Below are 69,674 nucleotides of genomic sequence, written 5' to 3' on the forward strand. Positions count from 1 at the left end.
AGAGAAATATAGACGATTTTCTCCTCGGAGGGAGAGGGAGAGAGAGAGAGAGAGAGAGGGAGAGAGAGTGCCGCGAGGCTCCTTTGAGAGACAGAGACGGAGACGTAAAGATTCAAGACTCCTATGAGAGAAATAGAGATAGATAGAGAGACAAAGATATGCTGGGCTCCTTTGAGTGAGAGAGAGAGTTTCTAAGCTTCTTAGAGAGAGACAGAGATAGAGAGAGATGCTAGATTCCTTTGAGATTGATAGATAGATAGATGCTTGTCTCCTTTGAGAGAGACAGCGAGAGAGCTCTGAGGCTCTTTCTGACAGAGAGAGAGATACTAGGCTCCTTTGAGAGAGAAAGAGATATGCTAGGCTCCTTTGAGAGAAAGAGGAGAGCTAGAGAGACAGAGAGATGCTGGGTTCCTTTTAGAGAAAGAGAGACAGTGAGAGAGGAATGTGTGTCTCCTTTGAGAGTGAGAGGGAGAGAGAGGGAATATATGCTCCTAGGTATGAGAGAGAGAGACAGAGAGAGAGATGCTTAGCTCCTTTGAGAAAGAGAGATGGTAGTCTCCTTTGAGAGAAAGAGAGAGAGAGATGCTCGGCTATTTTGTCAGAGAGGGAGGGATGATAGGCTCCTTTGAAGAGAGAGTGAGTGATGCTAGGATTCTTAGAGAGAGAAAGAGAGAGATGCTAGAATCCTTTGAATGAGACAGAGAGATATATTCTAGAAATCTTTGAGAGAGACAAAGAGACTGAGAGAGACAGAGATAGAGAGAGATGCTAGGCTCATTTGAGACAGAGTGAGGGAGGGAGAGTGAGAGATTCTAGGCTCCTTTGAGCGAAAGAGAGATATACAGAGAGATAGCGATGGTAGGCTCCTTCGACAGAGAGAGAAATAGACAGAGAGAGAGAGGGATCCTAGGCCCTTTGAGAGAGAGAGAGAGAGAGAGAGAGAGTGAGGGAGAGAATATATTCTCCTTGGAGAGAGAGAGGGAGAGAGTGAGAGAGAGAAAGAGAGGGAGATGGAGAGAGATGTTTGGGTCCTTTTAGATAGAGAGATATGATAAGCTTTTTGAGAGAAAGAGAAAGAAATAGACAGAGATAGAGATGCTAGGTTCCATGGAGAGAGACTGAGGGAGAGAGGAAAGAGAGAGATGCTAGGCTCCTGTGAAAGAGAGAGTGAGGGAGATACATGGTAGGCTCCTTAGAGAGAGAGAGAGAGAGAGAGAGAGAGAGAGAGTGAGAGAGAGTGGCAGAGAGAGAGAAGGAGAGAGAGTTGTTTGGGTCATTTGAGAGAGAGATATATGATAAGATTTTTGAGAGAAAGAGAAAGAAGGAGACAGAGAGAGAGAAGCTAGGCTCCGTTGATGGAGACTGAGGGATAGAGGAAAGAGAGAAATGCTAGGCTCCTGTGAACGAGAGAGTGAGAGAGATACATGCTAGGCTCCTTAGAGAGAGAGATAGATAGAGAGAGGGATTCTAGTCTCCGTTGAGAATGAGAGAGAGATTCTAGTCTCCTTTGAGAGAAAGTGGAGAGATAGAGAGACAGAGAGTTGCTATGCTCCTTTGAGAGAGAGAGAAACTAGACTTCTTAAACAGAGAGAGAGAGCAAGAGAGATATGCTAGAATTCTTGGAGAGGGAGAGAGATGCTATGCTTCTTTGAGGGAGAAAGAGGGACCGAGAGAGAGAGAGAGATGCTGGGATCCTTTGATAGAAAGCGGAGAGACACAAAGAGAGTTGTATGCTATTCTACTTTAAGAGAGAGAGGACAGAGAGATAGGTAACCTAGGTTCGATTGAGAGAGAGAGAAATATAGACGATTTTCTCCTCGGAGAGAGAGGGAGAGAGAGAGAGATAGAGGGAGAGAGAGAGAGTGCCGCGAGGCTCCTTTGAGAGAGAGAGACGGAGACGTAAATATTCTAGACTCCTATGAGAGAAATAGAGATAGATAGAGAGACAAAGATATGCTGGGCTCCTTTGAGTGAGAGAGAGAGTTTCTAAGCTTCTTAGAGAGAGACAGAGATAGAGAGAGATGCTAGATTCCTTTGAGAGGGAGAGATAGATAGATGCTTGTCTCCTTTGAGAGAGACAGCGAGAGAGCTCTGAGGCTCCTTTCTGAGAGAGAGAGAGATACTAGGCTCCTTTGAGAGAGAAAGAGATATGCTAGGCTCCTTTGAGAGAAAGAGGAGAGCTAGAGAGACAGAGAGATGCTGGGTTCCTTTTAGAGAAAGAGAGACAGTGAGAGAGGGATCAGAGTGTCCTTTGAGAGTGAGAGGGAGAGAGAGGGAATATATGCTCCTAGGTATGAGAGAGAGAGACAGAGAGAGAGATTCTTAGCTCCTTTGAGAAAGAGAGATGGTAGTCTCCTTTGAGAGAAAGAGAGAGAGAGTTGCTCGGCTATTTTGTCAGAGAGGGAGGGATGATAGGCTCCTTTGAAGAGAGAGTGAGTGATGCTAGGATTCTTAGAGAGAGAAAGAGAGAGATGCTAGAATCCTTTGAATTTGACAGAGAGATATATTCTAGGATTCTTTGAGCAAGAGAAAGAGACTGAGAGAGACAGAGATAGAGAGAAATGCTAGGCTCATTTGAGACAGAGAGAGGGAGGGAGAGTGAGAGATTCTAGGCTCCTTTGAGCGAAAGAGAGATATACAGAGAGATGGAGATGGTAGGCTCCTTCGACGGAGAGAGAGACAGACAGAGAGAGAGAGGGATCCTAGGCCCTTTGAGAGAGAGAGAGAGAGAGTGAGGGAGAGAATATATTCTCCTTGGAGAGAGAGAGGAGAGAGAGAGAGAGAGAGAGAGAGAGAGAGAGAGAGAGAGAGAAAGAGAGAGAGAGAAAGAGAGAGAGAGGGAGAGAGATGTTTGGGTCCATTTAGAGAGAGAGATATGCTAAGCCATTTGAGAGAAAGAGAAAGGAATAGACAGAGAGAGAGATGCTAGGTTCCATTGAGAGAGACTGAGGGAGAGAGGAAAGAGAGAGATGCTAGGCTCCTGTGAAAGAGAGAGTGAGGGAAATATATGGTAGGCTCCTTAGAGGGAGAGAGAGAGAGAGAGGCAGAGAGAGAGACAGTGGTTTGGGTCCTTTTAGAGAGACAGACATGATAAGTTTTTGAGAGAAAGAGAAAGAAGGAGACAGAGAGAGAGATGCTATTCTCCTTTGAGGGAGACTGAGGGAGAGAGGAAAGAGAGAAATGCTAGGCTCCTGTGAACGAGAGAGTGAGAGAGGTACATGCTAGGCTCCTTAGAGGGAGAGATAGATAGAGAGAGGGATTCTAGTCTCCTTTGAGGATGAGAGAGAGATTATAGGATCCTTTGAGAGAAAGTGGAGAGATAGAGAGACAGAGAGTTGCTATGCTCCTTTGAGAGAGAGAGAACCTAGACTTCTTAAACAGAGAGAGAGAGCAAGAGAGATATGCTAGAATACTTGGAGAGAGAGAGAGATGCTATGCTCCTTTGAGAGAGAAAGACGGACAGAGAGAAAGAGAGAGAGATGCTGGGATCCTTTGATAGAAAGCGGAGAGACACAAAGAGAGTTGTATGCTATTCTACTTTAAGAGAGAGAGGACAGAGAGATAGGTAACCTAGGTTCGATTGAGAGAGAGAGAAATATAGACGATTTTCTCCTCGGAGAGAGAAGGAGAGAGAGGGAGAGAGAGGGAGAGAGAGAGAGTGCCGCGAGGCTCCTTTGAGAGAGAGAGACGGAGACGTAAAGATTCAAGACTCCTATGAGAGAAATAGAGATAGATAGAGAGACAAAGATATGCTGGGCTCCTTTGAGTGAGAGAGAGAGTTTCTAAGCTTTTTAGAGAGAGACAGAGATAGAGAGAGATGCTAGATTCCTTTGAGATAGATAGATAGATAGATGCTTGTCTCCTCTGAGAGAGACAGCGAGAGAGCTCTGAGGCTCTTTCTGACAGAGAGAGAGATACTAGGCTCCTTTGAGAGAGAAAGAGATATGCTAGGCTCCTTTGAGAGAAAGAGGAGAGCTAGAGAGACAGAGAGATGCTGGGTTCCTTTTAGAGAAAGAGAGACAGTGAGAGAGGGATCAGAGACTCCTTTGAGAGTGAGAGGGAGAGAGAGGGAATATATGCTCCTAGGTATGAGAGAGAGAGACAGAGAGAGAGATGCTTAGCTCCTTTGAGAAAGAGAGATGGTAGTCTCCTTTGAGAGAAAGAGAGAGAGAGTTGCTCGGCTATTTTGTCTGAGAGTGAGTGATGCTAGGATTCGTAGAGAGAGAAAGAGAGAGATGCTAGAATCCTTTGAATGAGACAGAGAGATATATTCTAGAATTCTTTGAGAGAGAGAAAGAGACTGAGAGAGACAGAGATAGAGAGAGATGCTAGGCTCATTTGACACAGAGTGAGGGAGGGAGAGTGAGAGATTCTAGGCTCCTTTGAGCGAAAGAGAGATATACAGAGAGATAGCGATGGTAGGCTCCTTCGACAGAGAGAGAAATAGACAGAGAGAGAGAGGGATCCTAGGCCCTTTGAGAGAGAGAGAGAGAGAGAGAGAGAGTGAGGGAGAGAATATATTCTCCTTGGAGAGAGAGAGGGAGAGAGTGAGAGAGAGAAAGAGAGAGAGATGGAGAGAGATGTTTGGGTCCTTTTAGAGAGAGACATATGCTAATCTTTTTGAGAGAAAGAGAAAGAAGTAGACAGAGAGAAAGATGCTAGGTTCCATTGAGAGAGACTGAGGGAGAGAGGAAAGAGAGAGATGCTAGGCTCCTGTGAAAGAGAGAGTGAGGGAGATACATGGTAGGCTCCTTAGAGGGAGAGAGAGAGAGAGAGGCATAGAGAGAGATGAAGAGAGAGTTGTTTGGGTCCTTTTAGAGAGAGAGATATGATAAGCTTTTTTGAGAGAAAGAGAAAGAAGGTTACAGAGAGAGAGATGCTATTCTCCTTTGAGGGAGACTGAGGGAGAGAGGAAAGAGAGAAATGCTAGGCTCCTGTGAACGAGAGAGTGAGAGAGATACATGCTAGGCTCCTTAGAGAGAGAGATAGATAGAGAGAGGGATTCTAGTCTCCTTTGAGAATGAGAGAGAGATTCTAGTCTCCTTTGAGAGAAAGTGGAGAGATAGAGAGACAGAGAGTTGCTATGCTCCTTTGAGAGAGAGAGAAACTAGACTTCTTAAACAGAGAGAGAGAGCAAGAGAGATATGCTAGAATTCGTGGAGAGAGAGAGAGATGCTATGCTTCTTTGAGAGAGAAAGAGGGACAGAGATAGAGAGAGAGATGCTGGGATCCTATGATAGAAAGCGGAGAGACAAAAAGAGAGTTGTATGCTATTCTACTTTAAGAGAGAGAGGACAGAGAGATAGGGAACCTAGGTTCGATTGAGAGAGAGAGAAATATAGACGATTTTCTCCTCGGAGAGAGAGGGAGAGAGAGAGAGATAGAGGGAGAGAGAGAGAGAGTGCCGCGAGGCTCCTTTGAGAGAGAGACGGAGACGTAAAGATTCTAGACTCCTATGAGAGAAATAGAGATAGATAGAGAGACAAAGATATGCTGGGCTCCTTTGAGTGAGAGAGAGAGTTTCTAAGCTTCTTAGAGAGAGACAGAGATAGAGAGAGATGCTAGATTCCTTTGAGATTGATAGATAGATAGATGCTTGTCTCCTTTGAGAGAGACAGCGAGAGAGCTCTGAGGCTCTTTCTGACAGAGAGAGAGATACTAGGCTCCTTTGAGAGAGAAAGAGATATGCTAGGCTCCTTTGAGAGAAAGAGGAGAGCTATAGAGACAGAGAGATGCTGGGTTCCTTTTAGAGAAAGAGAGACAGTGAGAGAGGGATCAAAGGCTCCTTTGAGAGAGAGAGGGAGAGAGAGGGAATATATGCTCCTTGGTATGAGAGAGAGAGACAGAGAGAGAGATGCTTAGCTCCTTTGAGAAAGAGAGATGGTATTCTCCTTTGAGAGAAAGAGAGAGAGAGTTGCTTGGCTATTTTGTCAGAGAGGGAGGGATGATAGGCTCCTTTGAAGAGAGAGTGAGTGATGCTAGGATTCATAGAGGGAGAAAGAGTGAAATGCTAGAATCCTTTGAATTTGACAGAGAGATATATTCTAGGATTCTTTGAGAAAGAGAAAGAGACTGAGAGAGACAGAGATAGAGAGAGATGCTAGGCTCATTTGAGACAGAGTGAGGGAGGGATAGTGAGAGATTCCTGGCTCCTTTGAGCGAAAGAGAGATATACAGAGAGATGGAGATGGTAGGCTCCTTCGACGGAGAGAGAGACAGACAGAGAGAGAGAGGGATCCTAGGCCCTTTGAGAGAGAGAGAGAGTGAGGGAGAGAATATATTCTCCTTGGAGAGAGAGAGGGAGAGAGGGAGAGAGAGAAAGAGAGAGAGATTGAGAGAGATGTTTGGGTCCTTTTAGAGAGAGATATGCTAAGCCTTTTGAGAGAAAGAGAAAGAAATAGACACAGAGAGAGATGCTAGGTTCCTTTGAGAGAGACTGAGGGAGAGAGGAAAGAGAGAGATGCTAGGCTCCTGTGAAAGAGAGAGTGAGGGAGATACATGGTAGGCTGCTTAGAGGGAGAGAGAGATAGAGAGGCAGAGAGAGAGAGGGAGAGAGAGTTGTTTGGGTCCTTTTAGAGAGAGAGATATGATAAGCTTTTTGAGAGAAAGAGAAAGAAGGAGACAGAGAGAGAGATGCTATTCTCCTTTGAGGGAGACTGATGGAGAGAGGAAAGAGAGAAATGCTAGGCTCCTGTGAACGAGAGAGTGAGAGATATACATGCTAGGCTCCTTAGAGAGAGAGATAGATAGAGATGGATTCTAGTCTCCGTTGAGAATGAGAGAGAGATTCTAGTCTCCTTTGAGAGAAAGTGGAGAGATAGAGAGACAGAGAGTTGCTATGCTCCTTTGAGAGAGAGAGAAACTAGACTTTTTAAACAGAGAGAGCAAGAGAGATATGCTAGAATTCTTGGAGAGAGAGAGAGATGCTATGCTCCTTTGAGAGAGAAAGAGGGACAGAGAGAGAGAGAGAGAGAGAGAGATGCTGGGATCCTTTGATAGAAAGCGGAGAGACACAAAGAGAGTTGTATGCTATTCTACTTTAAGAGAGAGAGGACAGAGAGATAGGTAACCTAGGTTCGATTGAGAGAGAGAGAAATATAGACGATTTTCTCCTCGGAGAGAGAAGGAGAGAGAGAGAGAGAGAGAGAGAGAGAGAGAGAGAGAGAGTGCCGCGAGGCTCCTTTGAGAGAGAGAGACGGAGACGTAAAGATTCTAGACTCCTACGAGAGAAATAGAGATAGATAGAGAGACAAAGATATGCTGGGCTCCTTTGAGTGAGAGAGAGAGTTTCTAAGCTTCTTAGAGAGAGACAGAGATAGAGAGAGATGCTAGATTCTTTTGAGATTGATAGATAGATAGATGCTTGTCTCCTTTGAGAGAGACAGCGAGAGAGCTCTGAGGCTCTTTCTGACAGAGAGAGAGATACTAGGCTCCTTTGAGAGAGAAAGAGATATGCTAGGCTCCTTTGAGAGTAAGAGGAGTGCTAGAGAGACAGAGAGATGCTGGGTTCCTTTTAGAGAAAGAGAGACAGTGAGAGAGGGATCAGAATCTCCTTTGAGAGTGAGAGTGAGAGAGAGGGAATATATGCTCCTAGTTATGAGAGAGAGAGACAGAGAGAGAGATGCTTAGCTCCTTAGAGAAAGACAGATGGTAGTCTCCTTTGGGAGAAAGAGAGAGAGAGTTGCTCGGCTATTTTGTCTGAGAGGGAGGGATGATAGGATTCTTAGAGAGAGAAAGAGAGAGATGCTAGAATCCTTTGAATGAGACAGAGAGATATATTCTAGAATTCTTTGAGAGAGAGAAAGAGACTGAGAGAGACAGAGATAGAGAGAGATGCTTGGCTCATTTGAGACACAGTGAGGGAGGGAGAGTGAGAGATTCTAGGCTCCTTTGAGCGAGAGATATTCAGAGAGATAGCGATGTTCGGCTCCTTCGACAGAGAGAGAAATAGACAGAGAGAGAGAGGGATCCTAGGCCCTTTAAGAGAGAGAGAGAGAGAGTGAGGGAGAGAATATATTCTCCTTGGAGAGAGAAAGGGAGAGAGTGAGAGAGAGAAAGAGAGAGAGATGGAGAGAGATGTTTGGGTCCTTTTAGAGAGAGAGATATGCTAAGCCGTTTGAGAGAAAGAGAAAGAAATAGACAGAGAGAGAGATGCTAGGTTCCATTGAGAGAGACTGAGGGAGACAGGAAAGAGAGAGATGCTAGGCTCCTGTGAAAGAGAGAGTGGGGGAGATACATGGTAGTCTCCTTGGAGGGAGAGAGAGAGAGAGAGGCAGAGAGAGAGAGGGAGAGAGAGTTGTTTGGGTCCTTTTAGAGAGAGAGATATGATAAGCTTTTTGAGAGAAAGAGAAAGAAGGAGAAAGAGAGAGAGATGCTATTCTATTTTGAGGGAGACTGAGGGAGAGAGGAAAGAGAGAAATGCTAGGCTCCTGTGAACGAGAGAGTGAGAGAGATACATGCTAGGCTCCTTAGAGAGAGAGATAGATAGAGAGAGGGATTCTAGTCTCCGTTGAGAATGAGAGAGAGATTCTAGTCTCCTTTGAGAGAAAGTGGAGAGATAGTGAGACAGAGAGCTGCTATGCTCCTTTGAGAGAGAGAGAAACTAGACTTCTTAAACAGAGAGAGAGAGCAAGAGAGATATGCTAGAATTCTTGGAGAGAGAGAGAGATGCTATGCTTCTTTGAGAGAGAAAGAGGGACAGAGAGAGAGAGAGAGAGAGATGCTGGGATACTTTGATAGAAAGCGGAGAGACACAAAGAGAGTTGTATGCTATTCTACTTTAAGATAAAGAGGAGAGAGAGATAGGGAACCTAGGTTCGATTGAGAGAGAGAGAAATATAGACGATTTTCTCCTCGGAGAGAGAGGGAGAGAGAGAGAGATAGAGGGAGAAAGAGAGAGTGCCGCGAGGATCCTTTGAGAGAGAGAGATGGAGACGTAAATATTCTAGACTCATATGAGAGAAACAGAGATAGATAGAGAGACAAAGATATGCTGGGCTCCTTTGAGTGAGAGAGAGAGTTTCTAAGCTTCTTAGAGAGAGACAGAGATAGAGAGAGATGCTAGATTCCTTTGAGAGAGAGAGATAAATAGATGCTTGTCTCCTTTGAAAGAGACAGCGAGAGAGCTCTGAGGCTCCTTTCTGAGAGAGAGAGAGATACTAGGCTCCTTTGAGAGAGAAAGAGATATGCTAGGCTCCTTTGAGAGAAAGAGGAGTGCTAGAGAGACAGAGAGATGCTGGGTTCCTTTTAGAGAAAGAGAGACAGTGAGGGAGAGATCAAAGGCTCCTTTGAGAGAGAGAGGGAGAGAGAGGGAATATATGCTCCTAGGTATGAGAGAGAGAGACAGAGAGAGAGATGCTTAGCTCCTTTGAGAAAGAGAGATGGTAGTCTCCTTTGAGAGAAAGAGAGAGAGAGTTGCTTGACTATTTTGTCAGAGAGGGAGGGATGATAGACTCCTTTGAAGAGAGAGTGAGTGATGCTAGGATTCTTAGAGAGAGAAAGAGAGAGATGCTAGAATCCTTTGAATTTGACAGAGAGATATATTCTAGGATACTTTGAGAGAGAGAAAGAGACTGAGAGAGACAGAGATAGAGAGAGATGCTAGGCTCATTTGAGACAGAGAGTGGGAGGGAGAGTGAGAGATTCTAGGCTCCTTTGAGCGAAAGAGGGATATACAGAGAGATGGAGATGGTAGGCTCCTTCGACGGAGAGAGAGACAGACAGAGAGAGAGAGGGATCCTAGGCCCTTTGAGAGAGAGAGTGAGGGAGAGAATATATTCTCCTTGGAGAGAGAGAGGGAGAGAGTGAGAGAGAGATAGAGAGAGAGATGGAGAGAGATGTTTGGGTCCTTTTAGAGAGAGAGATATGCTAAGCCTTTTGAGAGAAAGAGAAAGGAATAGACAGAGAGAGAGATGCTAGGTTCCATTGAGAGAGACTGAGGGAGAGAGGAAAGAGAGAGATGCTAGGCTCCTGTGAAAGAGAGAGTGAGGGAGATACATGGTAGGCTACTTAGAGGGAGAGAGAGAGCGAGAGGCAAAGAGAGAGAGGGAGAGAGAGTTGTTTGGGTCCTTTTAGAGAGATAGATATGATAAGCTTTTTGAGAGAAAGAGAAAGAAGGAGACAGAGAGAGAGATGCTATTCTCCTTTGAGGGAGACTGAGGGAGAGAGGAAAGAGAGAAATGCTAGGCTCCTGTGAACGAGAGAGTGAGAGAGATACATGCTAGGCTCCTTAGAGAGAGAGATAGATAGAGAGAGGGATTCTAGTCTCCTTTGAGAATGAGAGAGAGATTCTAGTCTCCTTTGAGAGAAAGTGGAGAGATAGAGAGACAGAGAGTTGCTATGCTCCTTTGAGAGAGAGAGAAACTAGACTTCTTAAACAGAGAGAGAGAGAGCAAGAGAGATATGCTAGAATTCTTGGAGAGAGAGAGAGATGCTATGCTCCTTTGAGAGAGAAAGAGGGACAGAGAGAGAGAGAGAGAGAGAGAGATGCTGGGATCCTTTGATAGAAAGCGGAGAGACACAAAGAGAGTTGTATGCTATTCTACTTTAAGAGAGAGAGGACAGAGAGATAGGTAACCTAGGTTCGATTGAGAGAGAGAGAAATATAGACGATTTTCTCCTCGGAGAGAGAAGGAGAGAGAGAGAGAGGGAGAGAGAGAGAGTGCCGCGAGGCTCCTTTGAGAGAGAGAGACGGAGACGTAAATATTCTAGAATCCTATGAGAGAAATAGAGATAGATAGAGAGACAAAGATATGCTGGGCTCCTTTGAGTGAGAGAGAGTTTCTAAGCTTCTTAGAGAGAGACAGAGATAGAGAGAGATGCTAGATTCCTTTGAGATTGATAGATAGATAGATGCTTGTCTCCTTTGAGAGAGACAGCGAGAGAGCTCTTAGGCTCTTTCTGACAGAGAGAGAGATACTAGGCTCCTTTGAGAGAGAAAGAGATATGCTAGGCTCCTTTGAGAGAAAGAGGAGAGCTAGAGAGACAGAGAGATGCTGGGTTCCTTTTAGAGAAAGAGAGACAGTGAGAGAGGGATCAGAGTGTCCTTTGAGAGTGAGAGGGAGAGAGAGGGAATATATGCTCCTAGGTATGAGAGAGAGAGACAGAGAGAGAGATGCTTAGCTCATTTGAGAAAGAGAGATGGTAGTCTCCTTTGAGAGAAAGAGAGAGAGAGTTGCTCGGCTATTTTGTCAGAGAGGGAGGGATGATAGGCTCCTTTGAAGAGAGAGTGAGTGATGCTAGGATTCTTAGAGAGAGAAAGAGAGAGATGCTAGAATCCTTTGAATGAGACAGAGAGATATATTCTAGAATTCTTTGTGAGAGACAAAGAGACTGAGAGAGACAGAGATAGAGAGAGATGCTAGGCTCATTTGAGACAGAGAGAGGGAGGGAGAGTGAGAGATTCTAGGCTCCTTTGAGCGAAAGAGAGATATACAGAGAGATGGAGATGGTAGGCTCCTTCGACGGAGAGAGAGACAGACAGAGAGAGAGAGGGATCCTAGGCCCTTTGAGAGAGAGAGAGAGTGAGGGAGAGAATATATTCTCCTTGGAGAGAGAGAGGGAGAGAGTGAGAGAGAGAAAGAGAGAGAAATGGAGAGAGATGTTTGGGTCCTTTTAGAGAGAGAGTTATGGTAAGCCTTTTGAGAGAAAGAGAAAGAAATAGACAGAGAGAGAGATGCTAGGTTCCATTGAGAGAGACTGAGGGAGAGAGGAACGAGAGAGATGCTAGGCTCCTGTGAAAGAGAGAGTGAGGGAGATACATGGTAGGCTCCTTAGAGGGAGAGAGAGAGAGAGAGAGAGGCAGAGAGAGAGAGGGAGAGAGAGTTGTTTGGGTCCTTTTAGAGAGAGAGATATGATAAGCTTTTTGAGAGAAAGAGAAAGAAGGAGACAGAGAGAGAGATGCTATTCTCCTTTGAGGGAGACTGAGGGAGAGAGGAAAGAGAGAAATGCTAGGCTCCTGTGAACGAGAGAGTGAGAGAGATACATGCTAGGCTTCTTAGAGAGAGAGATAGATAGAGAGAGGGATTCTAGTCTCCGTTGAGAATGAGAGAGAGATTCTAGTCTCCTTTGAGAGAAAGTGGAGAGATAGAGAGACAGAGAGTTGCTATGCTCCTTTGAGAGAGAGAGAAACTAGACTTCTTAAACAGAGAGAGAGAGCAAGAGAGATATGCTAGAATTCTTGGAGAGAGAGAGAGATGCTATGCTTCTTTGAGAGAGAAAGAGGGACAGAGAGAGAGAGAGAGAGATGCTGGAATCCTTTGATAGAAAGCGGAGAGACACAAAGAGAGTTGTGTGCTATCCTACTTTAAGAGAGAGAGGACAGAGAGATAGGTAACCTAGGTTCGATTGAGAGAGAGAGAAATATAGACGATTTTCTCCTCGGAGAGAGAGGGAGAGAGAGAGAGATAGAGGGAGAGAGAGAGAGTGCCGCGAGGCTCCTTTGAGAGAGAGAGACGGAGACGTAAATATTCTAGACTCCTATGAGAGAAATAGAGATAGATAGAGAGACAAAGATATGCTGGGCTCCTTTGAGTGAGAGAGTTTCTAAGCTTCTTAGAGAGAGACAGAGATAGAGAGAGTTGCTAGATTCCTTTGAGGTTGATAGATAGATGCTTGTCTCCTTTGAGAGAGACAGCGAAAGAGCTCTGAGGCTCTTTCTGACAGAGAGAGAGATACTAGGCTCCTTTGAGAGAGAAAGAGATATGCTAGGCTCCTTTGAGAGAAAGAGGAGAGCTAGAGAGACAAAGAGATGCTGGGTTCCTTTTAGAGAAAGCAAGACAGTGAGAGAGGGATCAGAGTCTCCTTTGAGAGTGAGAAGGAGAGGGAGGGAATATATGCTCCTAGGTATGAGAGAGAGAGACAGAGAGAGAGATGCTTAGCTCCTTTGAGAAAGAGAGATGGTAGTCTCCTTTGAGAGAAAGAGAGAGAGAGTTGCTCGGCTATTTTGTCAGAGAGGGAGGGATGATAGGTTCCTTTGAAGAGAGAGTGAGTGATGCTAGGATTCTTAGAGAGAGAAAGAGAGAGATGCTAGAATCCTTTGAATGAGACAGAGAGATATATTCTAGAATTCTTTGAGAGAGAGAAAGAGACTGAGAGAGACAGAGATATAGAGAGATTCTAGGCTCATTTGAGACAGAGAGAGGGAGGGAGAGTGAGAGATTCTAGGCTCCTTTGAGCGAAAGAGAGATATACAGAGAGATAGCGATGGTAGGCTCCTTCGACGGAGAGAGAGACAGGCAGAGAGAGAGAGGGATCCTAGGCCCTTTGAGAGAGAGAGAGAGTGAGGGAGAGAATATATTCTCCTTGGAGAGAGAGAGGGAGAGAGTGAGAGAGAGAAAGAGAGAGAGATGGAGAGAGATGTTTGGGTCCTTTTAGAGAGAGAGATATGCTAAGCCTTTTGAGAGAAAGAGAAAGAAATAGACAGAGAGAGAGATGCTAGGTTCCATTGAGAGAGACTGAGGGAGAGAGGAAAGAGAGAGATGCTAGGCTCCTGTGAAAGAGAGAGTGAGGGAGATACATGGTAGGCTCCTTAGAGGGAGAGAGAGAGAGAGAGGCATAGAGAGAGAGGGAGAGAGAGTTGTTTGGGTCCTTTTAGAGAGAGAGATATGATAAGCTTTTTGAGAGAAAGAGAAAGAAGGAGACAGAGAGAGAGATGCTATTCTCCTTTGAGGGAGACTGAGGGAGAGAGGAAAGAGAGAAATGCTGGCTCCTGTGAACGGAGAGTGAGAGAGATACATGCTAGGCTCCTTAGAGAGAGAGATAGATAGAGAGAGGGATTCTAGTCTCCGTTGAGAATGAGAGAGAGATTCTAGTCTCCTTTGAGAGAAAGTGGAGAGATAGAGAGACAGAGAGTTGCTATGCTCCTTTGAGAGAGAGAGAAACTAGACTTCTTAAACAGAGAGAGAGAGCAAGAGAGATATGCTAGAATTCTTGGAGAGAGAGAGAGATGCTATGCTCCTTTGAGAGAGAAAGAGGGACAGAGAGAGAGAGAGAGAGAGAGAGAGAGAGAGAGAGATGCTGGGATCCTTTGAAAGAAAACGGAGAGACACAAAGAGAGTTGTATGCTATTCTACTTTAAGAGAGAGAGGACAGAGAGATAGGGAACCTAGGTTCGATTGAGAGAGAGTGAAATATAGACGATTTTCTCCTCGGAGAGAGAAGGAGAGAGGGAGAGATAGAGGGAGAGAGAGAGAGTGACGCGAGGCTCCTTTGAGAGAGAGAGACGGAGACGTAAAGATTCCAGACTCCTATGAGAGAAATAGAGATAGATAGAGAGACAAAGATATGCTGGGCTCCTTTGAGTGAGAGAGAGAGTTTCTAAGCTTCTTAGAGAGAGACAGAGATAGAGAGAGATGCTAGATTCCTTTGAGATTGATAGATAGATAGATGCTTGTCTCCTTTGAGAGAGACAGCGAGAGAGCTCTGAGGCTCCTTTCTGAGAGAGAGAGAGATACTAGGCTCCTTTGAGAGAGAAAGAGATATGCTAGGCTCCTTTGAGAGTAAGAGGAGAGCTAGAGAGACAGAGAGATGCTGGGTTCCTTTTAGAGAAAGAGAGACAGTGAGAGAGGGATCAAAGGCTCCTTTGAGAGAGAGAGGGAGAGAGAGGGAATATATGCTCCTTGGTATGAGAGAGAGAGACAGAGAGAGAGATGCTTAGCTCCTTTGAGAAAGAGAGATGGTAGTCTAATTTGAGAGAAAGAGAGAGAGAGTTGCTCGGCTATTTTGTCATAGAGTTAGGGATGATAGGCTCCTTTGAAGAGAGAGTGAGTGATGCTAGGATTCTTAGAGAGAGAAAGAGAGAGATGCTAGAATCCTTTGAATTTGACAGAGAGATATATTCTAGGATTCTTTGAGAAAGAGAAAGAGACTGAGAGAGACAGAGATAGAGAGAGATGCTAGGCTCATTTGAGGCAGAGAGAGGGAGGCAGAGAGTGAGAGATTCCAGGCTCCTATGAGCGAAAGAGAGATATACAGAGAGATGGAGATGGTAGGCTCCTTCGACGGAGAGAGAGACAGACAGAGAGAGAGAGGGATCCTAGGCCCTTTGAGAGAGAGAGAGAGTGAGGGAGAGAATATATTCTCCTTGGAGAGAGAGAGGGAGAGAGTGAGAGAGAGAAAGAGAGAGAGATGGAGAGAGATATTTGGGTCCTTTTAGAGAGAGAGATATGCTAAGCCTTTTGAGAGAAAGAGAAAGAAATAGACAGAGAGAGAGATGCTAGGTTCCATTGAGAGAGACTGAAGGAGAGAGGAACGAGAGAGATGCTAGGCTCCTGTGAAAGAGAGAGTGAGGGAGATACATGGTAGGCTCCTTAGAGGGAGAGAGAGAGAGAGAGGCATAGAGAGAGAGGGAGAGAGAGTTGTTTGGGTCCTTTTAGAGAGAGAGATATGATAAGCTTTTTGAGAGAAAGAGAAAGAAGGAGAAAGAGAGAGAGATGCTATTCTCCTTTGAGGGAGACTGAGGGAGAGAGGAAAGAGAGAAGTGCTAGGCTCCTGTGAACGAGAGAGTGAGAGAGATACATGCTAGGCTCCTTAGAGAGAGAGATAGATAGAGAGAGGGATTCTAGTCTCCTTTGAGAATGATAGAGAGATTCTAGTCTCCTTTGAGAGAAAGTGGAGAGATAGAGAGACAGAGAGTTGCTATGCTCCTTTGAGAGAGAGAGAAACTAGACTTCTTAAACAGAGAGAGAGAGAGCAAGAGAGATATGCTGGAATTCTTGGAGAGAGAGAGAGATGCTATGCTCCTTTGAGAGAGAAAGAGGGACAGAGAGAGAGAGAGAGATATACTGGGATCCTTTGATAGAAAGCGGAGAGACACAAAGAGAGTTGTATGCTATTCTACTTTAAGAGAGAGAGGACAGAGAGATAGGTAACCTAGGTTCGATTGAGAAAGAGAGAAATATAGACGATTTTCTCCTCGGAGAGAGAAGGAGAGAGAGAGAGAGAGAGAGGGAGAGAGAGAGAGTGCCGCGAGGCTCCTTTGAGAGAGAGAGACGGAGACGTAAATATTCTAGACTCCTATGAGAGAAATAGAGATAGATAGAGAGACAAAGATATGCTGGGCTCCTTTGAGTGAGAGAGAGAGTTTCTATGCTTCTTAGAGAGAGACAGAGATAGAGAGAGATGCTAGATTCCTTTGAGTTTGATAGATAGATAGGTGCTTGTCTCCTTTGAGAGAGACAGCGAGAGAGCTCTGAGGCTCTTTCTGACAGAGAGAGAGATACTAGGCTCCTTTGAGAGAGAAAGAGATATGCTAGGCTCCTTTGAGAGAAAGAGGAGAGATAGAGAGACAGAGAGATGCTGGGTTCCTTTTAGAGAAAGAGAGACAGTGAGAGAGGGATCAGAGTCTCCTTTGAGAGTGAGAGGGAGAGAGAGGGAATATATGCTCCTTGGTATGAGAGAGAGAGACAGAGAGAGAGATGCTTAGCTCCTTTGAGAAAGAGAGATGGTAGTCTCCTTTGAGAGAAAGAGAGAGAGAGTTGCTCGGCTATTTTGTCAGAGAGGGAGGGATGATAGGCTCCTTTGAAGAGAGAGTGAGTGATGCTAGGATTCTTAGAGAGAGAAAGAGAGAGATGCTAGAATCCTTTGAATGAGACAGAGAGATATATTCTAGAATTCTTTGTGAGAGAGAAAGAGACTGAGAGAGACAGAGATAGAGAGAGATGCTAGGCTCATTTGAGACAGAGAGAGGGAGGGAGAGAGAGAGATTCTAGGCTCCTTTGAGCGAAAGAGAGATATACAGAGAGATGGAGATGGTAGGCTCCTTCGACGGAGAGAGAGACAGACAGAGAGAGAGAGGGATCCTAGGCCCTTTGAGAGAGAGAGAGAGTGAGGGAGAGAATATATTCTCCTTGGAGAGAGAGAGGGAGAGAGTGAGAGAGAGAAAGAGAGAGAGATGGAGAGAGATGTTTGGGTCCTTTTAGAGAGAGAGATATGCTAAGCCTTTTGAGAGAAAGAGAAAGAAATAGACACAGAGAGAGATGCTAGGTTCCATTGAGTGAGACTAAGGGAGAGAGGAAAGAGAGAGATGCTAGGATCCTGTGAAAGAGAGAGTGAGGGAGATACATGGTAGGCTCCTTAGAGGGAGAGAGAGAGAGAGAGAGAGGCAGAGAGAGAGAGGGAGAGAGAGTTGTTTGGGTCCTTTTAGAGAGAGAGATATGATAAGCTTTTTGAGAGAAAGAGAAAGAAGGAGACAGAGAGAGAGATGCTATTCTCCTTTGAGGGAGACTGAGGGAGAGAGGAAAGAGAGAAATGCTAGGCTCCTGTGAACGAGAGAGTGAGAGAGATACATGCTAAGCTCCTTAGAGAGAGAGATAGATAGAGAGAGGGATTCTAGTCTCCGTTGAGAATGAGAGAGAGATTCTAGTCTCCTTTGAGAGAAAGTGGAGAGATAGAGAGACAGAGAGTTGCTATGCTCCTTTGAGAGAGAGAGAAACTAGACTTCTTAAACAGAGAGAGAGAGCAAGAGAGATATTGTAGAATTCTTGGAGAGAGAGAGAGAGATGCTATGCTTCTTTGAGAGAGAAAGAGGGACAGAGAGAGAGAGAGAGATGCTGGAATCCTTTGATAGAAAGCGGAGAGACACAAAGAGAGTTGTGTGCTATCCTACTTTAAGAGAGAGAGGACAGAGAGATAGGTAACCTAGGTTCGATTGAGAGAGAGAGAAATATAGACGATTTTCTCCTCGGAGAGAGAGGGAGAGAGAGAGAGATAGAGGGAGAGAGAGAGAGTGCCGCGAGGCTCCTTTGAGAGATAGAGACGGAGACGTAAATATTCTAGACTCCTATGAGAGAAATAGAGATAGATAGAGAGACAAAGATATGCTGGGCTCCTTTGAGTGAGTGAGAGAGTTTCTAAGCTTCTTAGAGAGAGACAGAGATAGAGAGAGATGCTAGATTCCTTTGAGATTGATAGATAGATGCTTGTCTCCTTTGAGAGAGACAGCGAAAGAGCTCTGAGGCTCTTTCTGACAGAGAGAGAGATACTAGGCTCCTTTGAGAGAGAAAGAGATATGCTAGGCTCCTTTGAGAGAAAGAGGAGAGCTAGAGAGACAAAGAGATGCTGGGTTCCTTTTAGAGAAAGCGAGACAGTGAGAGAGGGATCAGAGTCTCCTTTGAGAGTGAGAAGGAGAGGGAGGGAATATATGCTCCTAGGTATGAGAGAGAGAGACAGAGAGAGAGATGCTTAGCTCCTTTGTGAAAGAGAGATGGTAGTCTCCTTTGAGAGAAAGAGAGAGCGAGTTGCTCGGCTATTTTGTCAGAGAGGGAGGGATGATAGGCTCCTTTGAAGAGAGAGTGAGTGATGCTAGGATTCTTAGAGAGAGAAAGAGAGAGATGCTAGAATCCTTTGAATGAGACAGAGAGATATATTCTAGAATTCTTTGTGAGAGAGAAAGAGACTGAGAGAGACAGAGATAGAGAAAGATTCTAGGCTCATTTGAGACAGAGAGAGGGAGGGAGAGTGAGAGATTCTAGGCTCCTTTGAGCGAAAGAGAGATATACAGAGAGATAGCGATGGTAGGCTCCTTCGACAGAGAGAGAAATAGACAGAGAGAGAGAGGGATCCTAGGCCCTTTGAGAGAGAGAGGGAGAGAGTGAGGGAGAGAATATATTTTCCTTGGAGAGAGAGAGGGAGAGAGTGAGAGAGAGAAAGAGAGAGAGATGGAGAGAGATGTTTGGGTCCTTTTAGAGAGAGAGATATGCTAAGCCTTTTGAGAGAAAGAGAAAGAAATAGACAGAGAGAGAGATGCTAGGTTCCATTGAGAGTGACTGAGGGAGAGAAGAAAGAGAGAGATGCTAGGCTCCTGTGAAAGAGAGTGTGAGGGAGATACATGGTAGGCTCCTTAGAGGGAGAGAGAGAGTTGTTTGGGTCCTTTTAGAGAGAAAGATATGATAAGCTTTTTGAGAGAAAGAGAAAGAAGGAGACAGAGAGAGAGATGCTATTCTCCTTTGAGGGAGACTGAGGGAGAGAGGAAAGAGAGAAATGCTAGGCTCCTGTGAACGAGAGAATGAGAGAGATACATGCTAGGCTCCTTAGAGAGAGAGATAGATAGAGAGAGGGATTCTAGTCTCCGTTGAGAATGAGAGAGAGATTCTAGTCTCCTTTGAGAGAAAGTGGAGAGATAGAGAGACAGAGAGTTGCTATGCTCCTTTGAGAGAGAGAGAAACTAGACTTCTTAAACAGAGAGAGAGCAAGAGAGATATGCTAGAATTCTTGGAGAGAGAGAGAGATGCTATGCTCCTTTGAGAGAGAAAGAGGGACAGAGAGAGAGAGAGAGAGAGAGAGAGTGAGAGAGAGAGAGAGATGCTGGGATCCTTTTGATAGAAAGCGGAGAGACACAAAGAGAGTTGTATGCTATTCTACTTTAAGAGAGAGAGGACAGAGAGATAGGGAACCTAGGTTCGATTGAGAGAGAGTGAAATATAGACGATTTTCTCCTCGGAGAGAGAAGGAGAGAGGGAGAGATAGAGGGAGAGAGAGAGAGTGACGCGAGGCTCCTTTGAGAGAGAGAGACGGAGACGTAAAGATTGCAGACTCCTATGAGAGAAATAGAGATAGATAGAGAGACAAAGATATGCTGGGCTCCTTTGAGTGAGAGAGAGAGTTTCTAAGCTTCTTAGAGAGAGACAGAGATAGAGAGAGATGCTAGATTCCTTTGAGATTGATAGATAGATAGATGCTTGTCTCCTTTGAGAGAGACAGCGAGAGAGCTCTGAGGCTCCTTTGTGAGAGAGAGAAAGATACTAGGCTCCTTTGAGAGAGAAAGAGATATGCTAGGCTCCTTTGAGAGTAAGAGGAGAGCTAGAGAGACAGAGAGATGCTGGGTTCCTTTTAGAGAAAGAGAGACAGTGAGAGAGGGATCAAAGGCTCCTTTGAGAGAGAGAGGGAGAGAGAGGGAATATATGCTCCTTGGTATGAGAGAGAGAGACAGAGAGAGAGATGCTTAGCTCCTTTGAGAAAGAGAGATGGTAGTCTCCTTTGAGAGAAAGAGAGAGAGAGTTGCTCGGCTATTTTGTCATAGAGTTAGGGATGATAGGCTACTTTGAAGAGAGAGTGAGTGATGCTAGGATTCTTAGAGAGAGAAAGAGAGAGATGCTAGAATCCTTTGAATTTGACAGAGAGATATATTCTAGGATTCTTTGAGAAAGAGAAAGAGACTGAGAGAGACAGAGATAGAGAGAGATGCTAGGCTCATTTCAGACAGAGAGAGGGAGGCAGAGAGTGAGAGATTCCAGGCTCCTATGGGCGAAAGAGAGATATACAGAGAGATGGAGATGGTAGGCTCCTTCGACGGAGAGAGAGACAGACAGAGAGAGAGAGGGATCCTAGGCCCTTTGAGAGAGAGAGAGAGTGAGGGAGAGAATATATTCTCCTTGGAGAGAGAGAGGGAGTGAGTGAGAGAGAGAAAGAGAGAGAGATGGAGAGAGATGTTTGGGTCCTTTAAGAGAGAGAGATATGCTAAGCCTTTTGAGAGAAAGAGAAAGAAATAGACAGAGAGAGAGATGCTAGGTTCCATTGAGAGAGACTGAGGGAGAGAGGAACGAGAGAGATGCTAGGCTCCTGTGAAAGAGAGAGTGAGGGAGATACATGGTAGGCTCCTTAGAGGGAGAGAGAGAGAGAGAGGCATAGAGAGAGAGGGAGAGAGAGTTGTTTGGGTCCTTTTAGAGAGAGAGATATGATAAGCTTTTTGAGAGAAAGAGAAAGAAGGAGACAGAGAGAGAGATGCTATTCTCCTTTGAGGGAGACTGAGGGAGAGAGGAAAGAGAGAAGTGCTAGGCTCCTGTGAACGAGAGAGTGAGAGAGATACATGCTAGGCTCCTTAGAGAGAGAGATAGATAGAGAGAGGGATTCTAGTCTCCTTTGAGAATGAGAGAGAGATTCTAGTCTCCTTTGAGAGAAAGTGGAGAGATAGAGAGACAGAGAGTTGCTATGCTCCTTTGAGAGAGAGAGAGAAACTAGACTTCTTAAACAGAGAGAGAGAGCAAGAGAGATATGCCAGAATTCTTGGAGAGAGAGAGAGATGCTATGCTTCTTTGAGAGAGAAAGAGGGACAGAGAGAGAGAGAGAGAGATGCTGGAATCCTTTGATAGAAAGCGGAGAGACACAAAGAGAGTTGTATGCTATTCTACTTTAAGAGAGAGAGGACACAGAGATAGGTAACCTAGGTTCGATTGAGAGAGAGAGAAATATAGACGATTTTCTCCTCGGAGAGAGAAGGAGAGAGAGAGAGAGAGAGGGAGAGAGAGAGAGTGCCGCGAGGCTCCTTTGAGAGAGAGAGACGGAGACGTAAATATTCTAGACTCCTATGAGAGAAATAGAGATAGATAGAGAGACAAAGATATGCTGGGCTCCTTTGAGTGAGAGAGAGAGTTACTAAGCTTCTTAGAGAGAGACAGAGATAGAGAGAGATGCTAGATTCCTTTGAGATTGATAGATAGATAGATGCTTGTCTCCTTTGAGAGAGACAGCGAGAGAGCTCTGAGGCTCTTTCTGACAGAGAGAGAGATACTAGGCTCCTTTGAGAGAGAAAGAGATATGCTAGGCTCCTTTGAGAGAAAGAGGAGAGCTAGAGAGACAGAGAGATGCTGGGTTCCTTTTAGAGAAAGAGAGACAGTGAGAGAGGGATCAGAGTCTCCTTTGAGAGTGAGAGGGAGAGAGAGGGAATATATGCTCCTAGGTATGAGAGAGAGAGACAGAGAGAGAGAGATGCTTAGCTCCTTTGAGAAAGAGAGATGGTAGTCTCCTTTGAGAGAAAGAGAGAGAGAGTTGCTCGGCTATTTTGTCAGAGAGGGAGGGATGATAGGCTCCTTTGAAGAGAGAGTGAGTGATGCTAGGATTCTTAGAGAGAGAAAGAGAGAGATGCTAGAATCCTTTGAATGAGACAGAGAGATATATTCTAGAATTCTTTGTGAGAGAGAAAGAGACTGAGAGAGACAGAGATAGAGAGAGATGCTAGGCTCATTTGAGACAGAGAGAGGGAGGGAGAGAGAGAGATTCTAGGCTCCCTTGAGCGAAAGAGAGATATACAGAGAGATGGAGATGGTAGGCTCCTTCGACGGAGAGAGAGACAGACAGAGAGAGAGAGGGATCCTAGGCCCTTTGAGAGAGAGAGAGAGTGAGGGAGAGAATATATTCTCCTTGGAGAGAGAGAGGGAGAGAGTGAGAGAGAGAAAGAGAGAGAGATGGAGAGAGATGTTTGGGTCCTTTTAGAGAGAGAGATATGCTAAGCCTTTTGAGAGAAAGAGAAAAAAATAGACACAGAGAGAGATGCTAGGTTCCATTGAGTGAGACTTATGGAGAGAGGAAAGAGAGAGATGCTAGGATCCTGTGAAAGAGAGAGTGAGGGAGATACATGGTAGGCTCCTTAGAGGGAGAGAGAGAGAGAGAGAGAGGCAGAGAGAGAGAGGGAGAGAGAGTTGTTTGGGTCCTTTTAGAGAGAGAGATATGATAAGCTTTTTGAGAGAAAGAGAAAGAAGGAGACAGAGAGAGAGATGCTATTCTCCTTTGAGGGAGACTGAGGGAGAGAGGAAAGAGAGAAATGCTAGGCTCCTGTGAACGAGAGAGTGAGAGAGATACATGCTAAGCTCCTTAGAGAGAGAGATAGATAGAGAGAGGGATTCTAGTCTCCGTTGAGAATGAGAGAGAGATTCTAGTCTCCTTTGAGAGAAAGTGGAGAGATAGAGAGACAGAGAGTTGCTATGCTCCTTTGAGAGAGAGAGAAACTAGACTTCTTAAACAGAGAGAGAGAGCAAGAGAGATATGCTAGAATTCTTGGAGAGAGAGAGAGATGCTATGCTTCTTTGAGAGAGAAAGAGGGACAGAGAGAGAGAGAGAGAGATGCTGGAATCCTTTGATAGAAAGCGGAGAGACACAAAGAGAGTTGTGTGCTATCCTACTTTAAGAGAGAGAGGACAGAGAGATAGGTAACCTAGGTTCGATTGAGAGAGAGAGAAATATAGACGATTTTCTCCTCGGAGAGAGAGGGAGAGAGAGAGAGATAGAGGGAGAGAGAGAGAGTGACGCGAGGCTCCTTTGAGAGAGAGAGACGGAGACGTAAAGATTCCAGACTCCTATGAGAGAAATAGAGATAGATAGAGAGACAAAGATATGCTGGGCTCCTTTGAGTGAGAGAGAGAGTTTCTAAGCTTCTTAGAGAGAGACAGAGATAGAGAGAGATGCTAGATTCCTTTGAGATTGATAGATAGATAGATGCTTGTCTCCTTTGAGAGAGACAGCGAGAGAGCTCTGAGGCTCCTTTGTGAGAGAGAGAAAGATACTAGGCTCCTTTGAGAGAGAAAGAGATATGCTAGGCTCCTTTGAGAGTAAGAGGAGAGCTAGAGAGACAGAGAGATGCTGGGTTCCTTTTAGAGAAAGAGAGACAGTGAGAGAGGGATCAAAGGCTCCTTTGAGAGAGAGAGGGAGAGAGAGGGAATATATGCTCCTTGGTATGAGAGAGAGAGACAGAGAGAGAGATGCTTAGCTCCTTTGAGAAAGAGAGATGGTAGTCTCCTTTGAGAGAAAGAGAGAGAGAGTTGCTCGGCTATTTTGTCATAGAGTTAGGGATGATAGGCTACTTTGAAGAGAGAGTGAGTGATGCTAGGATTCTTAGAGAGAGAAAGAGAGAGATGCTAGAATCCTTTGAATTTGACAGAGAGATATATTCTAGGATTCTTTGAGAAAGAGAAAGAGACTGAGAGAGACAGAGATAGAGAGAGATGCTAGGCTCATTTCAGACAGAGAGAGGGAGGCAGAGAGTGAGAGATTCCAGGCTCCTATGGGCGAAAGAGAGATATACAGAGAGATGGAGATGGTAGGCTCCTTCGACGGAGAGAGAGACAGACAGAGAGAGAGAGGGATCCTAGGCCCTTTGAGAGAGAGAGAGAGTGAGGGAGAGAATATATTCTCCTTGGAGAGAGAGAGGGAGTGAGTGAGAGAGAGAAAGAGAGAGAGATGGAGAGAGATGTTTGGGTCCTTTAAGAGAGAGAGATATGCTAAGCCTTTTGAGAGAAAGAGAAAGAAATAGACAGAGAGAGAGATGCTAGGTTCCATTGAGAGAGACTGAGGGAGAGAGGAACGAGAGAGATGCTAGGCTCCTGTGAAAGAGAGAGTGAGGGAGATACATGGTAGGCTCCTTAGAGGGAGAGAGAGAGAGAGAGGCATAGAGAGAGAGGGAGAGAGAGTTGTTTGGGTCCTTTTAGAGAGAGAGATATGATAAGCTTTTTGAGAGAAAGAGAAAGAAGGAGACAGAGAGAGAGATGCTATTCTCCTTTGAGGGAGACTGAGGGAGAGAGGAAAGAGAGAAGTGCTAGGCTCCTGTGAACGAGAGAGTGAGAGAGATACATGCTAGGCTCCTTAGAGAGAGAGATAGATAGAGAGAGGGATTCTAGTCTCCTTTGAGAATGAGAGAGAGATTCTAGTCTCCTTTGAGAGAAAGTGGAGAGATAGAGAGACAGAGAGTTGCTATGCTCCTTTGAGAGAGAGAGAGAAACTAGACTTCTTAAACAGAGAGAGAGAGCAAGAGAGATATGCCAGAATTCTTGGAGAGAGAGAGAGATGCTATGCTTCTTTGAGAGAGAAAGAGGGACAGAGAGAGAGAGAGAGAGATGCTGGAATCCTTTGATAGAAAGCGGAGAGACACAAAGAGAGTTGTATGCTATTCTACTTTAAGAGAGAGAGGACACAGAGATAGGTAACCTAGGTTCGATTGAGAGAGAGAGAAATATAGACGATTTTCTCCTCGGAGAGAGAAGGAGAGAGAGAGAGAGAGAGGGAGAGAGAGAGAGTGCCGCGAGGCTCCTTTGAGAGAGAGAGACGGAGACGTAAATATTCTAGACTCCTATGAGAGAAATAGAGATAGATAGAGAGACAAAGATATGCTGGGCTCCTTTGAGTGAGAGAGAGAGTTACTAAGCTTCTTAGAGAGAGACAGAGATAGAGAGAGATGCTAGATTCCTTTGAGATTGATAGATAGATAGATGCTTGTCTCCTTTGAGAGAGACAGCGAGAGAGCTCTGAGGCTCTTTCTGACAGAGAGAGAGATACTAGGCTCCTTTGAGAGAGAAAGAGATATGCTAGGCTCCTTTGAGAGAAAGAGGAGAGCTAGAGAGACAGAGAGATGCTGGGTTCCTTTTAGAGAAAGAGAGACAGTGAGAGAGGGATCAGAGTGTCCTTTGAGAGTGAGAGGGAGAGAGAGGGAATATATGCTCCTAGGTATGAGAGAGAGAGACAGAGAGAGAGAGATGCTTAGCTCCTTTGAGAAAGAGAGATGGTAGTCTCCTTTGAGAGAAAGAGAGAGAGAGTTGCTCGGCTATTTTGTCAGAGAGGGAGGGATGATAGGCTCCTTTGAAGAGAGAGTGAGTGATGCTAGGATTCTTAGAGAGAGAAAGAGAGAGATGCTAGAATCCTTTGAATGAGACAGAGAGATATATTCTAGAATTCTTTGTGAGAGAGAAAGAGACTGAGAGAGACAGAGATAGAGAGAGATGCTAGGCTCATTTGAGACAGAGAGAGGGAGGGAGAGAGAGAGATTCTAGGCTCCCTTGAGCGAAAGAGAGATATACAGAGAGATGGAGATGGTAGGCTCCTTCGACGGAGAGAGAGACAGACAGAGAGAGAGAGGGATCCTAGGCCCTTTGAGAGAGAGAGAGAGTGAGGGAGAGAATATATTCTCCTTGGAGAGAGAGAGGGAGAGAGTGAGAGAGAGAAAGAGAGAGAGATGGAGAGAGATGTTTGGGTCCTTTTAGAGAGAGAGATATGCTAAGCCTTTTGAGAGAAAGAGAAAGAAATAGACACAGAGAGAGATGCTAGGTTCCATTGAGTGAGACTTATGGAGAGAGGAAAGAGAGAGATGCTAGGATCCTGTGAAAGAGAGAGTGAGGGAGATACATGGTAGGCTCCTTAGAGGGAGAGAGAGAGAGAGAGAGAGGCAGAGAGAGAGAGGGAGAGAGAGTTGTTTGGGTCCTTTTAGAGAGAGAGATATGATAAGCTTTTTGAGAGAAAGAGAAAGAAGGAGACAGAGAGAGAGATGCTATTCTCCTTTGAGGGAGACTGAGGGAGAGAGGAAAGAGAGAAATGCTAGGCTCCTGTGAACGAGAGAGTGAGAGAGATACATGCTAAGCTCCTTAGAGAGAGAGATAGATAGAGAGAGGGATTCTAGTCTCCGTTGAGAATGAGAGAGAGATTCTAGTCTCCTTTGAGAGAAAGTGGAGAGATAGAGAGACAGAGAGTTGCTATGCTCCTTTGAGAGAGAGAGAAACTAGACTTCTTAAACAGAGAGAGAGAGCAAGAGAGATATGCTAGAATTCTTGGAGAGAGAGAGAGATGCTATGCTTCTTTGAGAGAGAAAGAGGGACAGAGAGAGAGAGAGAGAGATGCTGGAATCCTTTGATAGAAAGCGGAGAGACACAAAGAGAGTTGTGTGCTATCCTACTTTAAGAGAGAGAGGACAGAGAGATAGGTAACCTAGGTTCGATTGAGAGAGAGAGAAATATAGACGATTTTCTCCTCGGAGAGAGAGGGAGAGAGAGAGAGATAGAGGGAGAGAGAGAGAGTGACGCGAGGCTCCTTTGAGAGAGAGAGACGGAGACGTAAAGATTCCAGACTCCTATGAGAGAAATAGAGATAGATAGAGAGACAAAGATATGCTGGGCTCCTTTGAGTGAGAGAGAGAGTTTCTAAGCTTCTTAGAGAGAGACAGAGATAGAGAGAGATGCTAGATTCCTTTGAGATTGATAGATAGATAGATGCTTGTCTCCTTTGAGAGAGACAGCGAGAGAGCTCTGAGGCTCCTTTGTGAGAGAGAGAAAGATACTAGGCTCCTTTGAGAGAGAAAGAGATATGCTAGGCTCCTTTGAGAGTAAGAGGAGAGCTAGAGAGACAGAGAGATGCTGGGTTCCTTTTAGAGAAAGAGAGACAGTGAGAGAGGGATCAAAGGCTCCTTTGAGAGAGAGAGGGAGAGAGAGGGAATATATGCTCCTTGGTATGAGAGAGAGAGACAGAGAGAGAGATGCTTAGCTCCTTTGAGAAAGAGAGATGGTAGTCTCCTTTGAGAGAAAGAGAGAGAGAGTTGCTCGGCTATTTTGTCATAGAGTTAGGGATGATAGGCTACTTTGAAGAGAGAGTGAGTGATGCTAGGATTCTTAGAGAGAGAAAGAGAGAGATGCTAGAATCCTTTGAATTTGACAGAGAGATATATTCTAGGATTCTTTGAGAAAGAGAAAGAGACTGAGAGAGACAGAGATAGAGAGAGATGCTAGGCTCATTTCAGACAGAGAGAGGGAGGCAGAGAGTGAGAGATTCCAGGCTCCTATGGGCGAAAGAGAGATATACAGAGAGATGGAGATGGTAGGCTCCTTCGACGGAGAGAGAGACAGACAGAGAGAGAGAGGGATCCTAGGCCCTTTGAGAGAGAGAGAGAGTGAGGGAGAGAATATATTCTCCTTGGAGAGAGAGAGGGAGTGAGTGAGAGAGAGAAAGAGAGAGAGATGGAGAGAGATGTTTGGGTCCTTTAAGAGAGAGAGATATGCTAAGCCTTTTGAGAGAAAGAGAAAGAAATAGACAGAGAGAGAGATGCTAGGTTCCATTGAGAGAGACTGAGGGAGAGAGGAACGAGAGAGATGCTAGGCTCCTGTGAAAGAGAGAGTGAGGGAGATACATGGTAGGCTCCTTAGAGGGAGAGAGAGAGAGAGAGGCATAGAGAGAGAGGGAGAGAGAGTTGTTTGGGTCCTTTTAGAGAGAGAGATATGATAAGCTTTTTGAGAGAAAAAGAAAGAAGGAGACAGAGAGAGAGATGCTATTCTCCTTTGAGGGAGACTGAGGGAGAGAGGAAAGAGAGAAGTGCTAGGCTCCTGTGAACGAGAGAGTGAGAGAGAGACATGCTAGGCTCCTTAGAGAGAGAGATAGATAGAGAGAGGGATTCTAGTCTCCTTTGAGAATGAGAGAGAGATTCTAGTCTCCTTTGAGAGAAAGTGGAGAGATAGAGAGACAGAGAGTTGCTATGCTCCTTTGAGAGAGAGAGAGAAACTAGACTTCTTAAACAGAGAGAGAGAGCAAGAGAGATATGCCAGAATTCTTGGAGAGAGAGAGAGATGCTATGCTTCTTTGAGAGAGAAAGAGGGACAGAGAGAGAGAGAGAGAGATGCTGGAATCCTTTGATAGAAAGCGGAGAGACACAAAGAGAGTTGTATGCTATTCTACTTTAAGAGAGAGAGGACACAGAGATAGGTAACCTAGGTTCGATTGAGAGAGAGAGAAATATAGACGATTTTCTCCTCGGAGAGAGAAGGAGAGAGAGAGAGAGAGAGGGAGAGAGAGAGAGTGCCGCGAGGCTCCTTTGAGAGAGAGAGACGGAGACGTAAATATTCTAGACTCCTATGAGAGAAATAGAGATAGATAGAGAGACAAAGATATGCTGGGCTCCTTTGAGTGAGAGAGAGAGTTACTAAGCTTCTTAGAGAGAGACAGAGATAGAGAGAGATGCTAGATTCCTTTGAGATTGATAGATAGATAGATGCTTGTCTCCTTTGAGAGAGACAGCGAGAGAGCTCTGAGGCTCTTTCTGACAGAGAGAGAGATACTAGGCTCCTTTGAGAGAGAAAGAGATATGCTAGGCTCCTTTGAGAGAAAGAGGAGAGCTAGAGAGACAGAGAGATGCTGGGTTCCTTTTAGAGAAAGAGAGACAGTGAGAGAGGGATCAGAGTGTCCTTTGAGAGTGAGAGGGAGAGAGAGGGAATATATGCTCCTAGGTATGAGAGAGAGAGACAGAGAGAGAGAGATGCTTAGCTCCTTTGAGAAAGAGAGATGGTAGTCTCCTTTGAGAGAAAGAGAGAGAGAGTTGCTCGGCTATTTTGTCAGAGAGGGAGGGATGATAGGCTCCTTTGAAGAGAGAGTGAGTGATGCTAGGATTCTTAGAGAGAGAAAGAGAGAGATGCTAGAATCCTTTGAATGAGACAGAGAGATATATTCTAGAATTCTTTGTGAGAGAGAAAGAGACTGAGAGAGACAGAGATAGAGAGAGATGCTAGGCTCATTTGAGACAGAGAGAGGGAGGGAGAGAGAGAGATTCTAGGCTCCCTTGAGCGAAAGAGAGATATACAGAGAGATGGAGATGGTAGGCTCCTTCGACGGAGAGAGAGACAGACAGAGAGAGAGAGGGATCCTAGGCCCTTTGAGAGAGAGAGAGAGTGAGGGAGAGAATATATTCTCCTTGGAGAGAGAGAGGGAGAGAGTGAGAGAGAGAAAGAGAGAGAGATGGAGAGAGATGTTTGGGTCCTTTTAGAGAGAGAGATATGCTAAGCCTTTTGAGAGAAAGAGAAAGAAATAGACACAGAGAGAGATGCTAGGTTCCATTGAGTGAGACTTATGGAGAGAGGAAAGAGAGAGATGCTAGGATCCTGTGAAAGAGAGAGTGAGGGAGATACATGGTAGGCTCCTTAGAGGGAGAGAGAGAGAGAGAGAGAGGCAGAGAGAGAGAGGGAGAGAGAGTTGTTTGGGTCCTTTTAGAGAGAGAGATATGATAAGCTTTTTGAGAGAAAGAGAAAGAAGGAGACAGAGAGAGAGATGCTATTCTCCTTTGAGGGAGACTGAGGGAGAGAGGAAAGAGAGAAATGCTAGGCTCCTGTGAACGAGAGAGTGAGAGAGATACATGCTAAGCTCCTTAGAGAGAGAGATAGATAGAGAGAGGGATTCTAGTCTCCGTTGAGAATGAGAGAGAGATTCTAGTCTCCTTTGAGAGAAAGTGGAGAGATAGAGAGACAGAGAGTTGCTATGCTCCTTTGAGAGAGAGAGAAACTAGACTTCTTAAACAGAGAGAGAGAGCAAGAGAGATATGCTAGAATTCTTGGAGAGAGAGAGAGATGCTATGCTTCTTTGAGAGAGAAAGAGGGACAGAGAGAGAGAGAGAGAGATGCTGGAATCCTTTGATAGAAAGCGGAGAGACACAAAGAGAGTTGTGTGCTATCCTACTTTAAGAGAGAGAGGACAGAGAGATAGGTAACCTAGGTTCGATTGAGAGAGAGAGAAATATAGACGATTTTCTCCTCGGAGAGAGAGGGAGAGAGAGAGAGATAGAGGGAGAGAGAGAGAGTGCCGCGAGGCTCCTTTGAGAGAGAGAGACGGAGACGTAAATATTCTAGACTCCTATGAGAGAAATAGAGATAGATAGAGAGACAAAGATATGCTGGGCTCCTATGAGTGAGAGAGTTTCTAAGCTTCTTAGAGAGAGACAGAGATAGAGAGAGATGCTAGATTCCTTTGAGATTGATAGATAGATGCTTGTCTCCTTTGAGAGAGACAGCGAAAGAGCTCTGAGGCTCTTTCTGACAGAGAGAGAGATACTAGGCTCCTTTGAGAGAGAAAGAGATATGCTAGGCTCCTTTGAGAGAAAGAGGAGAGCTAGAGAGACAAAGAGATGCTGGGTTCCTTTTAGAGAAAGCGAGACAGTGAGAGAGGGATCAGAGTCTCCTTTGAGAGTGAGAAGGAGAGGGAGGGAATATATGCTCCTAGGTATGAGAGAGAGAGACAGAGAGAGAGATGCTTAGCTCCTTTGTGAAAGAGAGATGGTAGTCTCCTTTGAGAGAAAGAGAGAGAGAGTTGCTCGGCTATTTTGTCATAGAGGGAGGGATGATAGGCTCCTTTGAAGAGAGAGTGAGTGATGCTAGGATTCTTAGAGAGAGAAAGAGAGAGATGCTAGAATCCTTTGAATGAGACAGTGAGATATATTCTAGAATTCTTTGAGAGAGAGAAAGAGACTGAGAGAGACAGAGATAGAGAGAGATTCTAGGCTCATTTGAGACAGAGAGAGGGAGGGAGAGTGAGAGATTCTAGGCTCCTTTGAGCGAAAGAGAGATATACAGAGAGATAGCGATGGTAGGCTCCTTCGACAGAGAGAGAAATAGACAGAGAGAGAGAGGGATCCTAGGCCCTTTGAGAGAGAGAGGGAGAGAGTGAGGGAGAGAATATATTTTCCTTGGAGAGAGAGAGGGAGAGAGTGAGAGAGAGAAAGAGAGAGAGATGGAGAGAGATGTTTGGGTCCTTTTAGAGAGAGAGATATGCTAAGCCTTTTGAGAGAAAGAGAAAGAAATAGACAGAGAGAGAGATGCTAGGTTCCATTGAGAGTGACTGAGGGAGAGAAGAAAGAGAGAGATGCTAGGCTCCTGTGAAAGAGAGTGTGAGGGAGATACATGGTAGGCTCCTTAGAGGGAGAGAGAGAGTTGTTTGGGTCCTTTTAGAGAGATAGATATGATAAGCTTTTTGAGAAAAAGAGAAAGAAGGAGACAGAGAGAGAGATGCTATTCTCCTTTGAGGGAGACAGAGGGAGAGAGGAAAGAGAGAAATGCTAGGCTCCTGTGAACGAGAGAGTGAGAGAGATACATGCTAGGCTCCTTAGAGAGAGAGATAGATAGAGAGAGGGATTCTAGTCTCCTTTGAGAATGAGAGAGAGATTCTAGTCTCCTTTGAGAGAAAGTGGAGAGATAGAGAGACAGAGAGTTGCTATGCTCCTTTGAGAGAGAGAGAAACTAGACTTCTTAAACAGAGAGAGAGCAAGAGAGATATGCTAGAATTCTTGGAGAGAGAGAGAGATGCTATGCTCCTTTGAGAGAGAAAGAGGGACAGAGAGAGAGAGAGAGAGAGAGAGAGAGAGAGAGATGCTGGGATCCTTTGATAGAAAGCGGAGAGACACAAAGAGAGTTGTATGCTATTCTACTTTAAGAGAGAGAGGACAGAGAGATAGGGAACCTAGGTTCGATTGAGAGAGAGTGAAATATAGACGATTTTCTCCTCGGAGAGAGAAGGAGAGAGGGAGAGATAGAGGGAGAGAGAGAGAGTGCCGCGAGGCTCCTTTGAGAGAGAGAGACGGAGACGTAAATATTCTAGACTCCTATGAGAGAAATAGAGATAGATAGAGAGACAAAGATATGCTGGGCTCCTATGAGTGAGAGAGTTTCTAAGCTTCTTAGAGAGAGACAGAGATAGAGAGAGATGCTAGATTCCTTTGAGATTGATAGATAGATGCTTGTCTCCTTTGAGAGAGACAGCGAAAGAGCTCTGAGGCTCTTTCTGACAGAGAGAGAGATACTAGGCTCCTTTGAGAGAGAAAGAGATATGCTAGGCTCCTTTGAGAGAAAGAGGAGAGCTAGAGAGACAAAGAGATGCTGGGTTCCTTTTAGAGAAAGCGAGACAGTGAGAGAGGGATCAGAGTCTCCTTTGAGAGTGAGAAGGAGAGGGAGGGAATATATGCTCCTAGGTATGAGAGAGAGAGACAGAGAGAGAGATGCTTAGCTCCTTTGTGAAAGAGAGATGGTAGTCTCCTTTGAGAGAAAGAGAGAGAGAGTTGCTCGGCTATTTTGTCATAGAGGGAGGGATGATAGGCTCCTTTGAAGAGAGAGTGAGTGATGCTAGGATTCTTAGAGAGAGAAAGAGAGAGATGCTAGAATCCTTTGAATGAGACAGTGAGATATATTCTAGAATTCTTTGAGAGAGAGAAAGAGACTGAGAGAGACAGAGATAGAGAGAGATTCTAGGCTCATTTGAGACAGAGAGAGGGAGGGAGAGTGAGAGATTCTAGGCTCCTTTGAGCGAAAGAGAGATATACAGAGAGATAGCGATGGTAGGCTCCTTCGACAGAGAGAGAAATAGACAGAGAGAGAGAGGGATCCTAGGCCCTTTGAGAGAGAGAGGGAGAGAGTGAGGGAGAGAATATATTTTCCTTGGAGAGAGAGAGGGAGAGAGTGAGAGAGAGAAAGAGAGAGAGATGGAGAGAGATGTTTGGGTCCTTTTAGAGAGAGAGATATGCTAAGCCTTTTGAGAGAAAGAGAAAGAAATAGACAGAGAGAGAGATGCTAGGTTCCATTGAGAGTGACTGAGGGAGAGAAGAAAGAGAGAGATGCTAGGCTCCTGTGAAAGAGAGAGTGAGGGAGATACATGGTAGGCTCCTTAGAGGGAGAGAGAGAGAGAGAGGCATAGAGAGAGAGGGAGAGAGAGTTGTTTGGGTCCTTTTAGAGAGAGAGATATGATAAGCTTTTTGAGAGAAAGAGAAAGAAGGAGACAGAGAGAGAGATGCTATTCTCCTTTGAGGGAGACTGAGGGAGAGAGGAAAGAGAGAAATGCTAGGCTCCTGTGAACGAGAGAGTGAGAGAGATACATGCTAAGCTCCTTAGAGAGAGAGATAGATAGAGAGAGGGATTCTAGTCTCCGTTGAGAATGAGAGAGAGATTCTAGTCTCCTTTGAGAGAAAGTGGAGAGATAGAGAGACAGAGAGTTGCTATGCTCCTTTGAGAGAGAGAGAAACTAGACTTCTTAAACAGAGAGAGAGAGCAAGAGAGATATGCTAGAATTCTTGGAGAGAGAGAGAGATGCTATGCTTCTTTGAGAGAGAAAGAGGGACAGAGAGAGAGAGAGAGAGATGCTGGAATCCTTTGATAGAAAGCGGAGAGACACAAAGAGAGTTGTGTGCTATCCTACTTTAAGAGAGAGAGGACAGAGAGATAGGTAACCTAGGTTCGATTGAGAGAGAGAGAAATATAGACGATTTTCTCCTCGGAGAGAGAGGGAGAGAGAGAGAGATAGAGGGAGAGAGAGAGAGTGCCGCGAGGCTCCTTTGAGAGAGAGAGACGGAGACGTAAATATTCTAGACTCCTATGAGAGAAATAGAGATAGATAGAGAGACAAAGATATGCTGGGCTCCTATGAGTGAGAGAGTTTCTAAGCTTCTTAGAGAGAGACAGAGATAGAGAGAGATGCTAGATTCCTTTGAGATTGATAGATAGATGCTTGTCTCCTTTGAGAGAGACAGCGAAAGAGCTCTGAGGCTCTTTCTGACAGAGAGAGAGATACTAGGCTCCTTTGAGAGAGAAAGAGATATGCTAGGCTCCTTTGAGAGAAAGAGGAGAGCTAGAGAGACAAAGAGATGCTGGGTTCCTTTTAGAGAAAGCGAGACAGTGAGAGAGGGATCAGAGTCTCCTTTGAGAGTGAGAAGGAGAGGGAGGGAATATATGCTCCTAGGTATGAGAGAGAGAGACAGAGAGAGAGATGCTTAGCTCCTTTGTGAAAGAGAGATGGTAGTCTCCTTTGAGAGAAAGAGAGAGAGAGTTGCTCGGCTATTTTGTCATAGAGGGAGGGATGATAGGCTCCTTTGAAGAGAGAGTGAGTGATGCTAGGATTCTTAGAGAGAGAAAGAGAGAGATGCTAGAATCCTTTGAATGAGACAGTGAGATATATTCTAGAATTCTTTGAGAGAGAGAAAGAGACTGAGAGAGACAGAGATAGAGAGAGATTCTAGGCTCATTTGAGACAGAGAGAGGGAGGGAGAGTGAGAGATTCTAGGCTCCTTTGAGCGAAAGAGAGATATACAGAGAGATAGCGATGGTAGGCTCCTTCGACAGAGAGAGAAATAGACAGAGAGAGAGAGGGATCCTAGGCCCTTTGAGAGAGAGAGGGAGAGAGTGAGGGAGAGAATATATTTTCCTTGGAGAGAGAGAGGGAGAGAGTGAGAGAGAGAAAGAGAGAGAGATGGAGAGAGATGTTTGGGTCCTTTTAGAGAGAGAGATATGCTAAGCCTTTTGAGAGAAAGAGAAAGAAATAGACAGAGAGAGAGATGCTAGGTTCCATTGAGAGTGACTGAGGGAGAGAAGAAAGAGAGAGATGCTAGGCTCCTGTGAAAGAGAGTGTGAGGGAGATACATGGTAGGCTCCTTAGAGGGAGAGAGAGAGTTGTTTGGGTCCTTTTAGAGAGATAGATATGATAAGCTTTTTGAGAAAAAGAGAAAGAAGGAGACAGAGAGAGAGATGCTATTCTCCTTTGAGGGAGACAGAGGGAGAGAGGAAAGAGAGAAATGCTAGGCTCCTGTGAACGAGAGAGTGAGAGAGATACATGCTAGGCTCCTTAGAGAGAGAGATAGATAGAGAGAGGGATTCTAGTCTCCTTTGAGAATGAGAGAGAGATTCTAGTCTCCTTTGAGAGAAAGTGGAGAGATAGAGAGACAGAGAGTTGCTATGCTCCTTTGAGAGAGAGAGAAACTAGACTTCTTAAACAGAGAGAGAGCAAGAGAGATATGCTAGAATTCTTGGAGAGAGAGAGAGATGCTATGCTCCTTTGAGAGAGAAAGAGGGACAGAGAGAGAGAGAGAGAGAGAGAGAGAGAGAGAGAGAGAGAGATGCTGGGATCCTTTGATAGAAAGCGGAGAGACACAAAGAGAGTTGTATGCTATTCTACTTTAAGAGAGAGAGGACAGAGAGATAGGGAACCTAGGTTCGATTGAGAGAGAGTGAAATATAGACGATTTTCTCCTCGGAGAGAGAAGGAGAGAGGGAGAGATAGAGGGAGAGAGAGAGAGTGCCGCGAGGCTCCTTTGAGAGAGAGAGACGGAGACGTAAATATTCTAGACTCCTATGAGAGAAATAGAGATAGATAGAGAGACAAAGATATGCTGGGCTCCTATGAGTGAGAGAGTTTCTAAGCTTCTTAGAGAGAGACAGAGATAGAGAGAGATGCTAGATTCCTTTGAGATTGATAGATAGATGCTTGTCTCCTTTGAGAGAGACAGCGAAAGAGCTCTGAGGCTCTTTCTGACAGAGAGAGAGATACTAGGCTCCTTTGAGAGAGAAAGAGATATGCTAGGCTCCTTTGAGAGAAAGAGGAGAGCTAGAGAGACAAAGAGATGCTGGGTTCCTTTTAGAGAAAGCGAGACAGTGAGAGAGGGATCAGAGTCTCCTTTGAGAGTGAGAAGGAGAGGGAGGGAATATATGCTCCTAGGTATGAGAGAGAGAGACAGAGAGAGAGATGCTTAGCTCCTTTGTGAAAGAGAGATGGTAGTCTCCTTTGAGAGAAAGAGAGAGAGAGTTGCTCGGCTATTTTGTCATAGAGGGAGGGATGATAGGCTCCTTTGAAGAGAGAGTGAGTGATGCTAGGATTCTTAGAGAGAGAAAGAGAGAGATGCTAGAATCCTTTGAATGAGACAGTGAGATATATTCTAGAATTCTTTGAGAGAGAGAAAGAGACTGAGAGAGACAGAGATAGAGAGAGATTCTAGGCTCATTTGAGACAGAGAGAGGGAGGGAGAGTGAGAGATTCTAGGCTCCTTTGAGCGAAAGAGAGATATACAGAGAGATAGCGATGGTAGGCTCCTTCGACAGAGAGAGAAATAGACAGAGAGAGAGAGGGATCCTAGGCCCTTTGAGAGAGAGAGGGAGAGAGTGAGGGAGAGAATATATTTTCCTTGGAGAGAGAGAGGGAGAGAGTGAGAGAGAGAAAGAGAGAGAGATGGAGAGAGATGTTTGGGTCCTTTTAGAGAGAGAGATATGCTAAGCCTTTTGAGAGAAAGAGAAAGAAATAGACAGAGAGAGAGATGCTAGGTTCCATTGAGAGTGACTGAGGGAGAGAAGAAAGAGAGAGATGCTAGGCTCCTGTGAAAGAGAGTGTGAGGGAGATACATGGTAGGCTCCTTAGAGGGAGAGAGAGAGTTGTTTGGGTCCTTTTAGAGAGATAGATATGATAAGCTTTTTGAGAAAAAGAGAAAGAAGGAGACAGAGAGAGAGATGCTATTCTCCTTTGAGGGAGACAGAGGGAGAGAGGAAAGAGAGAAATGCTAGGCTCCTGTGAACGAGAGAGTGAGAGAGATACATGCTAGGCTCCTTAGAGAGAGAGATAGATAGAGAGAGGGATTCTAGTCTCCTTTGAGAATGAGAGAGAGATTCTAGTCTCCTTTGAGAGAAAGTGGAGAGATAGAGAGACAGAGAGTTGCTATGCTCCTTTGAGAGAGAGAGAAACTAGACTTCTTAAACAGAGAGAGAGCAAGAGAGATATGCTAGAATTCTTGGAGAGAGAGAGAGATGCTATGCTCCTTTGAGAGAGAAAGAGGGACGAGAGAGAGAGAGAGAGAGAGAGAGAGAGAGATGCTGGGATCCTTTGATAGAAAGCGGAGAGACACAAAGAGAGTTGTATGCTATTCTACTTTAAGAGAGAGAGGACAGAGAGATAGGGAACCTAGGTTCGATTGAGAGAGAGTGAAATATAGACGATTTTCTCCTCGGAGAGAGAAGGAGAGAGGGAGAGATAGAGGGAGAGAGAGAGAGTGACGCGAGGCTCCTTTGAGAGAGAGAGACGGAGACGTAAAGATTCCAGACTCCTATGAGAGAAATAGAGATAGATAGAGAGACAAAGATATGCTGGGCTCCTTTGAGTGAGAGAGAGAATTTCTAAGCTTCTTAGAGAGAGACAGAGATAGAGAGAGATGCTAGATTCCTTTGAGATTGATAGATAGATAGATGCTTGTCTCCTTTGAGAGAGACAGCGAGAGAGCTCTGAGGCTCCTTTCTGAGAGAGAGAGAGATACTAGGCTCCTTTGAGAGAGAAAGAGATATGCTAGGCTCCTTTGAGAGTAAGAGGAGAGCTAGAGAGACAGAGAGATGCTGGGTTCCTTTTAGAGAAAGAGAGACAGTGAGAGAGGGATCAAAGGCTCCTTTGAGAGAGAGAGGGAGAGAGAGGGAATATATGCTCCTTGGTATGAGAGAGAGAGACAGAGAGAGAGATGCTTAGCTCCTTTGAGAAAGAGAGATGGTAGTCTCCTTTGAGAGAAAGAGAGAGAGAGTTGCTCGGCTATTTTGTCATAGAGTTAGGGATGATAGGCTCCTTTGAAGAGAGAGTGAGTGATGCTAGGATTCTTAGAGAGAGAAAGAGAGAGATGCTAGAATTATTTGAATTTGACAGAGAGATATATTCTAGGATTCTTTGAGAAAGAGAAAGAGACTGAGAGAGACAGAGATAGAGAGAGATGCTAGGCTCATTTGAGACAGAGAGAGGGAGGCAGAGAGTGAGAGATTCCAGGCTCCTATGAGCGAAAGAGAGATATACAGAGAGATGGAGATGGTAGGCTCCTTCGACGGAGAGAGAGACAGACAGAGAGAGAGAGGGATCCTAGGCCCTTTGAGAGAGAGAGAGAGTGAGGGAGAGAATATATTCTCCTTGGAGAGAGAGAGGGAGTGAGTGAGAGAGAGAAAGAGAGAGAGATGGAGAGAGATGTTTGGGTCCTTTAAGAGAGACAGATATGCTAAGCCTTTTGAGAGAAAGAGAAAGAAATAGACAGAGAGAGAGATGCTAGGTTCCATTGAGAGAGACTGAGGGAGAGAGGAACGAGAGAGATACTAGGCTCCTGTGAAAGAGAGAGTGAGGGAGATACATGGTAGGCTCCTTAGAGGGAGAGAGAGAGAGAGAGGCATAGAGAGAGAGGGAGAGAGAGTTGTTTGGGTCCTTTTAGAGAGAGAGATATGATAAGCTTTTTGAGAGAAAGAGAAAGAAGGAGACAGAGAGAGAGATGCTATTCTCCTTTGAGGGAGACTGAGGGAGAGAGGAAAGAGAGAAGTGCTAGGCTCCTGTGAACGAGAGAGTGAGAGAGATACATGCTAGCCTCCTTAGAGAGAGAGATAGATAGAGAGAGGGATTCTAGTCTCCTTTGAGAATGAGAGAGAGATTCTAGTCTCCTTTGAGAGAAAGTGGAGAGATAGAGAGACAGAGAGTTGCTATGCTCCTTTGAGAGAGAGAGAGAAACTAGACTTCTTAAACAGAGAGAGAGAGCAAGAGAGATATGCTAGAATTCTTGGAGAGAGAGAGAGATGCTATGCTTCTTTGAGAGAGAAAGAGGGACAGAGAGAGAGAGAGAGAGATGCTGGAATCCTTTGATAGAAAGCGGAGAGACACAAAGAGAGTTGTATGCTATTCTACTTTAAGAGAGAGAGGACACAGAGATAGGTAACCTAGGTTTGATTGAGAGAGAGAGAAATATAGACGATTTTCTCCTCGGAGAGAGAGGGAGAGAGAGAGAGACAGAGGGAGAGAGAGAGAGTGCCGCGAGGCTCCTTTGAGAGAGAGAGACGGAGACGTAAATATTCTAGACTCCTATGAGAGAAATAGAGATAGATCGAGAGACAAAGATATGCTGGGCTCCTTTGAGTGAGAGAGAGAGTTTCTAACCTTCTTAGAGAGAGACAGAGATAGAGAGAGATGCTAGATTCCTTTGAGAGAGAGAGATAGATAGATGCTTGTCTCCTTTGAGAGAGACAGCGAGAGAGCTCTGAGGCTCCTTTCTGAGAGAGAGAGAGATACTAGGCTCCTTTGAGAGAGAAAGAGATATGCTAGGCTCCTTTGAGAGTAAGAGGAGAGCTAGAGAGACAGAGAGATGCTGGGTTCCTTTTAGAGAAAGAGAGAGAGTGAGACAGGGATCAAAGGCTCCTTTGAGAGAGAGAGGGAGAGAGAGGGAATATATGCTCCTAGGTATGAGAGAGAAAGACAGAGAGAGAGATGCTTAGCTCCTTTGAGAAAGAGAGATGGTAGTCTCCTTTGAGAGAAAGAGAGAGAGAGTTGCTCGGCTATTTTGTCAGAGAGGGAGGGATGATAGGCTCCTTTGAAGAGAGAGTGAGTGATGCTAGGATTCTTAGAGAGAGAAAGAGAGAGATGCTAGAATCCTTTGAATTTGACAGAGAGATATATTCTCGGATTCTTTGAGAAAGAGAAAGAGACTGAGAGAGACAGAGATAGAGAGAGATGCTAGGCTCATTTGAGACAGAGAGAGCGAGGGAGAGTGAGAGATTCTAGGCTCCTTTGAGCGAAAGAGAGATATACATAGAGATGGAGATGGTAGGCTCCTTCGACGGAGAGAGAGACAGACAGAGAGAGAGAGGGATCCTAGGCCCTTTGAGAGAGAGAGAGAGAGAGGGAGAGAATATATTCTCCTTGGAGAGAGAGAGGGAGAGAGTGAGAGAGAGAAAGAGAGAGAGATGGAGAGAGATGTTTGGGTCCTTTTAGAGAGAGAGATATGCTAAGCCTTTTGAGAGAAAGAGAAAGTAATAGACACAGAGAGAGAGATGCTAGGTTCCATTGAGAAAGACTGAGGGAGAGAGGAAAGAGAGCGATGCTAGGATCCTGTGAAAGAGAGAGTGAGGGAGATACATGGTAGGCTCCTTAGAGGGAGAGAGAGAGAGAGAGGCAGAGAGAGAGAGGGAGAGAGAGTTGTTTGGGTCCTTTTAGAGAGAGAGATATGATAAGCTTTTTGAGAGAAAGAGAAAGAAGGAGACAGAGAGAGATGCTATTCTCCTTTGAGGGAGACTGAGGGAGAGAGGAAAGAGAGAAATACTAGGCTCCTGTGAACGAGAGAGTGAGAGAGATACATGCTAGGCTCCCTAGAGAGAGAGATAGATAGAGAGAGGGATTCTAGTCTCCGTTGAGAATGAGAGAGAGATTCTAGTCTCCTTTGAGAGAAAGTGGAGAGATAGAGAGACAGAGAGTTGCTATGCTCCTTTGAGAGAGAGAGAAACTAGACTTCTTAAACAGAGAGAGAGAGCAAGAGAGATATGCTAGAATTCTTGGAGAGAGAGAGAGATGCTATGCTTCTTTGAGAGAGAAAGAGGGACAGAGAGAGAGAGAGAGAGATGCTGGAATCCTTTGATAGAAAGCGGAGAGACACAAAGAGAGTTGTGTGCTATCCTACTTTAAGAGAGAGAGGACAGAGAGATAGGTAACCTAGGTTCGATTGAGAGAGAGAGAAATATAGACGATTTTCTCCTCGGAGAGAGAGGGAGAGAGAGAGAGATAGAGGGAGAGAGAGAGAGTGCCGCGAGGCTCCTTTGAGAGAGAGAGACGGAGACGTAAATATTCTAGACTCCTATGAGAGAAATAGAGATAGATAGAGAGACAAAGATATGCTGGGCTCCTTTGAGTGAGAGAGTTTCTAAGCTTCTTAGAGAGAGACAGAGATAGAGAGAGATGCTAGATTCCTTTGAGATTGATAGATAGATGCTTGTCTCCTTTGAGAGAGACAGCGAAAGAGCTCTGAGGCTCTTTCTGACAGAGAGAGAGATACTAGGCTCCTTTGAGAGAGAAAGAGATATGCTAGGCTCCTTTGAGAGAAAGAGGAGAGCTAGAGAGACAAAGAGATGCTGGGTTCCTTTTAGAGAAAGCGAGACAGTGAGAGAGGGATCAGAGTCTCCTTTGAGAGTGAGAAGGAGAGGGAGGGAATATATGCTCCTAGGTATGAGAGAGAGAGACAGAGAGAGAGATGCTTAGCTCCTTTGTGAAAGAGAGATGGTAGTCTCCTTTGAGAGAAAGAGAGAGAGAGTTGCTCGGCTATTTTGTCATAGAGGGAGGGATGATAGGCTCCTTTGAAGAGAGAGTGAGTGATGCTAGGATTCTTAGAGAGAGAAAGAGAGAGATGCTAGAATCCTTTGAATGAGACAGAGAGATATATTCTAGAATTCTTTGAGAGAGAGAAAGAGACTGAGAGAGACAGAGATAGAGAGAGATTCTAGGCTCATTTGAGACAGAGAGAGGGAGGGAGAGTGAGAGATTCTAGGCTCCTTTGAGCGAAAGAGAGATATACAGAGAGATAGCGATGGTAGGCTCCTTCGACAGAGAGAGAAATAGACAGAGAGAGAGAGGGATCCTAGGCCCTTTGAGAGAGAGAGGGAGAGAGTGAGGGAGAGAATATATTTTCCTTGGAGAGAGAGAGGGAGAGAGTGAGAGAGAGAAAGAGAGAGAGATGGAGAGAGATGTTTGGGTCCTTTTAGAGAGAGAGATATGCTAAGCCTTTTGAGAGAAAGAGAAAGAAATAGACAGAGAGAGAGATGCTAGGTTCCATTGAGAGTGACTGAGGGAGAGAAGAAAGAGAGAGATGCTAGGCTCCTGTGAAAGAGAGTGTGAGGGAGATACATGGTAGGCTCCTTAGAGGGAGAGAGAGAGTTGTTTGGGTCCTTTTAGAGAGATAGATATGATAAGCTTTTTGAGAAAAAGAGAAAGAAGGAGACAGAGAGAGAGATGCTATTCTCCTTTGAGGGAGACAGAGGGAGAGAGGAAAGAGAGAAATGCTAGGCTCCTGTGAACGAGAGAGTGAGAGAGATACATGCTAGGCTCCTTAGAGAGAGAGATAGATAGAGAGAGGGATTCTAGTCTCCTTTGAGAATGAGAGAGAGATTCTAGTCTCCTTTGAGAGAAAGTGGAGAGATAGAGAGACAGAGAGTTGCTATGCTCCTTTGAGAGAGAGAGAAACTAGACTTCTTAAACAGAGAGAGAGCAAGAGAGATATGCTAGAATTCTTGGAGAGAGAGAGAGATGCTATGCTCCTTTGAGAGAGAAAGAGGGACAGAGAGAGAGAGAGAGAGAGAGAGAGAGATGCTGGGATCCTTTGATAGAAAGCGGAGAGACACAAAGAGAGTTGTATGCTATTCTACTTTAAGAGAGAGAGGACAGAGAGATAGGGAACCTAGGTTCGATTGAGAGAGAGTGAAATATAGACGATTTTCTCCTCGGAGAGAGAAGGAGAGAGGGAGAGATAGAGGGAGAGAGAGAGAGTGACGCGAGGCTCCTTTGAGAGAGAGAGACGGAGACGTAAAGATTCCAGACTCCTATGAGAGAAATAGAGATAGATAGAGAGACAAAGATATGCTGGGCTCCTTTGAGTGAGAGAGAGAATTTCTAAGCTTCTTAGAGAGAGACAGAGATAGAGAGAGATGCTAGATTCCTTTGAGATTGATAGATAGATAGATGCTTGTCTCCTTTGAGAGAGACAGCGAGAGAGCTCTGAGGCTCCTTTCTGAGAGAGAGAGAGATACTAGGCTCCTTTGAGAGAGAAAGAGATATGCTAGGCTCCTTTGAGAGTAAGAGGAGAGCTAGAGAGACAGAGAGATGCTGGGTTCCTTTTAGAGAAAGAGAGACAGTGAGAGAGGGATCAAAGGCTCCTTTGAGAGAGAGAGGGAGAGAGAGGGAATATATGCTCCTTGGTATGAGAGAGAGAGACAGAGAGAGAGATGCTTAGCTCCTTTGAGAAAGAGAGATGGTAGTCTCCTTTGAGAGAAAGAGAGAGAGAGTTGCTCGGCTATTTTGTCATAGAGTTAGGGATGATAGGCTCCTTTGAAGAGAGAGTGAGTGATGCTAGGATTCTTAGAGAGAGAAAGAGAGAGATGCTAGAATTATTTGAATTTGACAGAGAGATATATTCTAGGATTCTTTGAGAAAGAGAAAGAGACTGAGAGAGACAGAGATAGAGAGAGATGCTAGGCTCATTTGAGACAGAGAGAGGGAGGCAGAGAGTGAGAGATTCCAGGCTCCTATGAGCGAAAGAGAGATATACAGAGAGATGGAGATGGTAGGCTCCTTCGACGGAGAGAGAGACAGACAGAGAGAGAGAGGGATCCTAGGCCCTTTGAGAGAGAGAGAGAGTGAGGGAGAGAATATATTCTCCTTGGAGAGAGAGAGGGAGTGAGTGAGAGAGAGAAAGAGAGAGAGATGGAGAGAGATGTTTGGGTCCTTTAAGAGAGACAGATATGCTAAGCCTTTTGAGAGAAAGAGAAAGAAATAGACAGAGAGAGAGATGCTAGGTTCCATTGAGAGAGACTGAGGGAGAGAGGAACGAGAGAGATGCTAGGCTCCTGTGAAAGAGAGAGTGAGGGAGATACATGGTAGGCTCCTTAGAGGGAGAGAGAGAGAGAGAGGCATAGAGAGAGAGGGAGAGAGAGTTGTTTGGGTCCTTTTAGAGAGAGAGATATGATAAGCTTTTTGAGAGAAAGAGAAAGAAGGAGACAGAGAGAGAGATGCTATTCTCCTTTGAGGGAGACTGAGGGAGAGAGGAAAGAGAGAAGTGCTAGGCTCCTGTGAACGAGAGAGTGAGAGAGATACATGCTAGCCTCCTTAGAGAGAGAGATAGATAGAGAGAGGGATTCTAGTCTCCTTTGAGAATGAGAGAGAGATTCTAGTCTCCTTTGAGAGAAAGTGGAGAGATAGAGAGACAGAGAGTTGCTATGCTCCTTTGAGAGAGAGAGAGAAACTAGACTTCTTAAACAGAGAGAGAGAGCAAGAGAGATATGCTAGAATTCTTGGAGAGAGAGAGAGATGCTATGCTTCTTTGAGAGAGAAAGAGGGACAGAGAGAGAGAGAGAGAGATGCTGGAATCCTTTGATAGAAAGCGGAGAGACACAAAGAGAGTTGTATGCTATTCTACTTTAAGAGAGAGAGGACACAGAGATAGGTAACCTAGGTTTGATTGAGAGAGAGAGAAATATAGACGATTTTCTCCTCGGAGAGAGAGGGAGAGAGAGAGAGACAGAGGGAGAGAGAGAGAGTGCCGCGAGGCTCCTTTGAGAGAGAGAGACGGAGACGTAAATATTCTAGACTCCTATGAGAGAAATAGAGATAGATCGAGAGACAAAGATATGCTGGGCTCCTTTGAGTGAGAGAGAGAGTTTCTAACCTTCTTAGAGAGAGACAGAGATAGAGAGAGATGCTAGATTCCTTTGAGAGAGAGAGATAGATAGATGCTTGTCTCCTTTGAGAGAGACAGCGAGAGAGCTCTGAGGCTCCTTTCTGAGAGAGAGAGAGATACTAGGCTCCTTTGAGAGAGAAAGAGATATGCTAGGCTCCTTTGAGAGTAAGAGGAGAGCTAGAGAGACAGAGAGATGCTGGGTTCCTTTTAGAGAAAGAGAGAGAGTGAGACAGGGATCAAAGGCTCCTTTGAGAGAGAGAGGGAGAGAGAGGGAATATATGCTCCTAGGTATGAGAGAGAAAGACAGAGAGAGAGATGCTTAGCTCCTTTGAGAAAGAGAGATGGTAGTCTCCTTTGAGAGAAAGAGAGAGAGAGTTGCTCGGCTATTTTGTCAGAGAGGGAGGGATGATAGGCTCCTTTGAAGAGAGAGTGAGTGATGCTAGGATTCTTAGAGAGAGAAAGAGAGAGATGCTAGAATCCTTTGAATTTGATAGAGAGATATATTCTCGGATTCTTTGAGAAAGAGAAAGAGACTGAGAGAGACAGAGATAGAGAGAGATGCTAGGCTCATTTGAGACAGAGAGAGCGAGGGAGAGTGAGAGATTCTAGGCTCCTTTGAGCGAAAGAGAGATATACATAGAGATGGAGATGGTAGGCTCCTTCGACGGAGAGAGAGACAGACAGAGAGAGAGAGGGATCCTAGGCCCTTTGAGAGAGAGAGAGAGAGAGGGAGAGAATATATTCTCCTTGGAGAGAGAGAGGGAGAGAGTGAGAGAGAGAAAGAGAGAGAGATGGAGAGAGATGTTTGGGTCCTTTTAGAGAGAGAGATATGCTAAGCCTTTTGAGAGAAAGAGAAAGTAATAGACACAGAGAGAGAGATGCTAGGTTCCATTGAGAGAGACTGAGGGAGAGAGGAAAGAGAGCGATGCTAGGATCCTGTGAAAGAGAGAGTGAGGGAGATACATGGTAGGCTCCTTAGAGGGAGAGAGAGAGAGAGAGGCAGAGAGAGAGAGGGAGAGAGAGTTGTTTGGGTCCTTTTAGAGAGAGAGATATGATAAGCTTTTTGAGAGAAAGAGAAAGAAGGAGACAGAGAGAGATGCTATTCTCCTTTGAGGGAGACTGAGGGAGAGAGGAAAGAGAGAAATACTAGGCTCCTGTGAACGAGAGAGTGAGAGAGATACATGCTAGGCTCCCTAGAGAGAGAGATAGATAGAGAGAGGGATTCTAGTCTCCGTTGAGAATGAGAGAGAGATTCTAGTCTCCTTTGAGAGAAAGTGGAGAGATAGAGAGACAGAGAGTTGCTATGCTCCTTTGAGAGAGAGAGAAACTAGACTTCTTAAACAGAGAGAGAGAGCAAGAGAGATATGCTAGAATTCTTGGAGAGAGAGAGAGATGCTATGCTCCTTTGAGAGAGAACGAGGGACAGAGAGAGATGCTGGGATCCTTTGATAGAAAGCGGAGAGACACAAAGAGAGTTGTATGCTATTCTACTTTAAGAGAGAGAGAAATATAGACGATTTTCTCCTCGGAGAGAGAAGGAGAGAGAGAGAGAGAGAGGGAGAGAGAGAGAGTGCCGCGAGGCTCCTTTGAGAGAGAGAGACGGAGACGTAAATAATCTAGACTCCTATGAGAGAAATAGAGATAGATAGAGAGACAAAGATATGCTGGGCTCCTTTGAGTGAGAGAGAGAGTTTCTAAGCTTCTTAGAGAGAGACAGAGATAGAGAGAGATGCTAGATTCCTTTGAGATTGATAGATAGATAGATGCTTGTCTCCTTTGAGAGAGACAGCGAGAGAGCTCTGAGGCTCTTTCTGACAGAGAGAGAGATACTAGGCTCCTTTGAGAGAGAAAGAGATATGCTAGGCTCCTTTGAGAGAAAGAGGAGAGCTAGAGAGACAGAGAGATGCTGGGTTCCTTTCAGAGAAAGAGAGACAGTGAGAGAGGGATCAGAGTCTCCTTTGAGAGTGAGAGGGAGAGAGAGGGAATATATGCTCCTAGGTATGAGAGAGAGAGACAGAGAGAGAGATGCTTAGCTCCTTTGAGAAAGAGAGATGGTAGTCTCCTTTGAGGGAAAGAGAGAGAGAGTTGCTCGGCTATTTTGTCAGAGAGGGAGGGATGATAGGCTCCTTTGAAGAGAGAGTGAGTGATGCTAGGATTCTTAGAGAGAGAAAGAGAGAGATGCTAGAATCCTTTGAATGAGACAGAGAGATATATTCTAGAATTCTTTGAGAGAGAGAAAGAGACTGAGAGAGACAGAGATAGAGAGAGATGCTAGGCTCATTTGAGACAGAGTGAGGGAGGGAGAGTGAGAGATTCTAGGCTCCTTTGAGCGAAAGAGAGATATACAGAGAGATAGCGATGTTAGGCTCCTTCGACAGAGAGAGAAATAGACAGAGAGAGAGAGGGATCCTAGGCCCTTTGAGAGAGAGAGAGAGAGAGAGAGTGAGGGAGAGAATATATTCTCCTTGGAGAGAGAGAGGGAGAGAGTGAGAGAGAGAAAGAGAGAGAGATGGAGAGAGATGTTTGGGTCCTTTTAGAGAGAGAGATATGCTAAGCCTTTTGAGAGAAAGAGAAAGAAATAGACAGAGAGAGAGATGCTAGGTTCCATTGAGAGAGACTGAGGGAGAGAGGAAAGAGAGAGATGCTAGGCTCCTGTGAAAGAGAGAGTGAGGGAGATATATGGTAGGCTCCTTAGAGGGAGAGAGAGAGAGAGGCAGAGAGAGAGAGGGAGAGAGAGTTGTTTGGGTCCTTTTAGAGAGAGAGATATGATAAGCTTTTTGAGAGAAAGAGAAAGAAGGAGACAGAGAGAGAGATGCTATTCTCCTTTGAGGGAGACTGAGGGAGAGAGGAAAGAGAGAAATGCTGGCTCCTGTGAACGGAGAGTGAGAGAGATACATGCTAGGCTCCTTAGAGAGAGAGATAGATAGAGAGAGGGATTCTAGTCTCCGTTGAGAATGAGAGAGAGATTCTAGTCTCCTTTGAGAGAAAGTGGAGAGATAGAGAGACAGAGAGTTGCTATGCTCCTCTGAGAGAGAGAGAAACTAGACTTCTTAAACAGAGAGAGAGCAAGAGAGATATGCTAGAATTCTTGGAGAGAGAGAGAGATGCTATGCTCCTTTGAGAGAGAAAGAGGGACAGAGAGAGAGAGAGAGAGAGAGAGATGCTGGGATCCTTTGATAGAAAGCGGAGAGACACAAAGAGAGTTGTATGCTATTCTACTTTAAGAGAGAGAGGACAGAGAGATACGTAACCTAGGTTTGATTGAGAGAGAGAGAAATATAGACGATTTTCTCCTCGGAGAGAGAGGGAGAGAGAGAGAGATAGAGGGAGAGAGAGAGAGTGCCGCGAGGCTCCTTTGAGAGAGTGAGACGGAGACGTAAATATTCTAGACTCCTATGAGAGAAATAGAGATAGATAGAGAGACAAAGATATGCTGGGCTCCTTTGAGTGAGAGAGAGAGTTTCTAAGCTTCTTAGAGAGAGACAGAGATAGAGAGAGATGCTAGATTCCTTTGAGATTGATAGATAGATAGATGCTTGTCTCCTTTGAGAGAGACAGCGAGAGAGCTCTGAGGCTACTTTCTGAGAGAGAGAGAGATACTAGGCTCCTTTGAGAGAGAAAGAGATATGCTAGGCTCCTTTGAGAGTAAGAGGAGAGCTAGAGAGACAGTGAGATGCTGGGTTCCTTTTAGAGAAAGAGAGACAGTGAGAGAGGGATCAAAGGCTCCTTTGAGAGAGAGAGGGAGAGAGAGGGTATATATGCTCCTAGGTATGAGAGAGAGAGACAGAGAGAGAGATGCTTAGCTCCTTTGAGAAAGAGAGATGGTAGTCTCCTTTGAGGGAAAGAGAGAGAGAGTTGCTCGGCTATTTTGTCAGAGAGGGAGGGATGATAGGCTCCTTTGAAGAGAGAGTGAGTGATGCTAGGATTCTTAGAGAGAGAAAGAGAGAGATGCTAGAATCCTTTGAATTTGACAGAGAGATATATTCTAGGAATCTTTGAGAAGGAGAAAGAGACTGAGAGAGACAGAGATAGAGAGAGATGCTAGGCTCATTTGAGACAGAGAGAGGGAGGGAGAGTGAGAGATTCTAGGCTCCTTTGAGCGAAAGAGAGATATACAGAGAGATGGAGATGGTAGGCTCCTTCGACGGAGAGAGAGACAGACAGAGAGAGAGAGGGATCCTAGGCCCTTTGAGAGAGAGAGAGAGTGAGGGAGAGAATATATTCTCCTTGGAGAGAGAGAGGGAGAGAGTGAGAGAGAGAAAGAGAGAGAGATGGAGAGAGATGTTTGGGTCCTTTTAGAGAGAGAGATATGCTAAGCCTTTTGAGAGAAAGAGAAAGAAATAGACACAGAGAGAGATTCTAGGTTCCATTGAGAGAGACTGAGGGAGAGAGGAAAGAGAGAGATGCTAGGCTCCTGTGAAAGAGAGAGTGAGGGAGATACATGGTAGGCTCCTTAGAGGGAGAGAGAGAGAGAGAGGCATAGAGAGAGAGGGAGAGAGAGTTGTTTGGGTCCTTTTAGAGAGAGAGATATGATAAGCTTTTTGAGAGAAAGAGAAAGAAGGAGACAGAGAGAGAGATGCTATTCTCCTTTGAGGGAGACTGAGGGAGAGAGGAAAGAGAGAAATGCTGGCTCCTGTGAACGGAGAGTGAGAGAGATACATGCTAGGCTCCTTAGAGAGAGAGATAGATAGAGAGAGAGATTCTAGTCTCCGTTGAGAATGAGAGAGAGATTCTAGTCTCCTTTGAGAGAAAGTGGAGAGATAGAGAGACAGAGAGTTGCTATGCTCCTTTGAGAGAGAGAGAAACTAGACTTCTTAAACAGAGAGAGAGAGCAAGAGAGATATGCTAGAATTCTTGGAGAGAGAGAGAGATGCTATGCTCCTTTGAGAGAGAAAGAGGGACAGAGAGAGAGAGAGAGAGAGAGATGCTGGGATCCTTTGATAGAAAGCGGAGAGACACAAAGAGAGTTGTATGCTATTCTACTTTAAGAGAGAGAGGTACAGAGAGATAGGTAACCTAGGTTCGATTGAGAGAGAGAGAAATATAGACGATTTTCTCCTCGGAGAGAGAAGGAGAGAGAGAGAGAGAGATAGAGGGAGAGAGAGAGAGTGCCGCGAGGCTCCTTTGAGAGAGAGAGACGGAGACGTAAAGATTCTAGACTCCTATGAGAGAAATAGAGATAGATAGAGAGACAAAGATATGCTGGGCTCCTTTGAGTGAGAGAGAGAGTTTCTAAGCTTCTTAGAGAGAGTCAGAGATAGAGAGAGATGCTAGATTCCTTTGAGAGAGAGAGATAGATAGATGCTTGTCTACTTTGAGAGAGACAGCGAGAGAGCTCTGAGGCTCTTTCTGACAGAGAGAGAGAAACTAGGCTCCTTTGAGAGAGAAAGAGATATGCTAGGCTCCTTTGAGAGAAAGAGGAGAGCTAGAGAGACAGAGAGATGCTGGGTTCCTTTTAGAGAAGGAGAGACAGTGAGAGAGGAATCAGAGTCTCCTTTGAGAGTGAGAGGGAGAGAGAGGAAATATATGCTCCTAGGTATGAGAGAGAGAGACAGAGAGAGAGATGCTTAGCTCCTTTGAGAAAGAGAGATGGTAGTCTCCTTTGAGAGAAAGAGAGAGAGATTTGCTCGGCTATTTTGTCAGAGAGGGAGGGATGATAGGCTCCTTTGAAGAGAGAGTGAGTGATGCTAGGATTCTTAGAGAGAGAAAGAGAGAGATGCTAGAATCCTTTGAATGAGACAGAGAGATATATTCTAGAATTCTTTGAGATAGAGAAAGAGACTGAGAGAGACAGAAATAGAGAGAGATGCTAGGCTCATTTGAGACAGAGTGAGGGAGGGAGAGTGAGAGATTCTAGGCTCCTTTGAGCGAAAGAGAGATATACAGAGAGATAGCGATGGTAGGCTCCTTCGACAGAGAGAGTAATAGACAGAGAGAGAGAGGGATCCTAGGCCCTTTGAGAGAGAGAGAGAGAGAGTGAGGTAGAGAATATATTCTCCTTGGAGAGAGAGAGGGAGAGAGTGAGAGAGAGAAAGAGAGAGAGATGGAGAGAGATGTTTGGGTCCTTTTAGAGAGAGAGATATGCTAAGCTTTTTGAGAGAAAGAGAAAGAAATAGACAGAGAGAGAGATGCTAGGTTCCATTGAGAGAGACTGAGGGAGAGAGGAAAGAGAGAGATGCTAGGCTCCTGTGAAAGAGAGAGTGAGGGAGATACATGGTAGGCTCCTTAGAGGGAGAGAGAGAGAGAGAGGCATAGAGAGAGAGGGAGAGAGAGTTGTTTGGGTCCTTTTAGAGAGAGAGATATGATAAGCTTTTTTGAGAGAAAGAGAAAGAAGGAGACAGAGAGAGATGCTATTCTCCTTTGAGGGAGACTGAGGGAGAGAGGAAAGAGAGAAATGCTAGGCTCCTGTGAACGAGAGAGTGAGAGAGATACATGCTAGGCTCCTTAGAGAGAGAGATAGATAGAGAGAGGGATTCTAGTCTCCGTTGAGAATGAGAGAGAGATTCTAGTCTCCTTTGAGAGAAAGTGGAGAGATAGAGAGACAGAGAGTTGCTATGCTCCTTTGAGAGAGAGAGAAACTAGACTTCTTAAACAGAGAGAGAGAGCAAGAGAGATATGCTAGAATTCTTGGAGAGAGAGAGAGATGCTATGCTCCTTTGAGAGAGAAAGAGGGACAGAGAGAGAGAGAGAGAGAGATGCTGGGATCCTTTGATAGAAAGCGGAGAGACACAAAGAGAGTTGTATGCTATTCTACTTTAAGAGAGAGAGGACAGAGAGATAGGGAACCTAGGTTCGATTGAGAGAGAGAGAAATATAGACGATTTTCTCCTCGGAGAGAGAAGGCGAGAGAGAGAGAGAGAGAGGGAGAGAGAGAGAGTGCCGCGAGGCTCCTTTGAGAGAGAGAGACGGAGACGTAAAGATTCTAGACTCCTATGAGAGAAATAGAGATAGATAGAGAGACAAAGATATGCTGGGCTCCTTTGAGTGAGAGAGAGAGTTTCTAAGCTTCTTAGAGAGAGACAGAGATAGAGAGAGATGCTAGATTCCTTTGAGATTGATAGATAGATAGATGCTTGTCTCCTTTGAGAGAGACAGCGAGAGAGCTCTGAGGCTCTTTCTGACAGAGAGAGAGATACTAGGCTCCTTTGAGAGAGAAAGAGATATGCTAGGCTCCTTTGAGAGAAAGAGGAGAGCTAGAGAGACAGAGAGATGCTGGGTTCCTTTCAGAGAAAGAGAGACAGTGAGAGAGGGATCAGAGTCTCCTTTGAGAGTGAGAGGGAGAGAGAGGGAATATATGCTCCTAGGTATGAGAGAGAGAGACAGAGAGAGAGATGCTTAGCTCCTTTGAGAAAGAGAGATGGTAGTCTCCTTTGAGAGAAAGAGAGAGAGAGTTGCTCGGCTATTTTGTCAGAGAGGGAGGGATGATAGGCTCCTTTGAAGAGAGAGTGAGTGATGCTAGGATTCTTAGAGAGAGAAAGAGAGAGATGCTAGAATCCTTTGAATGAGACAGAGAGATATATTCTAGAATTCTTTGAGATAGAGAAAGAGACTGAGAGAGACAGAGATAGATAGAGATGCTAGGCTCATTTGAGACAGAGTGAGGGAGGGAGAGTGAGAGATTCTAGGCTCCTTTGAGCGAAAGAGAGATATACAGAGAGATAGCGATGGTAGGCTCCTTCGACAGAGAGAGAAATAGACAGAGAGAGAGAGGTATCCTAGGCCCTTTGAGAGAGAGAAAGAGAGAGTGAGGGAGAGAATATATTCTCCTTGGAGAGAGAGAGGGAGAGAGTGAGAGAGAGAAAGAGAGAGAGATGGAGAGAGATGTTTGGGTCCTTTTAGAGAGAGAGATATGCTAAGCCTTTTGAGAGAAAGAGAAAGAAATAGACAGAGAGAGAGATGCTAGGTTCCATTGAGAGAGACTGAGGGAGAGAGGAAAGAGAGAGATGCTAGGCTCCTGTGAAAGAGAGAGTGAGGGAGATACATGGTAGGCTCCTTAGAGGGAGAGAGAGAGAGAGAGGCATAGAGAGAGAGGGAGAGAGAGTTGTTTGGGTCCTTTTAGAGAGAGAGATATGATAAGCTTTTTGAGAGAAAGAGAAAGAAGGAGACAGAGAGAGAGATGCTATTCTCCTTTGAGGGAGACTGAGGAAGAGAGGAAAGAGAGAAATGCTGGCTCCTGTGAACGGAGAGTGAGAGAGATACATGCTAGGCTCCTTAGAGAGAGAGATAGATAGAGAGAGGGATTCTAGTCTCCGTTGAGAATGAGAGAGAGATTCTAGTCTCCTTTGAGAGAAAGTGGAGAGATAGAGAGACAGAGAGTTGCTATGCTCCTTTGAGAGAGAGAGAAACTAGACTTCTTAAACAGAGAGAGAGAGCAAGAGAGATATGCTAGAATTCTTGGAGAGAGAGAGAGATGCTATGCTCCTTTGAGAGAGAAAGAGGGACAGAGAGAGAGAGAGAGAGAGAGATGCTGGGATCCTTTGATAGAAAGCGGAGAGACACAAAGAGAGTTGTATGCTATTCTACTTTAAGAGAGAGAGGACAGAGAGATAGGTAACCTAGGTTTGATTGAGAGAGAGAGAAATATAGACGATTTTCTCCTCGGAGAGAGAGGGAGAGAGAGAGAGATAGAGGGTGAGAGAGAGAGTGCCGCGAGGCTCCTTTGAGAGAGAGAAACGGAGACGTAAATATTCTAGACTCCTATGAGAGAAATAGAGATAGATAGAGAGACAAAGATATGCTGGGCTCCTTTGAGTGAGAGAGAGAGTTTCTAAGCTTCTTAGAGAGAGACAGAGATAGAGAGAGATGCTAGATTCCTTTGAGATTGATAGATAGATAGATGCTTGTCTCCTTTGAGAGAGACAGCGAGAGAGCTCTGAGGCTCTTTCTGACAGAGAGAGAGATACTAGGCTCCTTTGAGAGAGAAAGAGATATGCTAGGCTCCTTTGAGAGAAAGAGGAGAGCTAGAGAGACAGAGAGATGCTGGGTTCCTTTTAGAGAAGGAGAGACAGTGAGAGAGGGATCAGAGTCTCCTTTGAGAGTGAGAGGGAGAGAGAGGGAATATATGCTCCTAGGTATGAGAGAGAGAGACAGAGAGAGAGATGCTTAGCTCCTTTGAGAAAGAGAGATGGTAGTCTCCTTTGAGAGAAAGAGAGAGAGAGTTGCTCGGCTATTTTGTCATAGAGGGAGGGATGATAGGCTCCTTTGAAGAGAGAGTGAGTGATGCTAGGATTCTTAGAGAGAGAAAGAGAGAGATGCTAGAATCCTTTGAATTTGACAGAGAGATATATTCTAGGAATCTTTGAGAAGGAGAAAGAGACTGAGAGAGACAGAGATAGAGAGAGATGCTAGGCTCATTAGAGACATAGAGAGGGAGGGAGAGTGAGAGATTCTAGGCTCCTTTGAGCGAAAGAGAGATATACAGAGAGATAGCGATGGTAGGCTCCTTCGACGGAGAGAGAGACAGGCAGAGAGAGAGAGGGATCCTAGGCCCTTTGAGAGAGAGAGAGAGTGAGGGAGAGAATATATTCTCCTTGGAGAGAGAGAGGGAGAGAGTGAGAGAGAGAAAGAGAGAGAGATATAGAGAGATGTTTGGGTCCTTTTAGAGAGAGAGATATGCTAAGCCTTTTGAGAGAAAGAGAAAGAAATAGACACAGAGAGAGATTCTAGGTTCCATTGAGAGAGACTGAGGGAGAGAGGAAAGAGAGAGATGCTAGGCTCCTGTGAAAGAGAGAGTGAGGGAGATACATGGTAGGCTCCTTAGAGGGAGAGAGAGAGAGAGAGGCAGAGAGAGAGAGAGGGAGAGAGAGTTGTTTGGGTCCTTTCAGAGAGATAGGTATGATAAGCTTTTTGAGAGAAAGAGAAAGAAGGAGACAGAGAGAGAGATGCTATTCTCCTTTGAGGGAGACTGAGGGAGAGAGGAAAGAGAGAAATGCTGGCTCCTGTGAACGGAGAGTGAGAGAGATACATGCTAGGCTCCTTAGAGAGAGAGATAGATAGAGAGAGGGATTCTAGTCTCCGTTGAGAATGAGAGAGAGATTCTAGTCTCCTTTGAGAGAAAGTGGATAGAGAGACAGAGAGTTGCTATGCTCCTTTGAGAGAGAGAGAAACTAGACTTCTTAAACAGAGAGAGAGAGCAAGAGAGATATGCTAGAATTCTTGGAGAGAGAGAGAGATGCTATGCTCCTTTGAGAGAGAAAGAGGGACAGAGAGAGAGAGAGAGAGATGCTGGGATCCTTTGATAGAAAGCGGAGAGACACAAAGAGAGTTGTATGCTATTCTACTTTAAGAGAGAGAGGACAGAGAGATAGGTAACCTAGGTTCGATTGAGAGAGAGAGAAATATAGACGATTTTCTCCTCGGAGAGAGAAGGAGAGGGAGAGAGAGAGAGAGGGAGAGAAAGAGAGTGCCGCGAGGCTCCTTTGAGAGAGAGAGACGGAGACGTAAAGATTCTAGACTCCTATGAGAGAAATAGAGATAGATAGAGAGACAAAGATATGCTGGGCTCCTTTGAGTGAGAGAGAGAGTTTCTAAGCTTCTTAGAGAGAGACAGAGATAGAGAGAGATGCTAGATTCCTTTGAGATTGATAGATAGATAGATGCTTGTCTCCTTTGAGAGAGACAGCGAGAGAGCTCTGAGGCTCTTTCTGACAGAGAGAGAGATACTAGGCTCCTTTGAGAGAGAAAGAGATATGCTAGGCTCCTTTGAGAGAAAGAGGAGAGCTAGAGAGACAGAGAGATGCTGGGTTCCTTTTAAAGAAGGAGAGACAGTGAGAGAGGGATCAGAGTCTCCTTTGAGAGTGAGAGGGTGAGAGAGGGAATATATGCTCCTAGGTATGAGAGAGAGAGACAGAGAGAGAGATGCTTAGCTCCTTTGAGAAAGAGAGATGGTAGTCTCCTTTGAGAGAAAGAGAGAGAGAGTTGCTCGGCTATTTTGTCAGAGAGGGAGGGATGATAGGCTCCTTTGAAGAGAGAGTGAGTGATGCTAGGATTCTTAGAGAGAGAAAGAGAGAGATGCTAGAATCCTTTGAATGAGACAGAGAGATATATTCTAGAATTCTTTGAGATAGAGAAAGAGACTGAGAGAGACATAGATAGATAGAGATGCTAGGCTCATTTGAGACAGAGTGAGGGAGGGAGAGTGAGAGATTCTAGGCTCCTTTGAGCGAAAGAGAGATATACAGAGAGATAGCGATGGTAGGCTCCTTCGACAGAGAGAGAAATAGACAGAGAGAGAGAGGTATCCTAGGCCCTTTGAGAGAGAGAGAGAGAGAGTGAGGGAGAGAATATATTCTCCTTGGAGAGAGAGAGGGAGAGAGTGAGAGAGAGAAAGAGAGAGAGATGGAGAGAGATGTTTGGGTCCTTTTAGAGAGAGAGATATGCTAAGCCTTTTGAGAGAAAGAGAAAGAAATAGACAGAGAGAGAGATGCTAGGTTCCATTGAGAGAGACTGAGGGAGAGAGGAAAGAGAGAGATGCTAGGCTCCTGTGAAAGAGAGAGTGAGGGAGATACATGGTAGGCTCCTTAGAGGGAGAGAGAGAGAGAGAGGCATAGAGAGAGAGGGAGAGAGAGTTGTTTGGGTCCTTTTAGAGAGAGAGATATGATAAGCTTTTTGAGAGAAAGAGAAAGAAGGAGACAGAGAGAGAGATGCTATTCTCCTTTGAGGGAGACTGAGGGAGAGAGGAAAGAGAGAAATGCTGGCTCCTGTGAACGGAGAGTGAGAGAGATACATGCTAGGCTCCTTAGAGAGAGAGATAGATAGAGAGAGGGATTCTAGTCTCCGTTGAGAATGAGAGAGAGATTCTAGTCTCCTTTGAGAGAAAGTGGAGAGATAGAGAGACAGAGAGTTGCTATGCTCCTTTGAGAGAGAGAGAAACTAGACTTCTTAAACAGAGAGAGAGAGCAAGAGAGATATGCTAGAATTCTTGGAGAGAGAGAGAGATGCTATGCTCCTTTGAGAGAGAAAGAGGGACAGAGAGAGAGAGAGAGAGAGAGATGCTGGGATCCTTTGATAGAAAGCGGAGAGACACAAAGAGAGTTGTATGCTATTCTACTTTAAGAGAGAGAGGACAGAGAGATAGGTAACCTAGGTTTGATTGAGAGAGAGAGAAATATAGACGATTTTCTCCTCGGAGAGAGAGGGAGAGAGAGAGAGATAGAGGGTGAGAGAGAGAGTGCCGCGAGGCTCCTTTGAGAGAGAGAAACGGAGACGTAAATATTCTAGACTCCTATGAGAGAAATAGAGATAGATAGAGAGACAAAGATATGCTGGGCTCCTTTGAGTGAGAGAGAGAGTTTCTAAGCTTCTTAGAGAGAGACAGAGATAGAGAGAGATGCTAGATTCCTTTGAGATTGATAGATAGATAGATGCTTGTCTCCTTTGAGAGAGACAGCGAGAGAGCTCTGAGGCTCTTTCTGACAGAGAGAGAGATACTAGGCTCCTTTGAGAGAGAAAGATATATGCTAGGCTCCTTTGAGAGAAAGAGGAGAGCTAGAGAGACAGAGAGATGCTGGGTTCCTTTTAGAGAAGGAGAGACAGTGAGAGAGGGATCAGAGTCTCCTTTGAGAGTGAGAGGGAGAGAGAGGGAATATATGCTCCTAGGTATGAGAGAGAGAGACAGAGAGAGAGATGCTTAGCTCCTTTGAGAAAGAGAGATGGTAGTCTCCTTTGAGAGAAAGAGAGAGAGATTTGCTCGGCTATTTTGTCAGAGAGGGAGGGATGATAGGCTCCTTTGAAGAGAGAGTGAGTGATGCTAGGATTCTTAGAGAGAGAAAGAGAGAGATGCTAGAATCCTTTGAATTTGACAGAGAGATATATTCTAGGAATCTTTGAGAAGGAGAAAGAGACTGAGAGAGACAGAGATAGAGAGAGATGCTAGGCTCATTAGAGACATAGAGAGGGAGGGAGAGTGAGAGATTCTAGGCTCCTTTGAGCGAAAGAGAGATATACAGAGAGATAGCGATGGTAGGCTCCTTCGACGGAGAGAGAGACAGGCAGAGAGAGAGAGGGATCCTAGGCCCTTTGAGAGAGAGAGAGAGTGAGGGAGAGAATATATTCTCCTTGGAGAGAGAGAGGGAGAGAGTGAGAGAGAGAAAGAGAGAGAGATATAGAGAGATGTTTGGGTCCTTTTAGAGAGAGAGATATGCTAAGCCTTTTGAGAGAAAGAGAAAGAAATAGACACAGAGAGAGATTCTAGGTTCCATTGAGAGAGACTGAGGGAGAGAGGAAAGAGAGAGATGCTAGGCTCCTGTGAAAGAGAGAGTGAGGGAGATACATGGTAGGCTCCTTAGAGGGAGAGAGAGAGAGAGAGGCAGAGAGAGAGAAAGGGAGAGAGAGTTGTTTGGGTCCTTTCAGAGAGATAGGTATGATAAGCTTTTTGAGAGAAAGAGAAAGAAGGAGACAGAGAGAGAGATGCTATTCTCCTTTGAGGGAGACTGAGGGAGAGAGGAAAGAGAGAAAGGCTGGCTCCTGTGAACGGAGAGTGAGAGAGATACATGCTAGGCTCCTTAGAGAGAGAGATAGATAGAGAGAGGGATTCTAGTCTCCGTTGAGAATGAGAGAGAGATTCTAGTCTCCTTTGAGAGAAAGTGGAGAGATAGAGAGACAGAGAGTTGCTATGCTCCTTTGAGAGAGAGAGAAACTAGACTTCTTAAACAGAGAGAGAGAGCAAGAGAGATATGCTAGAATTCTTGGAGAGAGAGAGAGATGCTATGCTCCTTTGAGAGAGAAAGAGGGACAGAGAGAGAGAGAGAGAGAGATGCTGGGATCCTTTGATAGAAAGCGGAGAGACACAAAGAGAGTTGTATGCTATTCTACTTTAAGAGAGAGAGGACAGAGAGATAGGTAACCTAGGTTCGATTGAGAGAGAGAGAAATATAGACGATTTTCTCCTCGGAGAGAGAAGGAGAGGGAGAGAGAGAGAGAGGGAGAGAGAGAGAGAGCCGCGAGGCTCCTTTGAGAGAGAGAGACGGAGACGTAAAGATTCTAGACTCCTATGAGAGAAATAGAGATAGATAGAGAGACAAAGATATGCTGGGCTCCTTTGAGTGAGAGAGAGAGTTTCTAAGCTTCTTAGAGAGAGACAGAGATAGAGAGAGATGCTAGATTCCTTTGAGATTGATAGATAGATAGATGCTTGTCTCCTTTGAGAGAGACAGCGAGAGAGCTCTGAGGCTCTTTCTGACAGAGAGAGAGATACTAGGCTCCTTTGAGAGAGAAAGAGATATGCTAGGCTCCTTTGAGAGAAAGAGGAGAGCTAGAGAGACAGAGAGATGCTGGGTTCCTTTTAGAGAAGGAGAGACAGTGAGAGAGGGATCTGAGTCTCCTTTGAGAGTGAGAGGGTGAGAGAGGGAATATATGCTCCTAGGTATGAGAGAGAGAGACAGAGAGAGAGATGCTTAGCTCCTTTGAGAAAGAGGGATGGTAGTCTCCTTTGAGAGAAAGAGAGAGAGAGTTGCTCGGCTATTTTGTCAGAGAGGGAGGGATGATAGGCTCCTTTGAAGAGAGAGTGAGTGATGCTAGGATTCTTAGAGAGAGAAAGAGAGAGATGCTAGAATCCTTTGAATGAGACAGAGAGATATATTCTAGAATTCTTTGAGATAGAGAAAGAGACTGAGAGAGACAGAGATAGATAGAGATGCTAGGCTCATTTGAGACAGAGTGAGGGAGGGAGAGTGAGAGATTCTAGGCTCCTTTGAGCGAAAGAGAGATATACAGAGAGATAGCGATGGTAGGCTCCTTCGACAGAGAGAGAAATAGACAGAGAGAGAGAGGTATCCTAGGCCCTTTGAGAGAGAGAGAGAGAGAGTGAGGGAGAGAATATATTCTCCTTGGAGAGAGAGAGGGAGAGAGTGAGAGAGAGAAAGAGAGAGAGATGGAGAGAGATGTTTGGGTCCTTTTAGAGAGAGAGATATGCTAAGCCTTTTGAGAGAAAGAGAAAGAAATAGACAGAGAGAGAGATGCTAGGTTCCATTGAGAGAGACTGAGGGAGAGAGGAAAGAGAGAGATGCTAGGCTCCTGTGAAAGAGAGAGTGAGGGAGATAGATGGTAGGCTCCTTAGAGGGAGAGAGAGAGAGAGAGGCATAGAGAGAGAGGGAGAGAGAGTTGTTTGGGTCCTTTTAGAGAGAGAGATATGATAAGCTTTTTGAGAGAAAGAGAAAGAAGGAGACAGAGAGAGAGATGCTATTCTCCTTTGAGGGAGACTGAGGGAGAGAGGAAAGAGAGAAATGCTGGCTCCTGTGAACGGAGAGTGAGAGAGATACATGCTAGGCTCCTTAGAGAGAGAGATAGATAGAGAGAGGGATTCTAGTCTCCGTTGAGAATGAGAGAGAGATTCTAGTCTCCTTTGAGAGAAAGTGGAGAGATAGAGAGACAGAGAGTTGCTATGCTCCTTTGAGAGAGAGAGAAACTAGACTTCTTAAACAGAGAGAGAGAGCAAGAGAGATATGCTAGAATTCTTGGAGAGGGAGAGAGATGCTATGCTCCTTTGAGAGAGAAAGAGGGACAGAGAGAGAGAGAGAGAGAGAGATGCTGGGATCCTTTGATAGAAAGCGGAGAGACACAAAGAGAGTTGTATGCTATTCTACTTTAAGAGAGAGAGGACAGAGAGATAGGTAACCTAGGTTTGATTGAGAGAGAGAGAAATATAGACGATTTTCTCCTCGGAGAGAGAGGGAGAGAGAGAGAGATAGAGGGTGAGAGAGAGAGTGCCGCGAGGCTCCTTTGAGAGAGAGAAACGGAGACGTAAATATTCTAGACTCCTATGAGAGAAATAGAGATAGATAGAGAGACAAAGATATGCTGGGCTCCTTTGAGTGAGAGAGAGAGTTTCTAAGCTTCTTAGAGAGAGACAGAGATAGAGAGAGATGCTAGATTCCTTTGAGATTGATAGATAGATAGATGCTTGTCTCCTTTGAGAGAGACAGCGAGAGAGCTCTGAGGCTCTTTCTGACAGAGAGAGAGATACTAGGCTCCTTTGAGAGAGAAAGAGATATGCTAGGCTCCTTTGAGAGAAAGAGGAGAGCTAGAGAGACAGAGAGATGCTGGGTTCCTTTTAGAGAAGGAGAGACAGTGAGAGAGGGATCAGAGTCTCCTTTGAGAGTGAGAGGGAGAGAGAGGGAATATATGCTCCTAGGTATGAGAGAGAGAGACAGAGAGAGAGATGCTTAGCTCCTTTGAGAAAGAGAGATGGTAGTCTCCTTTGAGAGAAAGAGAGAGAGATTTGCTCGGCTATTTTGTCATAGAGGGAGGGATGATAGGCTCCTTTGAAGAGAGAGTGAGTGATGCTAGGATTCTTAGAGAGAGAAAGAGAGAGATGCTAGAATCCTTTGAATTTGACAGAGAGATATATTCTAGGAATCTTTGAGAAGGAGAAAGAGACTGAGAGAGACAGAGATAGAGAGAGATGCTAGGCTCATTAGAGACATAGAGAGGGAGGGAGAGTGAGAGATTCTAGGCTCCTTTGAGCGAAAGAGAGATATACAGAGAGATAGCGATGGTAGGCTCCTTCGACGGAGAGAGAGACAGGCAGAGAGAGAGAGGGATCCTAGGCCCTTTGAGAGAGAGAGAGAGTGAGGGAGAGAATATATTCTCCTTGGAGAGAGAGAGGGAGAGAGTGAGAGAGAGAAAGAGAGAGAGATATAGAGAGATGTTTGGGTCCTTTTAGAGAGAGAGATATGCTAAGCCTTTTGAGAGAAAGAGAAAGAAATAGACACAGAGAGAGATTCTAGGTTAAATTGAGAGAGACTGAGGGAGAGAGGAAAGAGAGAGATGCTAGGCTCCTGTGAAAGAGAGAGTGAGGGAGATACATGGTAGGCTCCTTAGAGGGAGAGAGAGAGAGAGAGGCATAGAGAGAGAGGGAGAGAGAGTTGTTTGGGTCCTTTTAGAGAGAGAGATATGATAAGCTTTTTGAGAGAAAGAGAAAGAAGGAGACAGAGAGAGAGATGCTATTCTCCTTTGAGGGAGACTGAGGGAGAGAGGAAAGAGAGAAATGCTAGGCTCCTGTGAACGAGAGTGAGAGAGATACATGCTAGGCTCCTTAGAGAGAGAGATAGATAGAGAGAGGGATTCTAGTCTCCGTTGAGAATGAGAGAGAGATTCTAGTCTCCTTTGAGAGAAAGTGGAGAGATAGAGAGACAGAGAGTTGCTATGCTCCTTTGAGAGAGAGAGAAACTAGACTTCTTAAAAAGAGAGAGAGAGCAAGAGAGATATGCTAGAATTGTTGGAGAGAGAGAGATGCTATGCTCCTTTGAGAGAGAAAGAGGGTCAGAGAGAGAGAGAGAGAGAGATGCTGGGATCCTTTGATAGAAAGCGGAGAGACACAAAGAGAGTTGTATGCTATTCTACTTTAAGAGAGAGAGGACAGAGAGATAGGGAACCTAGGTTCGATTGAGAGAGAGAGAAATATAGACGATTTTCTCCTCGGAGAGAGAGGGATAGAGAGAGAGAGAGAGAGGGAGAGAGAGAGAGTGCCGCAAGGCTCCTTTGAGAGAGAGAGACGGAGACGTAAAGATTCTAGACTCCTATGAGAGAAATAGAGATAGATAGAGAGACAAAGATATGCTGGGCTCCTTTGAGTGAGAGAGAGAGTTTCTAAGCTTCTTAGAGAGAGACAGAGATAGAGAGAGATGCTAGATTCCTTTGAGATTGATAGATAGATAGATGCTTGTCTCCTTTGAGAGAGACAGCGAGAGAGCTCTGAGGCTCTTTCTGACAGAGAGAGAGATACTAGGCTCCTTTGAGAGAGAAAGAGATATGCTAGGCTCCTTTGAGAGAAAGAGGAGAGCTAGAGAGACAGAGAGTTGCTGGGTTCCTTTTAGAGAAAGAGAGACAGTGAGAGAGGGATCAGAGTCTCCTTTGAGAGTGAGAGGGAGAGAGAGGGAATATATGCTCCTAGGTATGAGAGAGAGAGACAGAGAGAGAGATGCTTAGCTCCTTTGAGAAAGAGAGATGGTAGTCTCCTTTGAGAGAAAGAGAGAGAGAGTTGCTCGGCTCTTTTGTCAGAGAGTGTGGGATGATAGTCTCCTTTGAAGAGAGAGTGAGTGATGCTAGGATTCTTAGAGAGAGAAAGAGAGAGATGCTAGAATCCTTTGAATTTGACAGGGAGATACATTCTAGGATTCTTTGAGAAAGAGAAAGAGACTGAGAGAGACAGAGATAGAGAGAGATGCTAGGCTCATTTGAGACAGAGAGAGGGAGGGAGATTGATAGATTCTAGGCTAATTTGAGCGAAAGAGAGATATACAGAGAGATGGAGATGGTAGGCTCCTTCGACGGAGAGAGAGACAGACAGCGAGAGAGAGGGATCCTAGGCCCTTTGAGAGAGAGAGAGAGTGTGGGAGAGAATATATTCTCCTCTGAGAGAGAGAGGGAGAGAGTGAGAGAGTGAAAGAGAGAGAGATGGAGAGAGATGTTTGGGTCCTTTTAGAGAGAGAGATATGCTAAGCTTTTTGAGAGAAAGAGAAAGAAATAGACAGAGAGAGAGATGCTAGGTTCCATTGAGAGAGACTGAGGGAGAGAGGAAAGAGAGAGATGCTAGGCTCCTGTGAAAGAGAGAGTGAGGGAGATACATGGTAGGCTCCTTAGAGGGAGAGAGAGAGAGATAGAGGCAGAGAGAGAGAGGGAGAGAGAGTTGTTTGGGTCCTTTTAGAGAGAGAGATATGATAAGCTTTTTGAGAGAAAGAGAAAGAAGGAGACAGAGAGAGAGATGCTATTCTCCTTTGAGGGAGTCTGAGGGAGAGAGGAAAGAGAGAAATGCTAGGTTCCTGTGAACGAGAGAGTGAGAGAGATACATGCTAGGCTCCTTAGAGAGAGAGATAGATAGAGAGAGGGATTCTAGTCTCCGTTGAGAATGAGAGAGAGATTCTAGTCTCCTTTGAGAGAAAGTGGAGAGATAGAGAGACAGAGAGTTGCTATGCTCCTTTGAGAGAGAGAGAAACTAGACTTCTTAAACAGAGAGAGAGAGCAAGAGAGATATGCTAGAATTCTTGGAGAGAGAGAGATGCTATGCTCCTTTGAGAGAGAAAGAGGGACAGAGAGAGAGAGAGAGAGAGAGAGATGCTGCAAACCTTTGATAGAAAGCGGAGAGACACAAAGAGAGTTGTATGCTATTCTACTTTAAGAGAGAGAGGACAGAGAGATAGGTAACCTAGGTTCGATTGAGAGAGAGAGAAATATAGACGATTTTCTCCTCGGAGAGACAAGGAGAGAGAGAGAGAGAGAGGGAGAGAGAGAGAGTGCCGCGAGGCTCCTTTGAGAGAGAGAGACGGAGACGTAAAGATTCTAGACTCCTATGAGAGAAATAGAGATAGATAGAGAGACAAAGATATACTGGGCTCCTTTGAGTGAGAGAGAGAGTTTCTAAGCTTCTTAGAGAGAGACAGAGATAGAGAGAGATGCTAGATTCCTTTGAGATTGATAGATAGATAGATGCTTGTCTCCTTTGAGAGAGACAGCGAGAGAGCTCTGAGGCTCTTTCTGACAGAGAGAGAGATACTAGGCTCCTTTGAGAGAGAAAGAGATATGCTAGGCTCCTTTGAGAGAAAGAGGAGAGCTAGAGAGACAGAGAGATGTTGGGTTCCTTTTAGAGAAAGAGAGACAGTGAGAGAGGGATCAGAGTCTCCTTTGAGAGTGAGAGGGAGAGAGAGGGAATATATGCTCCTAGGTATGAGAGAGAGAGAAAGAGAGAGAGATGCTTAGCTCCTTTGAGAAAGAGAGATGGTAGTCTCCTTTGAGAGAAAGAGAGAGAGAGTTGCTCGGCTATTTTGTCAGAGAGGGAGGGATGATAGGCTCCTTTGAAGAGAGAGTGAGTGATGCTAGGATTCTTAGAGAGAGAAAGAGAGAGATGCTATAATCCTTTGAATGAGACAGAGAGATATATTCTAGAATTCTTTGACAGAGAGAAAGAGACTGAGAGAGGCAGAGATAGAGAGAGATGCTAGGCTCATTTGAGACAGAGTGAGGGAGGGAGAGTGAGAGTTTCTAGGCTACTTTGAGCGAAAGAGAGATATACAGAGAGATAGCGATGGTAGGCTCCTTCGACAGAGAGAGAAATAGAGAGAGAGAGAGAGAGGGATCCTAGGCCTTTTGAGAGAGAGAGAGAGAGAGGGAGAGAATATATTCTCCTTGGAGAGAGAGAGGGAGAGTGTGAGAGAGAGAAAGAGAGAGAGATGGAGAGAGATGTTTGGGTCCTTTTAGAGAGAGAGATATGCTAAGCCTTTTGAGAGAAAGAGAAAGAAATAGACACAGAGAGAGATGCTAGGTTCCATTGAGAGAGACTGAGGGAGAGAGGAAAGAGAGAGATGCTAGGATCCTGTGAAAGAGAGAGTGAGGGAGATACATGGTAGGCTCCTTAGAGGGAGAGAGAGAGAGAGAGGCAGAGAGAGAGAGGGAGAGAGAGTTGTTTGGGTCCTTTTAGAGAGAGAGATATGATAAGCTTTTTGAGAGAAAGAGAAAGAAGTAGACAGAGAGATGCTAGGCTCCTTTGAGGGAGACTGAGGGAGAGAGGAAAGAGAGAAATGCTAGGCTCCTGTGAACGAGAGAGTGAGAGAGATACATGCTAGGCTCCTTAGAGAGAGAGATAGATAGAGAGAGGGATTCTAGTCTCCTTTGAGAATGAGAGAGAGATTCTAGTCTCCTTTGAGAGAAACTGGAGAGATAGAGAGACAGAGAGTTGCTATGCTCCTTTGAGAGAGAGAGAAACTAGACTTCTTAAACAGAGAGAGAGAGCAAGAGAGATATGCTAGAATTCTTGGAGAGAGAGAGAGATGCTATGCTCCTTTGAGAGAGAAAGAGGGACAGAGAGAGAGAGAGAGAGAGAGAGAGAGAGATGCTGGGATCCTTTGATAGAAAGCGGAGAGACACAAAGAGAGTTGTATGTTATTCTACTTTAAGAGAGAGAGGACAGAGAGATAGGGAACCTAGGTTCGATTGAGAGAGAGAGAAATATAGACGATTTTCACCTCGGAGAGGGAAGGAGAGAGAGAGAGAGAGAGAGGGAGAGAGAGAGAGTGCCGCGAGGCTCCTTTGAGAGAGAGAGACGGAGACGTAAAGATTCTAGACTCCTATGAGAGAAAGAGAGATAGAGAGACAAAGATATGCTGGGCTCCTTTGAGTGAGAGAGAGAGTTTCTAAGCTTCTTAGAGAGAGACAGAGATAGAGAGGGATGCTAGATTCCTTTGAGAGAGAGAGATAGATAAATGCTTGTCTCCATTGAGAGAGACAGCGAGAGAGCTCTGAGGCTCCTTTCTGAGAGAGAGAGAGAGATACTAGGCTCCTTTGAGAGAGAAAGAGATATGCTAGGCTTCTTTGAGAGAAAGAGGAGAGCTAGAGAGACAGAGAGATGCTGGGTTCCTTTTAGAGAAAGAGAGACAGTGAGAGAGGGATCAGAGTCTCCTTTGAGAGTGAGAGGGAGAGAGAGGGAACATATGCTCCTAGGTATGAGAGAGAGAGACAGAGAGAGAGATGTTTAGCTCCTTTGTGAAAGAGAGATGGTAGTCTCCTTTGAGAGAAAGAGAGAGAGAGTTGCTCGGCTATTTTGTCAGAGAGGGAGGGATGATAGGCTCCTTTGAAGAGAGAGTGAGTGATGCTAGGATTCTTAGAGAGAGAAAGAGAGAGATGCTAGAATCCTTTGAATGAGACAGAGAGATATATTCTAGGATTCTTTGAGAGAGAGAAAGAGACTGAGAGAGACAGAGATTGAGAGAGATGCTAGGCTCATTTGAGACAGAGAGAGGGAGGGAGAGTGAGAGATTCTAGGCTCCTTTGAGCGAAAGAGAGATATACAGAGAGATGGAGATGGTAGGCTCCTTCGACGGAGAGAGAGACAGACAGAGAGAGAGAGGGATCCTAGGCCCTTTGAGAGAGAGAGAGAGTGAGGGAGAGAATATATTCTCCTTGGAGAGAGAGAGGGAGAGAGTGAGAGAGAGAAAGAGAGAGAGATGGAGAGAGATGTTTGGGTCCTTTTAGAGAGAGAGATATGCTAAGCCTTTTGAGAGAAAGAGAAAGAAATAGACACAGAGAGAGATGCTAGGTTCCATTGAGAGAGACTGATGGAGAGAGGAAAGAGAGAGATGCTAGGCTCCTGTGAAAGAGAGAGTGAGGGAGATACATGGTAGGCTCCTTAGAGGGAGAGAGGAGAGAGAGGCAGATAGAGATAGGGAGAGAGATTTGTTTGGGTCCTTTTAGAGAGAGAGACATGATAAGCTTTTTGAGAGAAAGAGAAAGAAGGAGACAGAGAGAGAGATGCTATTCTCCTTTGAGGGAGACTGAGGGAGAGAGGAAAGAGAGAAATGCTAGGCTCCTGTGAACGAGAGAGTGAGAGAGATACATGCTAGGCTCCTTAGAGAGAGAGATAAATAGAGAGAGGGATTCTAGTCTCCTTTGAGAATGAGAGAGAGATTCTAGTCTCCTTTGAGAATGAGAGAGTGATTCTAGGCTCCTTTGAGAGAAAGTGGAGAGATAGAGAGACAGAGAGTTGCTATGCTCCTTTGAGAGAAAGAGAAACTAGACTTCTTAAACAGAGAGAGAGAGCAAGAGAGATATGCTAGAATTCTTGGAGAGAGAGAGAGATTCTATGCTCCTTTGAGAGAGAAAGAGGGACAGAGAGAGAGAGAGAGAGAGAGAGAGAGAGAGAGATGCTGGGATCCTTTGATAGAAAGTGGAGAGACACAAAGAGAGTTGTATGCTATTCTACTTTAAGAGAGAGAGGACAGAGAGATAGGTAAGCTAGGTTCCATTGAGAGAGAAAGAAATATTGACGATTTTCTCCTCGGAGAGAGAAAGAGAGAGAGAGAGAGAGAGGGAGAGAGAGAGAGAGTGCCGCGTGGCTCCTTTGAGAGAGAGAGACGGAGACGTAAAGATTCTAGACTCCTATGAGAGAAATAGAGATAGATAGAGAGACAAAGATATACTGGGCTCCTTTGAGTGAGAGAGAGAGTTTCTAAGCTTCTTAGAGAGAGACAGAGATAGAGAGAGATGCTAGATTCCTTTGAGAGAGAGAGATAGATAGATGCTTGTCTCCTTTGAGAGAGACAGCGAGAGAGCTCTGAGGCTCCTTTCTGAGAGAGAGAGAGAGATACTAGGCTCCTTTGAGAGAGAAAGAGATATGCTAGGCTCCTTTGAGAGAAAGAGGAGAGCTAGAGAGACAGAGAGATGCTTGGTTCCTTTTAGAGAAAGAGAGACAGTGAGAGAGGGATCAGAGTCTCCTTTGAGAGTGAGAGGGAGAGAGAGGGAATATATGCTCCTAGGTATGAGAGAGAGAGACAGAGAGAGAGATGCTTAGCTCCTTTGAGAAAGAGAGATGGTAGTCTCCTTTGAGAGAAAGAGAGAGAGAGTTGCTCAGCTATTTTGTCAGAGAGGGTGGGATGATAGTCTCCTTTGAAGAGAGAGTGGGTGAAGCTAGGATTCTTAGAGAGAGAAAGAGAGAGATGCTAGAATCCTTTGAATTTGACAGAGAGATATATTCTAGGATTCTTTGAGAAAGAGAAAGAGACTGAGAGAGACAGAGATAGAGAGAGATGCTAGGCTCATTTGAGACAGAGAGAGGGAGGGAGATTGATAGATTCTAGGCTCCTTTGAGCGAAAGAGAGATATACAGAGAGATGGAGATGGTAGGCTCCTTCGACGGAGAGAGAGACAGACACAGAGAGAGAGGGATCCTAGGCCCTTTGAGAGAGAGAGAGAGAGAGTGAGGGAGAGAATATATTCTCCTTGGAGAGAGAGAGGGAGAGAGAGAGAGAGAGAAAGAGAGAGAGACAGAGGGAGAGAGATGTTTGGGTCCATTTAGAGAGAGAGATATGCTAAGCCTTTTGAGAGAAAGAGAAAGGAATAGACAGAGAGAGAGATGCTAGGTTCCGTTGAGAGAGACTGAGGGAGAGAGGAAAGAGAGAGATGCTAGGCTCCTGTGAAAGAGAGAGTGAGGGAGATACATGGTAGGGTCCTTAGAGGGAGAGAGAGAGAGAGAGGCAGAGAGAGAGAGGGAGAGAGAGTTGTTTGGGTCCTTTTAGAGAGAGAGATATGATAAGCTTTTTGAGAGAAAGAGAAAGAAGGAGACAGAGAGAGAGATGCTATTCTCCTTTGAGGGAGACTGAGGGAGAGAGGAAAGAGAGAAATGGTAGGTTCCTGTGAACGAGAGAGTGAGAGAGGTACATGCTAGGCTCCTTAGAGAGATAGATAGATAGAGAGAGGGATTCTAGTCTCCGTTGAGAATGAGAGAGAGATTCTAGGCTCCTTTGAGAGAATGTGGAGAGATAGAGAGACAGAGAGTTGCTATGCTCCTTTGAGAGAGAGAGAAACTAGACTTCTTAAAAAGAGAGAGAGAGCAAGAGAGATATGCTAGAATTCTTGGAGAGAGAGAGATGCTATGCTCCTTTGAGAGAGAAAGACGGACAGAGAGAGAGAGAGAGAGAGATGCTGGGATCCTTTGATAGAAAGCGGAGAGACACAAAGAGAGTTGTATGCTATTCTACTTTAAGAGAGAGATGACAGAGAGATAGGGAACCTAGGTTCGATTGAGAGAGAGAGAAATATAGACGATTTTCTCCTCGGAGAGAGAGGGATAGAGAGAGAGAGAGAGAGGGAGAGAGAGAGAGTGCCGCGAGGCTCCTTTGAGAGAGAGAGACGGAGACGTAAAGATTCTAGACTCCTATGAGAGAAATAGAGATAGATAGAGAGACAAAGATATGCTGGGCTCCTTTGAGTGAGAGAGAGAGTTTCTAAGCTTCTTAGTGAGAGACAGAGATAGAGAGAGATGCTAGATTCCATTGAGATTGATAGATAGATAGATGCTTGTCTCCTTTGAGAGAGACAGCGAGAGAGCTCTGAGGCTCTTTCTGAGAGAGAGAGAGATACTACGCTCCTTTGAGAGAGAAAGAGATATGCTAGGCTCCTTTGAGAGAAAGAGGAGAGCTAGAGAGACAGAGAGATGCTGGGTTCCTTTTAGAGAAGGAGAGACAGTGAGAGAGGGATCAGAGTCTCCTTTGAGAGTGAGAGGGTGAGAGAGGGAATATATGCTCCTAGGTATGAGAGAGAGAGACAGAGAGAGAGATGCTTAGCTCCTTTGAGAAAGAGAGATGGTAGTCTCCTTTGAGAGAAAGAGAGAGAGAGTTGCTCGGCTATTTTGTCAGAGAGGGAGGGATGATAGGCTCCTTTGAAGAGAGAGTGAGTGATGCTAGGATTCTTAGAGAGAGAAAGAGAGAGATGCTAGAATCCTTTGAATGAGACAGAGAGATATATTCTAGAATTCTTTGAGATAGAGAAAGAGACTGAGAGAGACAGAGATAGATAGAGATGCTAGGCTCATTTGAGACAGAGTGAGGGAGGGAGAGTGAGAGATTCTAGGCTCCTTTGAGCGAAAGAGAGATATACAGAGAGATAGCGATGGTAGGCTCCTTCGACAGAGAGAGAAATAGACAGAGAGAGAGAGGTATCCTAGGCCCTTTGAGAGAGA

Source organism: Manis pentadactyla, chromosome 15, assembly GCF_030020395.1.
Source record: "Manis pentadactyla isolate mManPen7 chromosome 15, mManPen7.hap1, whole genome shotgun sequence".
Taxonomy (NCBI): Eukaryota; Metazoa; Chordata; class Mammalia; order Pholidota; family Manidae; genus Manis; species Manis pentadactyla.